Here is a 72,089-nt window from a genome sequence, read left to right as displayed (position 1 = left end):
TGCTAAACCTGCTTTTTTAAGGATGGCTACTATGTCCTATAAACAGTAGAAATAGTCACCTACCAAAGCAAGAAAGTCATACCAAACACAGCAGGGGGACATCTCAGAGAGAAGAAGACACTTTCTGTTCAAATTACATTGAACTATAGCCAACTTACCTTTCTCCTCAAGCTACCTGGTAAATGAAGCAGATAAGGAAACCACTGAAAATCTAGCATTTTCCCTCTTCCTTTGTCTAGATCTGAAAGATATAAAGAGAAGTTATTACAAATATGAATACCAGGAAATCAAAATAAAATAAGCATCTTGAAAAAAATCTCAAACTATATGCAAATACTGTACTGATATATTGAAAGAAGGAAATCACTGAAAGAAACTGTAAGGAGTGTCATATAAGAAACAACTTTTAGGAAATGTCTTATTCAAGTTCTCAATAATATTCAATGAAATTTATGCAAGATTAATGACGTTCTGATTAGGAAACTGAAAAGACAGTGTATGGCTATATAACTGCTTAAATAAAAACTACAAAGGACGTGATCAGATTGGTTGTTAATATGAAATTAATAAAATAAATAATGATCATAAAAAATTATCTCAGAAGTTGGGCAGGGGAAGGAACACTGATTAAGGTGACCCAACCCAAAAGGAGGGAACAAAGATGCCCAGTTATACAATAGTAGATTAAAAATAATTTTTTAAAATCTTTCTGTGCTAAAGACTTTAATTTTCATATAGGAAAAGTTCACAGAGGATCAGGCAACATTAATTAAACTATAGAATTTAGAAATAATGTTGTTTATATGTTGCACTTTTAAATGACTTAAAAATAATCTATAAATTGCTTTTAGTAAAAAAATAATTAGTATCTACAAAAGGCAAATTATCTGCCTACTTCAAACTCTGAAAACAAGAATGCCACAAGATAAGGAAGACTGTGAAACAAGGTTTCCAGATATAGCCAACATGATATTTATGTAGAGGAGGAAAAATTAAAAAAATAAGTTTAAAAAGTTTTTCTTAGATAATATCTTGTAAAATGTGCCACCTACATGTATTTTTTACAAAAAAAAAGTATTCAATGACATAGTCCAAATAACTGAGAGATTAATTAAATCCTAAAATTGCAGATTGGAACTTTGTATACTAAAAGAACCAGTACTGCTCAATGTAGCCAATAAAATATAATTACTTCCATGCAATAATAAAACTTCATCCAAATATCCAAACTCATTATTCTAGAACCTTCTTTTTTTAAAAATAAATCTTTATTGTTCAGATTATTACAATTGTTCCTCTTTTTTCCCCCCATAGCTCCCCTCCACCCGGTTCCCACCCCACCCTCCGCCCTTACCCCACCCCCACTGTCCTCATCCATAGGTGTACGATTTTTGTCCAGTCTCTTCCCGCACCCCCCACACCCCTTCTCCCCCAAGAATTGTCAGTCCACTCCCTTTCTATGCCCCTGATTCTATTATATTCACCAGTTTATTCTGTTCATCAAATTTTTTTATTCACTTGATTTTTAGATTCACTTGTTGATAGATATGTATTTATTGATAATTTTTATCTTTACCTTTTTCTTCTTATTCTTCTTCTTAAAGAATACCTTTCAGCATTTCATATAATACTGATTTGGCGGTGATGAACTCCTTTAGCTTTTTCTTATCTGTGAAGCTCTTTATCTGACCTTCCATTCTGAATGATAGCTTTGCTGGGTAAAGTAATCTTGGTTGTAGGTTCTTGCTATTCATCACTTTGAATATTTCTTGCCACTCCCATCTGGCCTGCATAGTTTCTGTTGAGAAATCAGCTGACAATCATATGGGTGCTCCCTTGTAGGTAACTGTTTTTCTCTTGCTGCTTTTAATATTCTCTCTTTGTCTTTTGCTCTTGGAATTTTAATTATGATGTGTCTTGGTATGGTACTCTTCGAATTCCTTTTGTTTGGTGTTCTGTGCGCTTCCTGGACCTGTAAGTCTATTTCTTTCACCAGGTGGGGGAAGTTTTCTGTCATTATTTCTTCAAATAGGTATTCAGTATCTTGCTCTCTCTCTTCTTCTGGCACCCCCATAATTCGGATGTTGGTATGCTTGAAGTTGTCCCAGAGGCTACTTACACTATCTTCATGTTTTTGGATTCTTTTTTCTTTTTGCTTTTCTGGTTGGGTGTCTTTTGCTTCTTTGTATTTCAAATCTTTGACTTGATTCTTGCGGTCCTCTAGTCTGCTGTTGGATCTCTGTATATTATTTTTTATTCCAGTCAGTGTATGCTTAATTTCTAGTTGGTCATTTTTCATATCCTCGAGGGTCTCGCTAAATTTATCGGCCTTTTCTAGAAAATTCTTGAAAAACCTTATAACCGTGGTTTTGAACTCTATAACCAGTCATTTGCTTTCCTCCATTTCTGTCATTTGTGACCTGTTTCTTTGTCTCCGCCTTTTGGCTGCTTCCCTGAGTTTATAGAGTGGCTTTGAGTGCTAGGTGTCCTATAGGGCCCAGTGGCTCAGCCTCCCCAGTTACCTGAGGTGGACACTCTTGGTGCACCCCTTTGTGGGCTGTGTGCACAGTCTTGTTGTAGTTTAGTCTTGATTGTTGTTGGTATCACTGGGAGGAATTGACTTCCAGGCCAACTGGCTGTGAGGATCAGCTGTGTCTACCCTGGGAGAACTTCTGTGCTGGAGACACCATTATGAGACAAGACTTGCAAAAGCCTCTGTGCTCAGCTTGGATGGTGCAGAGTCTCAGGACAAAGCAGACAGCAATGGCTTCCCATCATCCCTGCCTTAAGAGGCCCCTGGGTCTCAGTGTCCCTCGGTAATCGCTATAAGCACCTCTGAGAGAAAGCCGCCCTCGAGTTTGGCCCGCTGCCAGACAGTCCAGTTTCTCCCCAAATGAGTCTGGGTCCCCAGAGTCTCGCCCAGAACTGGAGTTCAGAGCCATCGGGAGCTTTTGTCTCCCTCCCGGTTGAGAAAGCCAGCCGCATACTCAGTTGCCAGCCCTCTCCATGCGTGCGCCTCAGTAACTCTGCCTTCTGCAGCTCTGCTGAGTCTCAGTGTGCTGAGTCTCAGTCTCTTTTCTTCTAGTTGTAGAATTTCTACTCAGCCAGCCTTCCTGTGGTTCTGGATGATTTCCATTTTGTCTTTTAGTTGTAGTTTTGAAATTGTTGTGTGAGGCAGCAGTTTAGGTGTTTACCTATGAGCCATCTTGGTTTCTCGAACCTTCGTTATTTGAAATAATGATATTAACATTGATGATATCAAGTTATATTTAGGTTTATATTAACAGAATGTCAGCAGAGAATAAAAAAGCACAAAACTGTTGTACCTGTACCTGTAGCAAGAAGAATATGAATAGGCCTAATATATAATACTAAACCATGTTACGAATTATAAAGTCAAATTGTTGAAAGATATTTATATTGTAAAAATGATCAAAATAAAATCAGGGAAAAATCAATTTCTAAAATGGTACAAATACTCAATAAACAAATACATTCACAGATGTACAAACACATATGAGTATTTCAAAATATTAACAGCCATTTACCTCGAATGGTAGGATTACTAGTGTTTAATTGTTTTATATTTTTGCATATTCAAATTTTCAAAATTTATACATATTCCTTTAACAATCACAAGAGTTTTAATAAGAAACACATTTTTACAGTAATACAGATGAAAAAACCACTTTAACACATATTTTTTCAGTGTCTTTAATGGATAGAAATTAGATTACTCTTAGCCTAATATACATATTTTCTATAAATGTCTCTGTAAGAGGTTTGTCTGAGCTGGGCCCAAGTGGTTATGGGCCTGGTGGAATCCAGTACCAAATATTGATGTGTATTTGATTTAGTGAATATGCTAGTATGCTTAGTGTTTGTTCATTTGTTTGCTTGGTTTAGCTAAAAAATCAGGAAATAAAGTAAAAGAGTCCAATAAAAATGTCCAAAGAAGTGGAGAATGGAAGATATATGCTAGCTCCTAAAAGAAAGGGGTGCACATGGGATACTACTATGCTACTTTAAGGCTTGTTGGAGTCACAACAACAATGATACCTGTAGAACCAAAGGACAAAATACACCATGGATCGAAGACAGATACTCCACCTTTGCTAATTCTTCCACTGCTATTAGGGTGGCTTTAGCACCCAAAGGCTTTGGGACATCAGGCAGAGAAAGTGGAAAACAGGAAAGGCAGAAGCAGTATGCAGAAGAACATTTCCATGAATGAGAACAACAATGTGGGATGTAGAAATAGCTTCAGGCAGCTTCTTGCAAAAAAATTAGAGTAGAAGAGGAAAACCACTAGAAAAACTTTTTGATAACTATCAGAAAGGTTCATGAAATATCTGCTGAGATTCTTAATGGTATTCCAGTATCTTCCCAATACACTTAGTATAACTGCCTAGCAATGGCTATGGTCAATACCTTTCTATCTAATATGGCATCTGCCTAGCACATCAGCCTCATCTGTTCTCTAGTCAACCTACACTTTCTCCAATAAAATTTTGCTTGATCATGGAAAATTGTCTATTCCTACTGTGCTCATGTCTTTGTTTATATCATTTACTTGTCATCCAGATCTAATGTTACCTCCTGAGGGAAAATTTCCCTAAAGATGTTCATAAAAATAACCACTTCTAGCCTGCACTGCTCACCAAAAGCACTCTTTATCAAAGTGTCCTACTTTAATTCACAGACTTTCTTGATATGTGCAAATTTATAATTTATGTATTTGTGTGCTTTTTAATGATCTAAATGTCCCACCATGATAAAGGCAGTGAATTAGTTGCATTCACTGATATGTAATAGCATCTTAAACAAGGGACTTACTGTATTTCAAAAAAATACAGATAGATAGATAGATAGATAGATAGATAGATAGATAGATAGATATAGAGATAGACACAGATTAAGAAATATCAAATAAGGTACAAGAAGGAGGGAGGGAGGGAGAAAAAGCAATATGTGTAGGGTGTTTACTGGGTATTACAAGAGAAGATAGTTGTCAAAGCTAGGGAAATTCATTGTTTATTGATAGCATTGCCTACTGACGAGACACAGATGAATATGTGTCAGAGATTCATGACTTAAAGGAGAATTAATAGTTATACAGGGATTATTTGAATAGATTTATGGCTAAAATATCTTTCAGAAGTCATAATGTTACTGTCCTCCCAAAATACAATATAGGAGTCTTTCCAGATTTGGATATGTTATATTAGGAAAAAATACAATAATTTATACAGTAGGAGAATGCTATACTTTTATTAGTAAACGTTCACAATAATGTAAGTTAGTTGGGTAACAAACACGATTATCATTTTTTAAGGTTTTTAAGTAACATACTCAGAGTTAATGAAATAAATCTTGCCCAAATGTAGTACTCCGGAGGTTGTTGGCCAGCACTGTTCTCAGTCAGAGGGATTAAAAAAAAAAAAAGCCACTGCATACCATTTTAAAAGTTTCTCTCAGTATCCCTTCAATTAAAGTCAAGCTTTTCCACTTTGTAATTATAATATCTACCAGTATATACAGTATATATATATATATATATATATATATATATATATATATACTGGCATATATATATATATATATACTGTATATACTATATATACTGTATATATATTATATATATACTGGCATATATATATATATATATATATATATATATATATATATATACTGGGCCACCACTTTTCCACTTTGTAATTATAATATCTACTAGTATATACAGTGTATATATATATATACTGGCATATATATATACTGAGCCACCGCTTTTCCACTTTGTAATTATAATATCTACTAGTATATACAGTGTATATATATACTGGCATATATATATATACTGGGCCACCGCTGTCAGCATGTGAGAGTGACGGCAGTGGGAGAGGGGCTGCCGGCAGACATGGGGCCAGGGGCTACCATGTTGGGAGGGACTGGGTGGGGGCGCTGAGGATGGGCCAAGACCCGCCCCTGCGCCTACAGCAGCCTTGCAGCCCACAAAGTGACTAAACGGTGAAACGACCAGTCGCTATGACATGCACTGACCACCAGGGGGCAGATGCTCAATGCAGGAGCTGCCCCCTGGTGGTCAGTGCGCTCCCATAGGGGGAGCACTGCTCAGCCAGAAGCTGGGCTCACAGGCTGGCAAGCGCAGAGGTGGTGGCAGGAGCCTCTCCCGCTGCCTCCGAGGCAGTGCTAAGGATGTCCGATTGTCAGCTTAGGCCTGCTCCTCGTCAGTCGGACATCCCCCGAGGGCTCCCAGACTGCCCGTGTAATGTCCATAAATAGCAAACTGCAGTTGCAGGGACATATAATATCTGTGCACAATAAATGTGCTAAATTCACTACCTATAAGTATAACTATACTAGAGGCTCACCACACGAAATCGTGAGACCCAGACCTGGAGCACCATGGGACCCAGCGTCAAGTCCCCGCCCACCTGTGCGCGCCTAGCTGCACACGCAGCCCCGTCTACCTTGAAGACAGTTGTAGATGGAGATAAGAATAGTTTCCTGCCCTAACCTTTCCTTCTCAGGAGCACTTAAATTGACCTTCATTGGAAGATGAGAATTGAACAGAGCAACACTTACTGTTCCCATGAAGAAATCATATGACTTTCAGCAGGTGCCTTTTGGTGTTTGGTTGTTACAGCGTGATAGCATCACAGCCACAGGGTTTTTATAATAGAGGTGTTCAAGTATTTTATACTAGAGGTCCGGGTGCATGGATTCATGTACCACTGGGGTCCCTCAGCCTGGCCTGCGCCCTTTCGCAATCCCGGACCCCTCAGGGGATGTCTGACTGCCGGTTTTGGCTCAATCCCCACAGGCCTGGCCTGCCGGGATTGGGCTGAAATCAGCAGTCCATCATCCCCCGAGGGATATAGTAATGCATGAAGCGGCAGGAGGCCAGGGAGGAGCCCGAGCCCGGGCCAGATGCTGCTCATCCCAACCCCTGCTGCAGATCGGTAGCGCTGCTGTGGAGGCAGGAGACGCTCATGCTGCCACAGCTGCACTCGCCAGCTGTGAGCCCGATGTCTGGTGCCATTGGTTAGCTGAGCAGTGCTCCCCCTGTGGGAGTGCACTGACCACCAGGGGCAGCTCCTGCATTGAGCATCTTCCCCCTGGTGGTCAGTGCACGTCATAGCGACTGGTCGACCAGTCGTTTTGTCGTTCGGTCACTTAACAGGCGTACCGGTTAATAATGCAGATTTTTTTCAATAGATGGAGTTATACATGTTGATATATGTGCGATTTGATATGTATGCTATTTTGTTTATTCACAACAAGCTTCAAAACTTCATATGTCAAATTTGTTGAAGGTGTTAACATCATAGATATTTTTATGCTTAAAATGTCAATTTTCATGCCCAAAAAAGAGCATTTGCGGAAAGTTATAATTCATTACTTGATTTTGAAGAAAAGTGCTACTGAATACTTTGGGAAGCTTATGGTGAACATGCTCCACCTCAAAATACTTGTGAATTGCTGGTTAAAATGCTTTAAAAGTGATGATTTTGATGTGAAAGACAAAGGACATCCAAGTCAACTGAAAAAGTTTGAAGACCAACAATTACAAGCATTATTGGATGAAGATGCATGTCAAACTCAAAAACAACTTGCAGAAAGATTAAAGTTTGTTCAGCAAACAATTTCGGATCAGTAACAAGCAATGGGAAAGATTTTAAAGGAAGGAAAATGGGTGTCACACCAACTGAACGAAAGACAAATGGAAAACCGAAAAGTCATCAGTAAAATGTTGCTTCAACAGCACGAAAGTCTTTTTTGCATTGAATTGTGACTGGCCATGAAAAGTGGATTTTGAGAATCCCAAATGCACAAAATCATGGTTTGATCCAGGTCAACCATCAACATCAACCACAAGGCCAAATCTCTTTGGAAACAAGACAATGCTCTGTGTTTGGTAGGATCAGGAAGGTGTGGTGTATTATGAGTTTCTAAAACCAGGAGAAACCATTAATACTGATCACTACCTACAACAAATAATCAATTTGAACCACACTTTGATCATGAAAGGACCAGAATGGACCAGAAGACACAGCAAAGTAAATTTGCTTCCTGATAATGCACCATCACACACTTCAAAACCAGTTAAAGACACGTTAAAAGATCTTGCCTGGGAAGTATTAACCCACCCGCTGCATTCACCAGACCTTGCTCCTTCAGATTACCACTTGCTCTGATCGATGGTACATGCACTTTCTGAGCAGCACTTCAAAACGTATGAAGAAGTGGAAAATTGGGTCTCTGAACGGTTTGCCTCAAAACAAGAAAAGTTCTATTGGGATGGTATCCACAAATTACCTGAAAGATAGGGGAAATGTGTAGCTAGCGATGGACATTACTTTGAATAAAGCACTTTTGATGTTTCTCTTGAAATTATTGTGTTTTCTTTGATTACAAAATCTGCCATTATTAACCAGTACACCTGGTAGGCTTTTATATATACAGATGTCATTTAGAATGTGTGATCCTTAGGCCAACTTTTATTTATTTTTTTCTTCTTCAAAAATAGTAAGTGCTTGATTTAAACTTGTCATCTTTTGGCCAATCAATGGATTGCAGTACTTTTTAATTGTTTTAAAGTTTATAAATAGGTGCTCTAGCCATGCGCCTAATATGCTGCCTACCTTATGTCTGCTACCCAGGCTAGCAGTTACCCTGGGAAAACTCAATCTGAGCATTCAGATGTCACTCCATCTGTAATTGTTGTAAGAATAACTAGGGAGAAATTGCCTGTGCATGCAACATATTTATGTAGGCCCATGTTAAAATTAAGTGAAATGTTTTCTAAGAAAAAAAAAATGTTCAGAAGATGATATCTGAGAAAAATCCATAGAAAATAAAGGAAATAGGAAATATCTTGAAGGATTTCACAAAAGAAAATACATTTTGGGCAAATAGCCAAATAGTCTAAGACTTCTTAGAAAAGTGAGTTCTTACTGAATATTGTAACTCTTTATATTCTATAGAAAAATGAATAAATAAAAATCACTAAGGAACACATGAAATGGTCACTTGATATCAAATGAGATTTCCATTCTTATAAATATGAAACTATAGAAATACAAAGAAATTCTGTGAGAGAAGATACTTAGTTTTGAGTAATTACACACATTAACTTCTGATACTTGGTTTGAAACCTTTGGTTACTTTTCCTTTTAGTAAGTAAATTCAGATACAATAATAAAATAAGAAAATTTTAGTCAACTTTTAATTTGATTGGTTCAAATTATACTTTTTCTCAAAAGCTATTAAAAAAACACATTTCAAACTATTTTGAAGTTTTTGTTTTTGTTTTTTTACTTGGAAAGAATATATGCATTGTAATTTATAAAAGGAAATTTTCTTTCTCTAAGAACAATCACATCCTATTGTTCGTAACATTTATAATCATGAGAGTATGTACAAAAATCTTGAAAAATACTGCTTTGATTGTGTTATTTAAAGCTGCCAATTTGCTGAGGCTTATTAAAATCAAGGCTAAATCATTCCAGTGAACAAAGTCTTAAGTTTTAGTTGTACTGTCACTGGCCTAAGAATAAATTAAAATGTAAAACTTGAACTTGGAAGATATTTAAATAATTAAACTAAAGTGTCAATACAAGATAAACCTAATCTTAGCAGTACAGGAATGAGCCTTTACTAGCAAGTCTCTTTCAAGAATCAACAAATGTTAGTGAATAATATTAAGTGATGTGCTAAACAGCCCAACCATTAGTATGCTTCACCTGGTTATCTTAAAAGAGAAGGTTTGGCCATTTTGGACAGAAACAGCCTAATCTATTAAAATGCAAACTGAATGTCTCTTTGTAAGATATTTTTCTTTAAAAAACTACATAATCCATTAGTATCAAAACTAATTTATTCTAAATTAGAACATATCATTTCTTTTGCATATGGTACAATTTCAATATAAAAGTATTAATACCATAAAGTCTGGATAAACCATCCAGGCTTAAGCACTCTCTGTGTAATAATATCCCTTGATAAAAAGAATCATTATTAATAATTAGTTATTTTCATACTTTTAACAGTTTTATAGTATAGAGAGAGAACTAAAGATAACTCTTATTTGTGACTTCTTTCATTTCATTTAAAAACAAACATAATATTGAACCAAGATGATCTCAATGACTCAAATGCACTGACTACTTAAAAATGTTTAAAAGATATCTGGTTGTTTCTTATATTTAGTTAGGTTTTGAAATTGTATTCTATATGTGCTTTCATATTTTCCCCCCTTAATTTATCTTTATTGTTGAAAGTATTAGATGCCCCCTTTGTTTCCCCTTCGGTTGACCCCTCCACTCTGCTCCAGACCCTCATCAGGCCTTCACCACAATATTGTCTGTGTCCATGGGCTATGCATATATGCATATAAGTTATTTGGTTAATCTCTTCCTGCCCCTTTCCCTCTGAGGTTCTTCAGTCTGTTGAATGCTTCAATGTCTTTGGATCTATTTTGTTTATCAGTTAATTTTGTTCATTAATTTCCACATATGATTAAGATCATGTGATACTTGTCTTTCTCTGACTGGCTTATTTTGCTAAGCATAGATAAGATTTTCATATATAAAGGGTGAACAATCAAGCTGAAAAAATGGAATTTACCTGAAAGTAAGCAAAACATTTACAATATTAATTATAATGAATATATCTAGAGTTATTCATAATGAAAAAGAATTAACAAGAAATTTTTCTAGAAAAATAAAAAATAAATATGATTCTCAAAAATGAATTAAAAGTGTAACAGATAAAGTTACACAGAAACATGGAAGAAAAATAAGAATATATACAATAGAAGATAAATATTATAAACTAAAGTTAATGTGTTTTCAAATCTAAGAGCTAAACAAGATAAATGAGAACATTTCCATTTTGACATGTGGCTTGTGAAATTTTACAATAGTAGAGAATATTAGTAGCTACAAAAAATTGAGAGTGATGAAAATCAGCTTATCTTATAAAAATATGAAAATCAGACTATCCTCAGAGTTTTTATCAGTCACATTAGATGTTAGAGAAATAGAGGAATAATTTCACTACTCATATGAATATAGATTCTACCTATATATGGAAACTAGAAAATTATGCAACAGAAAGCATTTTTAACCATTCAAAAATTCAGAAATGAATTTCCATTTATATTTCTATCCTATCTAATAACAGAGTAATATGCAAATTGACCGTACCTCCACTACACCCACAAGCCACGCCCACCAGACAATCAGGAGTGAGTATGCAAATTAATCCAACCAAGATGGCTGCAGCCACAGAGAGAGCAGGAGGCTTGGGTTTCCCGGGCAATGGAGGAAGCCAAGCTTTCTGCCTGCCCTGGCCTGCCTTGGCCTCCGCATAAGGATACAAAGTTTCAATTATAGAAGATAAATAAATCCCAACAAAAATGGCAGCAGTTACAGAGCTGGAGAGAGCAGGAGGCTTGAGTTGCCCCCGGCGATAGAGGAATCCAAGTTTCTGCAGACCTAGCCTGCCTTGGCCTCCACTTAAGGCTACAAAGTTTCAATTATAGAAGATAAATAAATCCCAGAAGCCAGGGCCTCTGCTTGGGTTGCCATGGGGCATGGCCAGCCTCCAAACCACCACAGGCCCCTCACCCAGGCCACCCCACACCCCAAGGGAACCCCCACCCTGATCTGGGACACCCTTCAGGGCAAACCAGCCAGCCACTATCTGTGCACCGGGCCTCTATCCTATCTAATCCTATCTAATCAAATAATAATATGCAAATCAACTGTCACTCCAACACACAAGATGGCTGCCCCCATGTGGTCAAAGATCCTGCCCCCATGTGGACTCAAGATGGCCACCACAAGATGGCCAGCAGGGGAGGGCAGTTGGGAGGGACCAGGCTGGCAGAGGAGGGAAGTTGGGGGCGACTGGGCCTGCAGGGAAGGGCAGTCGGGGGGGGACCCAGGCCTGCAGGGGAGAGCAGTTGGGGGGGACCTGGCCTGCAGGAGAGAGCAGTTAGGGGCAAACAGGCTGGCAGGGTAGCAGTTAGGCATCAATCAGGCTGGCAGGGGTGTGGTTAGGGGGTGATCAGGCTGGCAGACAGAAGTGGTTAGGGGCAATCAGGAAGGCAGGCAGGTGAGCAGTTGGGAGCCAGCAGTCCTGGATTGTGAGAGGGATGTCCAACTGCCCGTTTAGGCCCGATCCTACCGGGATTGGGCCTAAACGGGCAGTCGGACATCCCTTGAGGCGTCCCAGATTGGAGAGGGTGCAGGCTGGGCTGAGGGACACACCCCCCATGCACAAATTTTGTGCACAGGGCCTCTAGTGTTGTAATAAGAGAACAGAAAAAGAGAAGACTTCCTTAAACCATAAAGCCAAGTATCCTTAACAAACTTGATTATTATATGAATATGAGAGATGAACTACTGGAGTGACTGAGAGCCTCAACTCTAGTGCTCTAGAGCCTGCAGTACCACTTACTAGTTCTGTGATCTCTGTCAAGTAGGTTTACCTCTCTGTACCTCAGTTTCATCATTTTTAAAATGGGAAAGAACTACCCAGCTAGCATGGCTCAGTGGTTGAGCATCGACATATGAACCAGGAGGTCATGTTTTGATTCTTGGTCAGGGCACATGCCTGGGTTACGGGCACAATCCCCAGTGTGGGGCATGCAGGAGGCAGCTGATCAATGATTCTCTCTCATCATGGATGTTTCTAACTCTCACTCTCTCTCCCTTCCTATCTGAAATCAATAAAAATATGTTTTTTAAAAACTAATCCTATCTAATAATAGACAAATATGCAAATTGACCATACCTCTGACACACCCACAAGCCACGCCCACCATCCAATCAGAGCGAGTATGCAAATTAACCCAAACCAAGATGGCTACAGCCACAGAGGGCAAGGTTTCCTAGGTAAGAGAGGAAGCCAAGCTTTCCGCCTGCCTTTGCCAGGCCTAAGCCTCCAGTCAAGCTACAAAGTTTCAATTATAGAAGGTAAACAAATTCAAACAAATGGCGGCAGAATGGAGCTTGAGAGAGCAGGCCAGGGTTGCCCCCGGCAACAGGGGAAGCAAAGCTTTCTGCATACCCTGGCCGGGCCCACCCTCTTCAGGCAACAAAGTTTCAATTATAACCCCAACACAAATGGCTACCGGCCTCGGAGGGACCCCCAGGCTTGGCTCCGCTCCAGGCTACAAAGTTTCAATTGTAGAAGGAAAATAAATTCCAGATACCAGGGCCTCCACTTGGGTTGCCAGGGGGTGTGGCCGACCACAGGCCCCTCGCTCAGGCCGCCCCACACCCCAAGGGAACCCCCACCTGATCTGGGATGCCCTTCAGGGCAAACCAGCTGGCCCCCATCCATGCAACAGACCTCTATCCTATCTAATAAAAGAGTAATATGCAGATTGATCATCACTGCAACACACAATATAGCTGCCCCCATGTGGTCAAAGATCCTGCCCCCATGTGGACACAAGATGGCCACCACAAGATGGCCAGCAGGAGAGGGCAGTTGGGAGGCACCCGGCCTGCAAGGGAGGGCAGTTGAGAAGGACCAGGCCTGCAAGGAAGGGCAGTTGGAGGTGATCAACCCTGCAGGAGAGGGCAGTTAGGGGTAACCAAGCCGGCAGAGGAGGGAAGTTGGGGGCAAACAGGCTGGCAGCAGAGTGGTTAGGGGGTGATCAGGCTGGCAGGCAGAAGCAGTTAGGGGCAATCAGGAAGGCAGGCAGGCAAGCAGTTGGGAGCCAGCAGTCCTGGATTGTGAGAGGGATGTCCAACTGCCCGTTTGGGATCGGGCCTAAACGGGCAGTCGGACATCCCTCGAGGGGTCCCAGATTGGAGAGGGTACAGGCTGGGCTGAGGGACAACCCCCCTCCATGCACGAATTTCGTGCACAGGGCCTCTAGTAATAAATAAAATGAGTAATAATTAAACCAACCTCATAGGGTTGTTGTGATGATTAAATAAGTTAATATTTGTGAATTACCAACAACTGTGCTCTAGATGTAAGTATTATACTACCCATAACCATTATTTAATTGGTATTATCTCAGTAAGAAGCTGAACATATTATTTCAGGTTATACATTGATCATCAAAGGTTGAAGTAAGTGCAGTCAGAATGTTAATGTGTAAAGGAATATACAAGAATATGGATAAGAGGAGGAAGAAACTGGAAGATTGGAAAAAACTCATAAGATTTATTTACACAATGAAACAAAAAATTTTCATATATGCAATCTTCCTATGACATGCAGAATATGTGAATGGAAATATGGAGATTTGGCTAATGGTGTACTTGACTGATTACAAACTGTAGGTTTAGAAAAAGTTGTATCAAGTATGTACTATAACGGACAGGTCTAGGCAATTTCTCAGTTCCTCACTGATAAGATATGTCCAATGGACAGAGAAGGTGGATGAGCTTCTTTCCTAGTTACAGCAAGCTCTGGCTTCATCCTACTCTATCTGCTAACACAAGTGTCTAAGAGAAGAAAGCTGCTGCGTATAGTGGAATTCACTCGATGGTAAGAAATTGGAGTTGCCTCTGGCTTACACACTAGGCTGTAAGTTTTCTACTCTAGGAGCAGCTACAGAGTCAGTAAGCCCAAAGTTCATGGACCTAGCTCTCTTTAGGCTCCATAGAGATAACATGGCAAAGAATGAGAAGTTTCCCCACAGTTAGAAGTTTAAGCCAGACAATCAAAAATTGTTAATCATAACATAGTGAATGTTCTCTGTTAGTTTTTATTGCTTTGGCATTTCATAGAAAAGTGATATTTTCAGGAATAAATAAAAGTGTTCTTAGCATTGAAAATATAATAAAGACAAATTTTATTAGCATTGAAAATATATAAGTCATGATATAGAAGAAATAAAAATATTGAGCAGGTAAAAAGAAAAAAAATAGAAAAACAAGTAAGAATGGAATTTTCTTCTTACATAATGTGCTCATGACACATAATACTGAATTTTGCTATATCAGGAAATAGCAGGTTATATATATGTAATTTAATTTTTAAATTAACCAATGAAAAATTTAATAATGAAATGTAAGTTAAAAAAATTAAATGGAGGATAAAGAGAATTAGGGTGCATTAATCTCTTATTCTTCATAGAAAATAAGGAAGAAACTGTCTAAAGTTGATTAATCAAGCTTGGTCATATAAGCACATTATATGATAACAAATAGCAGAAACATTAAAAATAAAATGTAATCTGATTATTTTTGGAGAGAGGAAAAGGGAGTGGGGGCGGAGAGGGAGGGAAGGAAGGAGAGACAATGAGGCAGTCATTTCAACCAAGTGGAATGAACACTTCTGTAAGAATCTGCATTGTTTTGGTGTTTACTCAGGTACAGCAAGCTAACTATACAGCAGGGACTAGTGCCCAAAATTACTTGACCATCTTCACCTTATGAAAAGCCAGAGAAAGAGAAAAGGAATAAATAAGGAAGATAGAACATTAAGCACCTAAATTACTATTGTTTAGAGAATTTTAAAACTACCTTAGTAATCCATACACAGATATGCACAAAACAATCACTGTTAGCCAACACATTGAATTAATATTCAGTTGACTCATCAAGAAATCTCCCACATTCAATAAATATATTTTTAATTTGCACTATTTATACATTTTTTTTTTCTGTTCAAAAGAATAAACCATGAGGAATCAAATACTCAAGGTGGTCTTGAGATAAAATTGCTAGTTAATGAACTGTGTTGAATAGTTTCTTCAGCCACAAGTATAAAATGCTTCAGATATGCTAGCTGTTTCAAATGAAGCACACAATGGTGAAATGAATATAGAGAAAAGACACTTTTGAATGAGATTTGGGGGACTCTGTTAATGCACTAAATGACATTATGTAGTTTCTTGATGAGATCATTTCAACATTTCCTAATTTCGACCACAATTTAACAGTTACAGCAGACCTAGTTTCATTGAAATTTGTTGTGAGATTAGTAATGAGTTAATTCCACCTGCACTAGATAGAGGATTAAAGAACTAATTTTACCTAAAATAGCTGCAAATCTTATTAGGTTGACTATCAACATTTTAGCTGCCCAAGAAATCTTCTGAACTACTTTAACCTCCCCCCACCCAGGGAGGTGGGGAATTAAATTTAAAGTCAAAGAACAAAATGAACTCTCTCTCAACACACCAAGTATATATGTGTATATAGTAGTATATATTTTATATTTTATGTAACTCTCCTAATTGTAATATCTACAATTTTATTACTATTTTAATTTATTCCCACACCATTTGCACTAGTTGTTGTAATATTAATACTGCACTAAAAATTTGTCATAACTTAAATAATTCCAGATAAAACCAAATATTAGTATCTCAATATTATAGTATATTATTTAATATTTTGAAAAATGTATTTCTAATAGCAACTGCTGAAATTCATGCATGGGACCTTTAAATTCTCATTCTGATAAATTTTGAAATTCACAGAAATGGAACATGAAGTATATCTAGATGAAGTTGTCATTCGTTGCAAATTCACCATCCCATAAAGTTCTCTTATATATGTGTTTTAGTCTGCATATTCTACTTATCTATAATAATAAAAGTATAATATGCTAATTAGATTGGACGTCCTTCCAGATGACCTTCAGGATGAAGCTGGGCCTGCAAGGGAAGCCTGGGTACCGGGTGTCAGAGGAAAGCTGGTGCCAGCAGCCAGGGAAGGGAAGGCCTACTCTTGCATAATTTCATGCATTGAGCCTCCAGTTATTTTATAAAAGTAGATCATGGCATATATATATATATATATATATATATATATATATATATATATAATTCTGTTACTGTGAATTTAACAGTGACAAATCCCTAATCGTTTGAGATTAAACAGTTGCATTTGCAACTCCATGTTGATAAAACTCATTTTTAAGTATTTAAGGACATCCTGTAATATTAATGTAATGTTATTAATACCAATTAATTAGTTATATTTGGTATATATTTTATTACATATATGATCAATTTTATAATTAGAATCCTGGCATAAAACTCAATGAATAATAACCTACCCTTAGTATTTCATGTACTTTCATGGGATCTTATTGACAATTTAACAAGTGATCTATTTTTAAGTGATCCAATGGATTAATAGAGAAAAAATAATTTACTATTAGGCACATATATCCAATTATTTCTTTTTGCTTATTTTTCCTTTTAAAAAACATTTATAATATAAAATTTTAAGTTCCCTATATTTAATTTCAGTTATTAGGCATTTTATATTTTATGTTACCATGTGAAATTAATTCAATTTTATTTTAAACTAGAGGCCTGGTGTATGGGATTCATGCACTGGTGGGGAGCGTGGCCTGCAGGGATTGGCCCACTCATCCCAGTCAGATGAGAGGCTGTGGACCCGCCCTCTGAGCAGCTCCTTCCTGGTCCAGCATCTTCAGTGGAGCCAGAACACTCACCTCTCCAGGGAACCCAGTCGGGACCGGGCCTAGGGACAATAGCAATGAGAGGCGTCAGAGTAGGCCTCAGTCCCACAACGGCCATGAACCCGCCTCCCAACCTCCAGGGTCAGCTCTCTGGTGGCAGTGCTACACGGACTGCAGGTGTCTGAATGAAACGGTAGAGAGGGAGGAGGAGGAGCCTGGGGTGAGGAGGCCACAATCGCAGCCCGGGTTCTTGCCCATAAGCCTGGGGTTCGCAGCAGGAGCAGCCACTCATCCTGGTCAGCCAAGTGGTGCTCCCACTGTGGTAGCGCACTGACCACCAGGGGGCAGCTCCTGCATTGAGCGTCTGCCCCTTGGTGGTCAGTGCGCATCATAGCAACTGGTCGACCGGTTGTTCTGGTCATTCCACCATTCGGTCACTGGGCTTTTATTATATAGGATGAGATACTTAAAAAAAAAGATTCCTACAGTGTTTAACTGAATTTCTTGAGCTATATATTTTAATGTTTTAAATAATTAAAAGTTTTTTTTTCTATTATGGTTTATATTCAATATTGTTTTGTATTAGTTTCAGGTGTACAGCATAGTGGTTTGATTATCATATAGTTTACAAAGTGATTCGCCCTGATATTTCATGTACCCACCTGGCACTGTGCATAGTCATTAGAATATCATTGACTATCTGAGCTATGCTGTACTTTACATTCCTGTGATGATTTTGTGACTACCGATTTGTAATACTTAATCCCTTCACCCAACCACCCTCCCTTCTGGCAAACATCAGTCTGATCTCTCTGCCTCTGAGTCTTTTTCAATTTTTTGTTTATTTTGTTCTTTAGATTCCACATGTAAGTACAATCATATGGTATTTGTCTTTCTCTGACTTATTTTACTTCCCATTATATCTTGAAAGATATTTTTAAAGAATATTATCACTTCTTACAAACACTAATGATAATTTCCTCTTCCTTTCAAGTAATTATTTCTCCTGTTAGTTTTTCCTGGATTGTCTAGGTAATCCAGGAAAAAAATGTAATGGTAAGAGTGACTGTAACATTATTTGTTGTTGTTGTTGTTAATCCTCACTTGAGAATATTTTTCCATTGATTTTTAGAGAGAGTAGAAAGGAGGGTGAGAGACACAGAGAGAGAAACATCCATGTGAGATAGACATATAGATTGCTCGCCTTCCACATGAGCCCCAACCAGGGTCAGGGATCCAGCCTGCAACAGAGGTATCTGTTCTTCACCAGAATTGAACCTGGGATCCTTCAGTCTGTGGGCCAACACTCTATCCACTAATTCAACATTTTAAAAATATTTGGGTGTAAAAACAGAGAAAGAATATGTTACACTAATAAGTAGTAAAAATAAATGGAACTGTTACTTTTCTATTTTATACTTGTCAAAAATATTTCCCCTGCCTGGTATGATGCCATTCTGCTTCCAAGACAATGTTATATTTTCCCCTTTGGATTCTTATAAACATATGAGAAGTTTCCCATCTCTATTGTGGGTAATATACATGATTTAATTTATCATTCTTTACCACATGTTGCCAGAAGTTCTAATAAAGCCTAGAGCACGCTGTATAAGGCTGCTCAGATTTGAATTCTTCCTTCATTCCTTACTAGTTTTGTGACCTAGGAAAGTCATTAGATTTCCCTGTCACACATTTCCTCATCTGCAAAATAATCTATATAAATAAAAGGGTAAGCAACCATCACATCCAAAACAACTGAACGGACAACTGAACAGGCTGTGTGGGATGACCAGGCTGGCAGGGAGGTTAGTGGGGGGTGGCCAAACATCTGAGCAGCAGGCTGCATGGGGCTACCAGGCCCGCAGGGGGAGCAGTTGGGGGTGACCAGACTGGCAGGGGGGGGGCAGTGAGGGGCGACCAGGTTGGCGGGGGGTGGGCAGTTAGGGGTGACCAGGCCAGTGGGGGGGAAGTTGGGGGCCACTATGCCGGCAGGGGGGGAAGTTGGGGATGACCAGGACAGCAGGGGGTCAGTTAGGGGCGATCAGGCAGGCAAGCAGGTGAGCAGTTAGGAGCCAGTGGTCCGGGTTTGGGGAGGGTGCAGTCTGGGCTGAGGGGACCTCCCCCACGTGCACGAATTTCATGCACTGGGCCTCTAGTATGAGAATAAAATGAGTTAGTATATATAAAATATTAAAAGATCTTAAAGATTTACATGGCTATTATATATGATTCTATAATTATACAATCACAAACACAGAATAACAGAATGTTGTATATAAACTAATGTATAAGGAAATCATCATTTTTATCATATAAAACTGAAAATGCATCTATAAAATAAATTTTTACTCTTACTTAATCAGTAGGGTCTTAAAATACTATAAAAGATTATAAGCCAAAAATCCTATCAATAGCCTCTATTTTAGTGTGACTTCTGTTTATGTTATCAAAGGCCAGTTATAGGTCAAGAAATACTGCAAATGGTTCTGATTTACTTTTAGCATCTCTAGGATGGAAGAAAAAAATAAAAAAAATTTCAGCAAGTGAGGATTTTGAGAATACGTTTGAAATATGTGCCCTTTAGATTTCAATAAAACAGCCACTGCAGGGAAAAGATGGAAAAGTCATGAGGTAATATTTGAGAAGTACCATTCTAGAAGTATCTCATCCTAAGGGAAAAAATCTGTAAATATGTGGAATATCCCCCAAATACAATCAGGATGACTAGAGTATACTTACTGGGAAAAAGCAATTATTAAACTTAGAAAAAGTTATAACTTAATCACTGTTTGTTATCCCTCATGAAACCTTCTGATTAGAATTCCGTCCCATGTACATTTATACCAGGCTGGTATGCCAAGAATAATGAACATTAGTGTTCCAGTATCTCAAAAACCAATGGCATAGTAAAAGTAATAAATTGCCTGTTGGCTTAAGTCTAAATATCCCATGTGTTTGTCATTAAGAATATCATTCCATGAGTCTGCTTGATTAAAACAGATATATAATTGATTTGAATATCAGAGGAACCAAGTAAAATATCTTATTTTATAAAAGATATTTGGAGTAAACCAAATTATTAAACCAACATTCTGAGGACATGCTATTATAATTAGGTTTACATAAGCCATACACTATATTAAAATACATCTTGTTAGTCCTGATAACAATAAACAAAGTCTCACAATAAGGAAGATCTTTTTGTAAGAGTCTCAGAAGTCAGTTTCTGAGAATTGAGGACTTTAATATTGATGAGGATTTTGGTGAGTTATGGACAGCATGAAAGATGTTATCTAAGAGATATTATTATGTAAGCAGAATTTTGAAAGAGTAGGAATAGAACATTTAAAAAAATAGCATTCTGTCTTCCTCACTTTCCCATAAAAAGGCACTATGTACAAAGATAGTGCGATCCATGATTAAAAAGAAAAAAAAAGTCATTGGTCAAAAACAACTAAAGTCATAATGGACATTAAATCCCAGAAATTGTGGGTATAGTAGGTAGAACAATTGAAATTTTGTAAGGTTTGAACAACATAGTTTATGAACTGTTCTAGTAGAAATATTTATAACACTGCTCTGATCCCAAAAAGACACAGAATACACATCTTTTTTCATTATTTTTTAAAAAGAAGAGACATAAATATATATATGGCACACATCATGATGTCTTGAAATAGATACACAGAGCTAATGATTACTATAGCCAAGGTAATGAACACAACCATCTCCTTATGTAGTTCCCAGGTTTCCTCCATGAGACTAGGGTGTTAGAAACCTTATCCGATTCCTGAGACCAGCCAGCTGGAAAAGTTGGGGTGCCAGAGGTGTGATCCAGTTCCTTCGCTCCTAACAGAGAACCTGGGAGCTGGAGGTTCTTGCCCACAGGCTCTGCGCTAAGCTCTCTCCATCTCTGGAGTAAGGGAGGAGGAGGGGCGCTGCAGGACATACCCACCAGCTTTCTCAAAGGCCTAGGAGACTAAGGATTCCTGCTTCTCAGCTCCCAGCTTCCCAGACACAAGCTAGTTAGAAGAGGCCTACCCCGGGGAGCTTTTGCAAAAGTTGGGGCCTGCATGTATCATTGAACCCCTTCCCGGAGAAACTGGGAGCTGGGCTTTATTGCAAGAGCACACCCCGAAAAGTCGCAGAAGAGCCTCCTGGAATCACGAAAACTGCCTCTGTGTTTACTGTAAACCCTAGAAATGCCAGGCCCCACCCAGACACAGGAGAATCAGAAGCCAGACCTTCACGCAGCTGCAGGAAGTCAGGGCACGCTAAGGGCAGTCCAGCTCCTGGGGCAGACGCTCAACATGGGAGCTGCCGTGACGCACACAGAGAAACAGCACTGCAGACCTGGCACCCACAAAGCAAGGGGGCGGAGCAGAGGAGGCACCACCGGAAGTGTCCAGTCGCCCCTCCCCCTTCAGCGGCTCCCGCCATCTACCACGGAAAGGCCAAAGAATGGCTGTGGCTGGCGACGTCATCAACTTTCTCAAGTCTCACCTGAAAGGTGCGAAGCCCCCAGAGGACGCAGCCAAAGGTAGGCGAATAAAAGTGCAGTGTACCCCTTGGGGAGAAGCGTCTGGCTGGGCCTCATTGCATGGTGCCTTCACCCCGAGCTCAGCTGCAGGTCTAGCTGCTGCACCTGCTCTTCGGCGGATGTAAACAGGCCTCTTGTTCTCTGGGTCGCAGGGCCTGCTGAAAGCCAGGGCCTGGCAGCAACCAGAGACAGGAGAGGTAGGGGGTCAGTCCTTCAGGTAGCCACAGTAAAAGTGGGTGCATTAAATGTGCAGTCCGTTCTCTTCTCTCCTCAGGGAACAGCTGGGAATTGGGGGTTCCTTCTAGGTTATATGGCGCTGTGCCAAGGGTGGGGTTTTTAATGGAAGTGTATCTCAGCCTTTCCTACCCTCTGCAATGTGTTTTCTCAGTTGCTTGGTGCGAACCTCCTATTCTGTTGTTGCTCCCCACACCCTTTTCAAAGACGCATGCGGCATGTACAAAAAGGTATTGCTTTTAGGTTGCAAAGACAGTTTCATCAAATTATAAAATATTAACTCCACATAGAGAAACATTCCTTGACTGCAATATAACATTAATAATTCAATAATAAACATGTTACACCTGAAACCTATATAATTTTATTAACCAATGGCACCCCAATAAATTTAGTTAAAAATCAGAAAAAATCCATATGTTCTCAAACCTATAGATTTGGAACATAAAATGGATTTATGAATAGTAAAAAGTAAAATATTTTATAAACTTTTATAAATTAATTATGAGTGTCAGCACGATTGTGAAGTTTAATGAAGCTAAATATGAACTTGGAGGGAAATTAATATTCTTAAGTTTATTTTAGAAAATAGGAAATATTAAACATTAATGAGAATTTTGCTAAACGTGCTGGGAAAATGTCATCAACCAAAGAAATTGTAGAAAAGAAATTGATAAAAATAAAAAGAACAGAAATTAAAGATTAATCAACTCCCCATTGACATGATCAACAAAATAAGAAGTTATTTTTAAAAATGAATAAAAAGACCTTAGTGTAAGAAAATAAAAGAGTACTGAACTGATTTATAACTAAATATAAAAACAATGAAAGAAATTACAAAAGATACTTAACAAGCTTGGGCTATAGTAAAATTTGACATCTTGAGATTCAAAATATTAAAAAAGAAATTTTAAGTATAGTTAAGAAACTGGAAAAATATTTGGCACATATGGAAATGATAAGGAAAATACTTAGACAAAGATAATACAATCCTAAGAAAAATTAATAAGATTTTGTTTACAAAAAGGGAGTAGGGTTAAAATTTAAAAAAAAGTAACCATCATATGATCCACCAATCCCATTTCTGGGTATATATGTGAAGGAAATGAAATCTGTATCTCAAAACCATCTACAAACCCATATTTACTGCAGCATTTTTCAAGATAGCCAAGATATGAAAACAACTTAAGTATCCCTTGATGCATGAATGGATAAAGAAAATGTAGTGTGTACACATGCAGTGGAATATAATTCAGCAATAAAAAATGTTGGAAATCCTATCATTTGCAATATCATGGATGAACCTGGAGGGCATAATGCTAAGTGACATAGGAGAAGGACAGAGAAAGACAAATACTGTATGATCTAACATGTACAGTCTAAAAAAGTTGAACTTATAGAAATAACAGAGTAGAATGGTAGCTGTCAAGGAGTAGGAGGTGAGGGAAATGGGGAGATGTTGGTTATGGGGTATATATTTTCAGTTATAAGATCAATAACTTTTAGAGATCTAATATACAGTATGGTGACTATAGTTCATCTATCTTGTATACGTGAAATTTGCTGAGAGTAAATCTTAAGTGTTCTTGTCACACACACACAAATGGTAACTATGTGAGGTGATGATGTGTTAATTAACTTAATTGTGATAATCATCCTATATAATAAAAGGCTAATATGCAAATTGTCCCCTTGGGAGTTCAGGTGACTGAGAGTTTGACCATTTGGGAGTTGGACTGCTTGCTATGATGTGCAGTGACCAACGAGGAGTGGCCCAGAATGAAGGAAGGCCCCGATCAGCCCTGATCACCTTCCAGGCCTAGGGACCCTACCCACGTACGAATTTCATGCACCAGGCCTCTAATTTCATTATATATGTATATTTGTATGTTTGTATATTTATAAAATCATAATGTTGTATACCTTAAAATATATACAATTTTATTTATAAATTACTAGTGGCCTGGTGCACAGATTTGTGCACGTTGAAAGGAAATTAATTGGAAGAAATATTTTAATATCGCTATTCGCCCTTTCTCTATAATAGAAGTGTCAACCAAATTCACGATCAGATGGAAATACATGTGTGCGATTGGTGCCAGCGAGAGCTTTATATGTATCGCACATGCACAAGTCAACTTAGCCTTTTATATATATAGAAAAAACTTGCTTAATTAGACCTGCTTTCTGATGTAGATAAACTTTTTCAAGCCCAGTGAAGCACCCCAACTTCTCTTTCAGGTAATTGTCAGCAACACAGCAGTAAATACCAACATGAAGTGGATTATTATTGTAGATCACACAGGGAGAAAAAAGAGTAAAATATTTAACTGCAGCAGTGTTTGACTATATTCTGGGCAGTGAGAAAACCTGAAGTCATTTTCAAGGTTCACCATTACTTACTTCTTTTCAGTCGGGTCAAATTTCTAAACTTTCTAAATCTCCGTTTTCCGGCTAATGAAAAGTAAATAGGATTCCACTGAGTCTCCTATCTACCTTTTCCAGGACTTCAGTGAGGATCAAATGTGATGAGGCATGGGAAAACGCTTCATAGACATTTGGTTAAAGTGTGAAATGTTTCCACCCGGCTATAAAGCAAGTCATGTTCCTTGGCTGAAGAAACTGCAAGGAGGCTAGTTGCTAGGGAGAGGAAGCTGGGCATAGCTATGACGCCCACAGCGACTGTATCCAGGCTGGGCTGGGCTGTGGGACACATTTTGCGTTATGGCGTTTAGGCAGTGTCAGCTGCGATTTGATGGGATGTCACTCCAGGGTGGTGGCGGGGCCTGTGTCCCACTTTGGGGAAACCGAGTGTTGCTTTGTGGGTGCCAGGTCTGCAGTGCTGTTTCTCTGTGTGCGTCACGGCAGCTCCCATGTGGAGTGTCTGCCCCCTGGTGGTCAGTGCGCATCATAGCGACTGGTCGGACAGTCGGACACTTAGCGTATTAGCCTTTTATATATATAGATACCTCAATAAAGCTGGAGATAAAAAAGCCTTCTAGGTAATTCTGATGCATACACTCAGGTTTGAGTATTACTGCCATACGTTTTAATTAACATTTATTTAAGCCATACTTTTCACTTTTGAAATTTGTATAAACTACTTTGTGATTTACATGTAAAAATGTATACTATTTAAAAAAAACAACTATTTGCTTAAATAAGAAATTAAAATCATTATATAAGATAAATTTTACATATGCAGTTGAGCAAAATATATATGATGATGGAAATAAAAAATGATGGTAACTACACTTTCAATGATCATGCTTGTACACTTGGGACAGAATTTTAAATTGAAACAAACATTATAAAAATCAATTTAACAAATTGTATTAAGGTTATATGAACATTTAGTAGGATTTGTACCATTAATTCTCCCAGTAATCTATTGAAAAGAAAAAAATACTCTTACAATGATTTATCTACAAAGTAGTTCAAAAAGATATTGCTTATCTCTCTCTCTCTCTCTCTCTCTCTCTCTCTCTGTCTCTCTCTCTCTCTCTCTCTCTCTCTCTCTCTCTCTCTATATATATCTATATATATATATATATAAAATAGAGAAATATGCTAATTAACCAGGATGTCATAACGGGTCGACCGGACAGGAGGAGGTTGTGTGCGCAGCGTCGGGGGCAGGGATGCAGGGGCCTCTGTGTGCCTGTGCTGGGGGAGGGCCTGATCAGCAGCGGCCTTGGCTGCTTCAAGGGCTGGAGAGGGAGTCCGGGCCAGACCGGCAGTGGCTGCTGCAGGGCCTGGGGAGTGAGGCAGGGCCGGACTGGCGACTCGAGGGTGGGCAGCACCGCGCGATTTCGAATTGCATGCTGGGCTCCTAGTGATAATAATAAAATAGAAACAGTCTAGACATCCCCAAATGGAGAACTAGTTAAATAAATTACGGTATATGGATGTTATAGTGGACATTTGTGAGGGACTACCCAACATTCCCTATTTTTTCCTTTTTTAACAGGGGCTGGATTCTCTCCCATTTTATAGCATCTGTATAGTTTTTGGATATAGGCCCTGATTGCCCTGATTTAAAAAATATATATCTAAATGGACAGAAACCAGACATAAGCTAATCAGTCCACATCATTTTCCCTGAATATAGTAATTGGTTCAGGGTAAATGTGCCAGGTATTATGTTCAGCTACCTGTCACTGAGAAGCCCAAACACAGTGACATAGCTAGATACCAGTTTGTTTGTATCATGCAGCACCACCAGAGCCAGGCAGGCTGGGATTGTTTCAGTGGCTCCAGCATCCTCAACACAACAAGTTTCTTCTTTCTTTTCTCAGCCATCTTTAGTAGAATCTATGTTTCATACTTCACTTCATAATCCCACATTTGCAACACCACACCTAGCACCAGACCCATCTTCATTCAGGAAAAAGGTAAAGGGCAAAGGGCAAAATCTGCATTCCAGTGAATTTTTCACACTGAAGAATCTCCCTTTGAAACCACCTAACAACTGCTGTTTGTAGCTCACAGGAAGCTGGGAAATACTGTTTTTGATTATCCCAGGTACTGATAGTAAACAAAAGGAGGAGAGGAGGGAAGGTACTTGTTTCTGACAGAAGTAGGTATCAAAAATGAGTTAGTCCTGAGAGAGCGATGTACTTGGCTTTTTCCCATAGTTCAGGTGGAAAGGTTTGCTTGAAGTTTTTAAAAATACTTTAAATGTCATTTTTGTATAAATCAAATAATGCTTAATTAGTATGTACCATCAGCCCTCAATCATATTCTTAATTGTTTTCACTGATAGAGAATAAGATTATAAAATTTAATATTTATAAAAATAATTTGTGATCTTATACAAATAAGCCAGTCGCCGGCAAACCATGGCTCGCGAGCCACATGCGGCTCTTTGGCCCCTTGAGTGTTCTAACGCCACTTCTTCAAAATAGACTCACCCAGGCCGAAAACCTACTTCTGCGCATGGGCCACGAAGTTTCAATCGCACTGTACGTGCGCGCCCGCACGTGGTATTTTGTGGAAGAGCCACACTCAAGGGGCCAAAGAGCCGCATGTGGCTCATGAGCCGTGGTTTGCCGACCACTGAAATAAGCTATATAAAATTATCACTTAAATGATAATCCATGCAAATTATTTTTCATTCCATAAACTGTTTACTTTCAATATATGTGTATAATTTATTTTAGGAAGTTAAATATGCCTTAAGTATAACTAAGTTATCACCCGATCTCTTAGGATGATGTGCAGTGATGGAAAGGGTAAGGATTTGTAACAGGAGATTTGGTTTTGTGTCCAGGCCCCCTATATACTAATTCTGGGCTTCTATTAACTATCTAACAATCAGTTTCTTTATTTATAAAAGGGAAGTAATTATGAGTATACTCAGAGGACTCTTATTAAAGAGTTAAAGGAAAAAAAAAACACATTTAAAAAGCATTTTAAAAACCACCGAGTTCTGCCCTCATTTAAAAACATTACGTTTATTATATTTTAAAAATTTCCCCCTTTATTCACTTATAAAGCACAATGAGACTTACTTAACCTAATTAATGTAATATTATGTAACCTCACTTTCACCCAGTGCTCTACTGTAAGGAAATCTTATTTCACTTATGCTTTAGAAATACTCTGGTGCCATTTCCTAGGCAGAAACAAAGGGAAATACTAGCCCTGTGCATGGGTCTAACAGGCTGGGCTCTCACCAAGCATATGGGCAGGCAGTGCTTCAGTGGAGAGATCAAAGCACAGTGGATGGCCTTTCTATGGATGACTTCCCCAGATGCCTAAAGGTTCTTGAAACAGCTGTTTCAATCCAGGCACAGCAGGTTTCCCAAATTGTGGGTTCTTTAAATTGTAGATTCTTTGCAATGTCCCCCATGGATTTTTCCGCATGCAAACTGGTCTCTAGATTAGACATGACAATTAGGACTAGTCCATAGATTTAGAGAAATAAATTAATCTGGAACTAAAAGAAAACATGTTACAACATATGCTATAAATTAAGTCAGAAAATTCTAAATGATGGAGCTAAAAGGGACCTTTGAGACTGCATAACCCATTGTCCTCATTTTACAGATGAGGAATCTGATTTGTATTTTGTTAAGCTTCTCATAGTTACGGTTTCTAAAATTGCTAAAAAATGTGGTGGGTGAGAAGCAAAGAGAATTTTGCGGACTCATTTAGAGCATGGCTATATTTTGAATCTATAAGTATAAAGCAAATTATAATACCTTTATTCAAAACTCAGCCATCATTTAAATCTATAATACTCCAAAATTTAAAAATACTACATTTTTTTCCCTTTTACTAGTATGAGTAGTTTGACTCAAATATGTTTTTTTTTTATTAATATTTTAAGTGTAGACTCTCACTTGAGCTCTGGTCAAATTTTGTTTTCAGTGCAAGCCCACTATATTAAAGTGAAAAATACTCTATTAAAATGTTAATTTACTCATTATTTGTCATTCATTCGTTTATGTAGTTACCCAGTGTATCTTTACAGTATGTGTGTTACCGCTCTGGTATTGTACTAGAGAGTGAAGATATAAAAACTGAGAAATGGCTCTTGGGTGTCTTAGTTGTAAAGAAAAGTAGCTCTGGAACTCCCTTGTCTTAGTTTGAATTTTGTCTTCATTACTGTTTATTTAAGGGCTATTCAGCAAGTTACTTAACTTCTGTGACTCTTGGTTTCCTCATCTGTGAAATTCTCATAATAACATTATCTACTTCATGGGAGTTTATGAGGACTTAATGAGGTAATCCATGCATAGTTTTAGCTTACAACCTGGCAATTGCTAATCACTGAATAAATGGTCATTATATATGGCATTAGAAAACTCCTTATGTAGTGAGAGATACAGAAAATTACACCACTACTCATGAAATGACAAAATAAAATCTGTGAAGGGTATGTACTTTCATATGTCCCTGTAAATATACCTCTTCTTACAGGACTATAAAGATATGGCACCAATCCATGGTTGAAGGATAAGGCTTCTATTCCCTGAGAAGTTAATGTTTGAATTGCTTTTTTTTTTTTTTTTTTTTTTACTTGATGGTGATTTAGGAGAGTCATAATATATTGAGTAAATATTCCCAGTAGAAGTATATATATTTAGATTTGGAATGATTTCTTTAGCAATCAAGATAGCTTGGATTTATCCTGAAGGCAGTTAAAAAAGTAGACTATTGGTGTACTGAAGCTGAGAAATTATGTATAGAATAGTGTAAAAGAGAATTCTTGAGAAATATTTAGAAGGTGGAATTAGTTATACCGAATTGTTGATTGCATATGGAAAGGAAGGAATTAGGTAAAAATCTTCTAGTTCCTCACTTTAAAATAGGTGGCTTTGGAGTGATGGCGTTTACTGCAATAAGAAATCAGGAAAATTGTCCTGGCTGGGTTCTCAGTTGGTTGGAACATAGTCCTAATATACCAAGGTTTTGGGTTTGATCCCTGATTAGGACACATACATGTATCAACTAATGAATGCATAAATAAGTGGAACAACAAATTGCTGCTTCTCTCTCTTTGGCTCTCTAATCAATTAAATAGAGAGAGAGAGAAATCAGGAAGAAGACCAGGCTTGATGAAATGAGGAGGCCATGAATCTAATCTGCCTTTGTTTTACAGGAGACAAATTTTCCAAATGATCTGTAGTTCACAAGATAAAAAGATGCCAAAGCTGGACATGGATATAAAGATATATTCACTGTAAAGTGGCTAGTAGTTGTGTGTGGATGAAATTATTCAATGAGAAGACAAAAAAATGCTGTGATCAATTCCAAGATTAAGTTTTGGCCTGGGAGGTTTGAAGAGGTGAATCAGTTAGTGGAGCTGTGAGGTGCATTTGAGACAATGTAAATTAAAGGAAGGTACCTGAGATTATATAACTTTAATAAATAAATACCACAACCTCAACTGTTTATATGCTGAAGTATTTGGGTCTCAAAGAGCCTCTGAGACTGTTGTCACTATTTCAAAAATGAGAAGGCTTGGGCTCTACTTACATAATATTTTCAAAATCATCCAGCTCTTACATGGTGGTACTGAGGCAATGCCAACTTGACATCAAAGCCTTTATGTTTCATTATCTTATTTTATACCCAGAAAGGTAGCAGGAAAACAAAACAGTGATATCACATAAACAAAAACAAGACAAAACAAACAAAAAACAACCAAAAAAATAAAAAAGCAGAAAGAGAAAGTGCCTTTTCTTATTGCTTTATTCTGAATAGGTTCTTATATCTTCTCATTTAATACTTCTCTATTCAGCAATTCTGCTGTTTAGACATTGAATTCATCTTTATGGTCTTTTTCATTTCTATGAATTTTATTTGGTTTGTATGTAAGTCATTTTTAAAGTTTTATTGTTTCTTCTGCAAATTTCAGACATACATACTCTTTCTTAAACAGTCTGTTGGGATGGTGATCTACCATGGACCCTTAAAATTCTTGCTATGTATTCCAAAAACAGAAGTCTCTGAATGTTCTTCATTGAGCCATTTCTTAGGTTGTATTTGTAGTGAGCTATCATGAGGGATGAGGGAACAGCTCTCTCCAGACAGAAAACAGGATCCTTTTGTTCACTCTAAAAGTGGTGAATTTAGCAAGCTCTCCATTAATACAACTCATTGTCTATGCAGGCACCCACCACAAGCACTGTACCATCCTCTGGGAACTTGTGGGGCATGGGGAAGCGTAGTGAACATGACGCTGACAACATTTTTGCCACTCCTTTTGCCTGTGACCCAGAAGTTTACATGGTGTCTTCTTCCACTATCTAGAGTATGGTAATAACCTAGCTTTTTATTTTGTCTATGTAGGTCCGACATCTACTAAGGCAAATAGCATACATAATATGCCTCTGAATAATCTTGACACGAAGTGCATGCTAAATACATATTATATGCTCCTGTTAAAAAAAGAGTTTGATAGATACTGTCTTGAGGCAAATATATAACAAAGTCTTATAATTGAAAGTTATTAATTATTTTATTGTAAATAATTCTGTCTCAGTTTATGTCATTTATTTTCCCCAAACTCTGGAACTGCTTTGCAAAATTCACATCTTCTGCAGTGAATATTATTGGATTTTTTTAAACTACTTTTGTCTGAAAATTTAGTTTGTCTTAGAGCTGGTATAAGATAGGGTTAACTGAAATTAGAGTTAATGAAATTATTATGAATACTATACATAGAAAGATGACATTCAAATATTTTGCTATCTCATAGAAAAGTAAATGAAAGCTTGTATTTATATGTGCACTAGAGACCCAGTGTACGGATTTGTGCACCTTGAAAGGAAATTAATTAGAAGGTGGCCAGTAGCGCATGACTTGGTGAGACAGGCCGGACATGCCCCGGGGCCAACCTCCCGTGGTCCCTCCCAGGCCAGCAGCACCTGGGGCGGAGCCGGGGCTCGAAGGGCATCTGCAGAGTGAGCGGGGTCCCTCCGGCAGGTAGGGTCCCTTGGCCTGGCCTGTGAGGATCGGGCCGAAACCGGCAGTCTGAAATCCCTGGAGGTGTTCCAGAGTGCAAGTGGGCATTCTGCAAAGTAGCTGTTGCTCCGCTGCTCCTGCATTGAGCCTCTGCCTCCTGGTGGTCAGTGCGTGCCATACCTACCGGCCAGTCAGCTGATCCCTTAGCCTTTTATGTATATAGATCATTTCTAGAGAAGGTGGTTTATTTGGAAATAATATACATTGAATTTTTACCTGTTGAAACAATAAAATAACATAATGTCAAAGAGCCCCAGGTATAGTATTTTAACATAATTTTATTCAAAAATTTACATTTCTATAGTGCATGGACCATGATAATAAATAAAAATACATGAACAAATCTAAACAAAGCCTTAGTTGCAATGTATGCAATTTAAAATGTAATATTTACTATTAATTTTAAATTGTTTTAAATCTAAGAAAAATATTCATTAGATACATAAAATTTGGAAAAGAAAAAATTTCATCAGTTAGTCACTCCTTTTTTTATAGACACAGTCAACTTTATCTCATTATAAATTCCTTTGTACTAACCGTAGATCTCAGCAAGCACATATTAATGAAAATAATTCTGTTCTCATGAGTCAGCAACAAGCAGCTTCATATTATGCCCTGATGCTATGTAGGTGTACATGCCTTTAAGATAAAATAGCAATCTGATTTGCACTGATTTTTTTTTAATCATTTCATACTTTACCGAGCGCTCTTTAACGACTAAAAGCTTCAAAGCTTTGGTTGAATGGTGCCCAAAAATAAAGCAGAAAGCAGTGAGTTTGATCTGAAATCCACAAAATCAAAAGTTTCCCTGGACACAGATTCTTCATTTTACCATCTAACTATGGATTGCAATGGGAAGTTCCTGAAGTATTACTTTTATTCCTTTCATCTAACATATTGAAGGGCTTTTGAGGACTTGATTTATGACTGTGAGGAAGTGAGTCTGGATGTTAACAAGCAAAGAAGAATTTAAACATCTCATCGCATATGTTCCTTCAAAGACATATCCTTGGTACCTAATGTACTGGTTGAACTGTTTGATTAAGTGGTTATGCCTAGATTATATGAGAAATGGAGGAGAATTCTTCCCAGTCTAGGTTTTTCATTGATGTGGCTTTAGCAGAATTTTTCTATGATCTATCATTCATATAATGTATCACAAAAACATTTTATAATCTGTAGGATATATTGAAGTTATAATTCATATAATTCCAAAAATTGTGATTAGGTATCTAAAATGCCCATGCTTAGGGTGGAGATAACATACAAATGCCATGTCACTTTTATAAGAAGCAAAATTATTTTGGAAATATGGAATGGAAGTTAGGATTTCATTGAGTGAACCAGGTAGCTAGCTTAGAAATAAACTCAGAACTGAGATTGGAAGTGAGCCTATACTTTGACCTACTAAACTCATATAAAAACATATGTTCACTTTGAAAAACAGATTTGTAAATATCTTTTTAAATTATCTATATAAATATCTTGCCAGTCAGATCAAGACATTACAAACATGTTCTAATATCCATTGGCACTTCTTTCCTACTACTTCATCCATTTTTGTATCTTCAGTAAGTTAAATTGACTCCTTTTCTCTTGAAATTAAAAAAAAAAATGGTGGGAATGGAGCTGAAACAAACAAACAAACAAAAAAAGCAGACATTTTCCTGGTATGCAAGATAGAGGAAGAATTAAGGGGCCAAACTGTAGCCTTAGGAGATCCCATTAAAAATCAGCCTGATCGCATAGTTGCATCTAGGTGGTACCAGTTGTCTGTCAGTGACCTAGGTTGATAGAATGAGTATAACTGGGTGAGGGATATACTGTATATTCAAATGTCCAAAAGTTAAATCTCAGTACATAGCTGAGTGCTTGTGTCTGATTTTTTTGAATAGTAATTTTTTCAAACTTCCACAAAATTGCAGTGAATATAAGAAAGTCCCTTTCCTCTATTTTGCAACAAAATATTTGCATCAAGTTGCTTGCGATGTGAATTAATGTTATGTATTCAATATGAAAAGCAGTGTGACATTCATTTTTAAATTTCATGCTTCATGTCACTTCACCTCTCTCCTTACTGAATTACATTTGGTCACAGTTTAACCATGCAAGATAATGCAGCTGTGTTATATACGGAAGAGGGGCAAGTAGGTGGAAAGATACAGAGGGTAGTGCAAAAAGATTTAAGTTTTTAAAAAACTATCTAGTAAAAAAAATATAAAGTTTTGGTCCTCAGACCAAGGGTAGTGCAAAAAGATTTAAATTTTGTTTATACCTATCTAGTAAAACAATATAAAGTTGTGGTCCACAGACCAATATAATTTTAAGGATAATGAGACTGATTTTTGTAATCCTGTACATATTTATATTTACACTGAGGATGAAACATTTATGTTATTTAAACTATAAATATCGCGAAATAATGTTTTTTCTTCAAAGTGACACACTACCCAAGTTATGCTCAATTTTTTGGCGAAGTTTGAAACACCAAGCTCAAAAGTTTGCCCATCACTGCTCTAGGTCCATCCACGCTGTCACAAATCATAAGATTTCATTCTTTTTTATGACCAGGTAATATACTATTGTATATATGTACCGCCACTTTTTATCCACTCATCTGTTGATGGGCACTTGGGTCACTTCCATATCGTGGCTATTGTAAATAACACTACAATTATAATAGGTGTGCATATATTCTTTTGAATTAGTATTTTGGGATTATTTGATTATAAACCCAGAAGTGGAATCACTGGGTCATAAGGCAGTTTCACTTTTTTAAATGTTTAAGGAACCTCCATACTATTTTCCATTGTGGCTGCACCAATCTGCATTTTCACCAACAGTGCATGAGGGTTCCCTTTTCTCCACATCCACAACAACTCTTGTTGTTTGTTGATTTATTGATGGTAGCCATTCTGACAGCTGTAAAGTGATATCTCATTGTGGAATTGTCATTTCTCTAATAATCAGTGATGTTGAGAATTTTTTTCATATTTCTTTGGGCCATCTGTATGTTCTCTTTGGATAAATGTCTATTCAGGTCCTTTGCTCATTTTTAATGGGGTGTTTGTGTGTTTTTTTTTGTTGTTGTTGCTCAGTTGTATGAGTTCTTTATAACATTTGGACATTAAACCCTTATTGGATGCATCATTTATGAATACCTTTTTCCACTCAGTAAGTGTTCTTTTGTTTTGTTGATGGTTTTCTTTGCTGTGCAAATACTTTTTAGTTTGATGTGGTCTCATTTGTTTAGTTTTTCTTTTGTTTCCCTTACCTGAGGAGATATATCAGAAAAAAATATTGCTAGGAGAAATATCAGAGATTTTACAGCCTATGTTTTTTTCTATGAGTTTTATGGTTTTAAGTCTTACATTTAAATATTTAATTCATTTTTAGTATATTCTGTATATGATCTGAAAAGGTAGTGTAGCTTCATTTTTTACATGTATTTGCTCATTTTTTTCCAACACCATTTATTGAATAAAATGTCTTTACCACATTGTATGTTCTTGCCTTTTTGTCATATATTAATTGACCATATAGGTGCAAGACTTTGTTTTTTATCCGTTACTGTCTTTTAGTTTTGATTAAAGAGTTGCTCGGCTAGTTTTCTTCAAGGGACTGTTGCTTGAGGCTCAGAGGTAGAATCAATATTTCTGGAGAAAAAATAGCATGTTGCATTCACCTTAGAAGCCTAGAGTAGTGTTTTCTAAATATGTTTTTATTTATTTTAGAGAGAGTATGGGAGAAGATAGAGAGGTAGAAATATGGATGAGAGAGAAACATCAGTGATCTGCTGACTCCTCTGGCATGACCCTTACTGGGGATCGAGCCTGCAACCTGGGCATGTGCCCTGACCAGGAATGGAACCAGTGACCTCTTGGTTCATGGGTGGATTCTGAACCACTGAGCTACACCAGCTGGGCATGAATAGTGTTTTCTTATCCATCTGCCAACTACCTGCCTGCTGACCACAGACCCTTTGAATCAGTCTCTGGTTGGCAGGTTAGCCATTGCATTTAAAACTCTCCTAGCTTTTGTCCCCCTCTATTCAGCCTCGTCCCTTCCCCGGGCATTCACCATAATATTGCCTATGTCCATTGCCTATGCATATATATATATGTTCTTTGGTTCATCTGCCCCCCACCCCTATCCCCTCTGAGGTCTGTCAGTCTGTTCCATGCATCCATGCCTCTGGTCCATTTTGTTCGTCAGTTTATGATGTGCACTATTGCTTGAGAACACTGGCCAAGTGATGAAAAAATGAGAAACACATTTTATCCTTTTGCAAATAATTTCCATCGGGATTTTTTCAACAAAACTTTAGGGCTTCTTCTAATTTCCCCTGTCCATACTGGCAAATGGTTCTCAGCCTAAGATACTCTTTATATTTACCTCTAGAATCCATCTATGTTTTTATTGAGGTAAAAATTTCCTGGCAAATGTAAGCCATTCTCTCTATCATTACAACCTCACTTGACAACATGTCAAAAAATCTTTTCTTGAATGAATGTCATAACTTATACACAATCTAATATAGAACTATTTCTATAAAAATTGTTTTCTCCTTTTTCAATGACATATTTTGTCCTGAAAAATAAGATTACAACAGGAGAGATATATTCCCACCATAGTCAAGTGTGTCTGAAAAATGATGTATTCTTATTTAGATAATAGATTTATATAATTTATATAAATATATATATGCATATTTTAATTTATATTAGATATAATTTTTCATGTTATTATATATTGGAACAGTGGCTTTTATCTGAAATTAAAACTCATAAATATTGACCATGTTACATTATTATTTTTATCCTCATTGACATAAAAAATATTGAATTTCCATACAATACCGATCAAGAAAGGAAACCCTTTACATTCATTTGGAATTCCAAAGGCTTTGAACTATTTGCTCTCACCTGAATCATCCCGTTGATAAAAGAGAAAGGATCCATGAGAGTTATAAATTATAGCTTAGAGTGTTATCTATGAATATCCATCACTGTCTCCACTTTCAGAACCAAGTAGGTAAAAAGAATATGAAAAAATGCCTCCACTCCGTCATATCTTGTATCATTTTTGGATTTTTCCCAGATAAATCTTTTTACCTGCTTTTGCCAAACCAGAACATTTATATTAAAATATTTACTTACATATATTTATAGTAGAATTTTTTTCCTACTCAAGAAACCTACCAGTAATACACAGATTTGAAAAGGATATTGGTAGAGAATTTTTAAACTTATCTATAGTAGTTCAGCTCAAAATCTTGCCTTAGGCATTCCTTCTAACATTTTGCTTGTGTTCTTCAAATCCATAAGGTCTCCCAGCACCTACTCTGTAGTATTTAGCCTTTCCACATTTATGTTTCCACTTTCCAGTTATTCCCCAGGCTCTCACTCTTCCATGCATTCATGATGCAGACACCACAGCTCTCTCCAAACTCCTACCTCCTCAGTTGAATAATATCTCCCACTCATTATTTAATAAGGTCTTCTAATTTGATGATGATTTTTTGTGTGCATAATAATCACATTATTAAAGGCCCCTTTGGAGGACAATTTATGATGAATGGACAGGCTGAGGGGCCCTACCAGTGCACCAATCCATGCACCGGACCTCTAGTATATATTTATGTGTGTGTATGTGTGTGTGAGTGTTTGTGTGTGTGTGTTTACAGACCGTATAAAGCAGATCAAGACTGACTATTTTCATATTCTCTCTGTAGCTACAAAAGCCCACAGTTTTTTTGTTGTTATTGATTCCCACTTTGACTCAATCATAAAACTACTGAGGATTCAGAAAATGTATTCTATCCAAAGATCTCAATTATCACTGGGGTAATGGGTAAGATACCGTTTTCTTTTGTTTGTTCAGGCTCTTAAATATCGCAATTGTCACTGAAAACTGAGGATAACTGGTTTAGTAGTTTAAGTGAAAGATACTTAATAAGGTTTTTCCTCCCAAATCCTGCACTGTACAAAGGAATAGTTATGCTACCTTGTGACAAAAAGGGCTTCCAGTTTCCAGGCCTACTTAATCCTACTTTCTGATGATAAAATATCCTCCTTTGAGAACTGAAGAGGAAAGTATGAGCTGTTTGTAAAATGGCATCAGAGATATTCTTGACTTTCTTAGATATCACTGGAAAAATCGGGATCATGTGATGGGAATCATATCATAGATGGCTCTAGAAAATTTGCTACGATAGCTCTAGTTTCCAAATTTGCACATCAACATCCATCTAATTCTGATTAAATCAACACTATTTGAAAAGTCCCACCATCCTTAAAAAGTAAAATGTATATAGAGAAAGAAGATGACCATAGATATTTTCTGTTGTCTTGGTAACCTGTGTTTCTCTTACTGTATATTTTAATATTGAGAGTAAAAAAAAAATGATGTTACAGTTGTAGTAGGAGAACTTCTTCAATTAATGGCCTTGAATAAGATTTTTTTCTGGAAATATTCCTACTAATTCAATACAGACTTTTTAAAAATGGTAAAATGTATGGCACCAAAATAGGATAATTTCTCATGCTCAGATACCAATAACTGGATGATTTCTTACTAAACTATTATTTGCTATCATGAATAAAACTACATTACCATTGTAAATGGAATAGAGTCTCTTGTGTATCACACTATGTAGCAATTATAATACTTCTTGAGATGTAGTTACTCCTATCCCAGAAGTTGTGCTGCCTTTTTAGCCAAGTTTTTTCATAGCAACATTGTTAAGTGTTTGTAATTAATACTATTTCAATCCCTTACATCTCATGATCTAAATGCATGTATCAGCAAATATCAACTGAACTAAAGGCAACTTTTCTTTTTCTCATGTGATTTCTGTGGTTGAGATCCATTTTCCCACTTAGCAAAAACTAAGGAAGACTTTTAAGGTGATTAAGGCTATGTCAGCAAACAACTAAATGAATTTGGTTAATTTTTCTAATAATTGGCTCAGTAAAAACAATCATAGCTAACTGCATACCCAAATTAATAAGTCATTTAAAGCAATCAACCCTGTAGCCCTAAATCTAGCTTTAATCCCAGGAAGGAAGAGCAAGACCAGGAAACAGAGTCCATTAATTACTATTTTTTAGTTGATAATTCCAAAGTAGTGTTTAACAAATAGAGCTCATATCTCTGAAATATCATACACAGTTATACACAATTTATTGAATAATTCCAAAGCATTTAGCAGTTTTTACCACGTGTTTTAAATATTAAATGTGTAATAGCATAGATTTTATAGCTATAGATATAAAATAGTTGTTTTTTGGACATATTATATCAGTATATCAATTATAATTATACTTTATTGGGAATTTAAAAAATATATTTGACTTTTCTAATACTTATATTGCATTCCATCAATGTGATTCATTCATTTTAGTAAAATTTTCTTTAACTGCGATTTTCAAAATGTTACTAAGTAGGACCCTATAAGGATTTCTTTTCAATATTATGTACTTCTTTGACCAGCATTTTTATTTTAGGATGATTTTTTTCATTGGGATATATTTTCTTTCTTTCTTTTTATAAAATATATTTTATTGATTTTTTACAGAGAGGAAGGGAGAGGGATAGAGAGTTAGAAACATCAATGATAAGCTAGATTGGGTCATTCTCTCTACATTCTTCTTCGTTCATCATATGATACTTGTCTTTCTCTGGCTGGCTTATTTCATTTAGCATAACATTTTCCAGGTCTATTCATGCTGTCACAAAAGGTAAGATTTCCTTCTTTTGTATGACCAAGTTGTGTGCCATTGTGTAACTGTACCACAGCTTTTTGAATCCACTCATCTACTGATGGGCACTTGGGCTGTGTCCAGTTCCTAGCTATTGTAAATAGCACTGCTGATGAGCATAGGGATGCATTTATTCTTTTGAATTAGTGTCTCGAGATTCTTTGGACATATTTCCAGAAGTGGAATTGCTGGGTCATGAGGTAGTTCCATTTTTAATTTTTTGAGGAAACACTATACCGCTTTCCACTGCAACTGACCTAATCTGCATTTCCACCAACAGTGCATGAAGGTTCTCTTTTTCTCCACATCCTCACCAGCACTTGTTGGTTGGTGATTTATTTATGACAGCTATTCTGACAGGTGTAAGGTAATATCTCATTGTGGTTTTAATTTGCATCTCTCTGATGATTAATGACATTGAGCATCTTTTCATATGTCTATTGGCCATCTGTATGTCCTCTTTGGAGAAGTGTCTATTCAGATCCTTTGCCAGTTTTTCAATTAGATAGCTTATTGTTTTGGTGTTAACACTGCAAGTGATCAAAACCAACTTAAGCACTCACATTATACAAATCATTGAGAATTTATTTATTTATTTTTTGAATGTGTTTTTGTTGATTTCAGAGAGGAAGGAGGAGGGAGGGAGAGATGGAGGCATCCATGATGGGAGAGAGTCATGGATTGGCTGCCTCCTGCAGTTCCCCCACTGGGGATCGAGCCCACAACCCAGGCATGTGCCCTTGACCGGAATCAAATCTGGGACCTTTCAGTTCGCAGGCCAATGCTCTATCCACTGAGCCAAAGCGGCTAGGGCGAGAATTTATTTAGAGTAGAAATTATGTTTAACTATAAGCCCAACCCTAATCTGTTTTTATTTATCTGGAAGGTAGTATAACTGCATTTTTCTAAAGATTTTTTACAATTCTATAAATATCCAGAATAGTAATTTGAGTCTCTGTATTTGAAACAAACCAAATATAATTAGTTACTCCCAACATTATTTTTGTAAATTTCCCAAATAGTACCTTTAGGTATTGTATCAGTAGAAAATATAAAGTGCACATCTTACATTAAAGAAGGGTAATCTCTTTGTTAACAATACTAGCTAGGAATATAGATAGATATATAGATATTTAGAAATACTTGAATACTTAACCTGTTCATAATATTTTGTACATTTCTTTTATCATCTCATTTTCTGTGATATAAGCTAAAATCACAAATCAAAGGAAATGAGTAATGCAAATAATAGAAAGTAGATTTTTTTACTGCTGTCTCCTAATATTTTCTTTTCAAAAATGCCATAATGGTTTTAAGGAAAGTATATAATTATGGTTGTTTCTCCAATGATATAGTGTACAAATCTTGATCTTAAAATTATTCATAGAGTAAAAAATTAAAGTGACAAAAAAAAAAAAAAAAAAAAAAAAAACATCAATGAGAGAGAAACATTGATCATCTGCCTCCTGCACACCCCCTACTGGGGATGTGCCCACAACCAAGGTACATGACTTTGACCAGAATCGAACCTGGGACCCTTCATTCCGCAGGCCGACGCTCTAGCCACTGAGCCAAACTGGTTAGGGCTATTTTCAAAATATTGATCTAAAAGCATTTTATACTTTTTAAAAGTAAGTATTTCATAAATTTTGCTAGCTGTTGTCCGATTGGTCTCCCGAATAACTGAACAGATTTACAACCCACTAACATGTCTTAATATGTCTGCTTCCACATTGCCTGGAAATCTACATTGTCAGTCATTGAAGTTGTTTTATCTTTCATGAATATGCATGATTCTAATTATAAATAAAAGAGTTTATTTCTCTAGGTATCTCTATTTCTTTAAACTTTCTTTGTTCTTTGCAATAATTTTTCCATAATAATTTATCTTTACCAATATCTGTATTTACATCAACTATTACTAACTTGTGGCATATTTTCTAATTATTGTCATATTTAACTAAGCCAAAGGTTTAATAATTTATATTGTATATGATTCTATTAATAATGACTTAGTTGATTTTCTCTCTTTCTTTGATATTTCTAAATTAGTCCTGTCTTTGTTGTCATGTTGCTTCTGATTTGTCATTACCAGAATAGCATTGGTCTACATCAAATACTATAATATCTTTTAACCTTTTGCACTCGGATGTCGAGTGTGACTCGACATGGTTAGCATCGGTAGCAGCTTGTATGTCAAATTGTATTGAATGTATCAATGATTTGAAATATAAAAAAATCCAAATAAATAAGTTTGTATGAAAAGAAACTCCAGTTTTTTATTCTACTGCCACGCTTTGTAAAATCTGGGGTATTTAAAAAATTAAATCCCGTTTAGAATAAAGTAATCGAGAAAAAAGCAAGCGAGTGCAAAGGGTTAAAGTAAGATTTTAGAAGTTTTAATGCCTAATTTAGTACCTGTTCCATGTTACCCCATCTTTAAAATGATGAGATTACTTTTTCCCTTCTAATCTTCTATAATAAGTATTGTGGACCTTATCTTTAGGATTTTCTCTATTCATTATTTTAATTCCAAATTCTATCTCTGTCAGAGTTTCCTAAATTGTTTCAATAAGGATCATTGAGTCAAAATCTCTGCCTGGAAATGGATGAGTAGAGCTGTATGAATAATCAGTGCCTCATTTCTGACCCAGATAAGTAGAGACATAGAAAGAAAGAAAAAAAAATACACAGTGAGAGATTGGAACATGAAAGAGGGAAAAATAGAAAAAAAAAACGTAAGGATGGAATAATAAGTTGGAGAAAGCTGCCCTTGTCATTCAGAGGTAATGGGCCGCTTAGGGTTATTGCCTTAAAAATAGTAGCTGATGTTCACAGCTCTTTATTTTTTATACTCAAATTATAAAATTGTTCCTTAGTCATGGAACTGAGAAGGCAATGAACTAAGACAAATTACTATATAGGCTGTAGTGACCTTGACTAGAGCTTTATTATCTCCAAAATTATATGGACTTAATCAGATAGTATAAACCTATGAAATAACATCTTGCTTACAAAGTAGGTATACAGGGATACATAGTGATTGAATAAAATAAATCATGTGATTAGAGGATCATCACATTAAAATAATAATAAATTAAAATAATAACTTTAAAATAGTGATTTAATTTTTTCAAATCTGTCTTTAATGCATATTTTTCTGTGATTAAGGAGACACAAAGCACAGAAAGTCAGAGCTTAGTTCTGTGCTGAAACACATCTGAGTTGGGACTTTCACTTCTTATTTACTCCCTTAAGCATGCTCCTTAACCTTTTAAACATGTGTGTTCTCATTTTTAAAGTGAGGGTATTTATAGTACAGACCTCAGAGGTTGTAGGGGAGATTTAATAAGTTAATATATTGCACACATTAAGCTTTCACTAAATGTTAGCTATTAATATTAAGGTCAAAAGCTGACAAAACTTATGCTTGTGTTTTACCAGAATATTTCCCTGGAATGGAATCATTATCATACCATTTCTCTCTGAACATGAAGTCCTCTACATGTCATAAGCTCCACAGAAACCAGTTTATCTACAAAGAGTATGGAATATATTTATGGAATATAAAAGTACCCATTTTTTTAAAATTGAGGCCAAATTTGGGGGAATCCTATATAATAAAAGGCTAAATCCTATATAATAAAAGGCTAATATGCTAATGGACTGAGCAGCAGAACAACCGAACAACTGAACAACCGGTTGCTAAGATGTGCGCTGACCACAACGGGGTGCGCGGAACTTGACAGGTGTTGGCAGCAGGCGGCAGAGCACGGAACATGGCAGGCATCAGTTGAGGCAGGATCGTGGAGCAGGTGAGCAGGGGTGCCAGACCAAGGCAGGGTGCTGGTTGCTATCATCGGGGCAAGCCTCTGGTGGTTACTGAAAATTCTTTGCTCCTGTGTGCTGTGGTCCCACCCAGCGCTTGCACCTGCTGCTGGTGCCAGCCCCACTCACACCTGCTGCCAGCGCCAGAGCCACCGCTCTTGCCCGGCGCCGGTCCCAATCGCTCGGCACCATAAGCGGGTGCAGGTGTCCGCTACCTGTCCCGATCACCCCTGAGGGCTTCTCCACCTCCCCCTGCTCCTGAGGGGTGATTGGGGCTGATAGCCACTGCTCGCACCCGCTGACAGCACCTGCTGTCACTCCGTGCCGTCAACATGTATGAGCGGGGCCGGCACCGTCAGCGTGTGGGAGCGGCAGGGGTGGGAGTGGGGCTGCTGGCAGACAGGGGACTGGTAGCCATGGCCGGAGGGGCCAGGCAGGGGCATGGAGGATGGGCTGAGACCCACCCCTGTGCCCACCGCAGCCTCACAGCCCACAGTTCCTTTCAAGGTGCACGAATTCGTGTACTGGGCCCCTAGTATTGAATAAAATCCTGATTTCAGTATACATTTGAGAATAAAAGTTCCCAAAGCAGTCAACTCTACAATCAAGAGCTTGTGCATTTTTACTAGATAGCATTCCTGAAAATGTTTTGGACAGAAATTAAAGAGTCCATCACTCCCCCATCATACATTACTTTACCTGAAATTACATGATTATCTTCTCAAGTGTTTGACTTGCTGAACTGGAAGTCAGAAAATGTGTTCTAGACTTCATTAGTAGGTTAATTTTGCATAGCTGTTGACACTGAAGTCAATAAATGATTGAATTCTTAAATTAATTCAGTATCTTTTAAAGAGCTTTATTGAGGATGATTGATTCACAATAAACTTCTCTTATTATGTACAATTTCTTAAGTTTTTGTATACATACAAATCATAAAACCATTGCAATGATCAATATAACTAATATTCCAACACCCCCTAAAATAATATTTTTGTAAAACCTTTCTCCAACCCCTTTATGCCCATCTCTGCCCATTCGACTGCTGATTACTTTGTCACATTATGGCACTTTTTATGAAGCTTTCTGCGATAGTTTGCTTTTTCTAGAATTTTGTCTAAATGCAGTCATGCAGTGTGTACTTTATTTTCCTGTTTTGTTTAGTGTAATTCATGCTATTATGTGTATTAATATTTTGTTCTCTATTGCTGAATAATGCATTTTATTGTATGGATATAACAATTGTTTATCCATCGATCTGATGACGATGAACATTTGAGCTGTTTCCTAGTTTTGGCTGTGAAAATTAAGGCTGTTTTGACCACTTGTGGTCAAAATTAAGGCTGTTTTGAACAAGTGTTTAGATGGACATTTGTTTTCATTTCTCTTATGTGAATATCTAGGAATAGAATGTCTGGGTCAAGTGGTGTTTTTTGGTTTAAATTTTAAGAAATCGTCAAATTGTTTTTCAAAACATTTATCTTTTTGGTTTGTTGTTTTGTTAATCCTCACCCAAGGCTATTTTTCCATTGATTTTATTTATTTATTTAATCTTTATTGTTGAAAGTATTACATATATCCTTTCTCTTCCCCCATTGACCCTTTCTAGCCTGTCCCCACTCCTTGTCCCAGGCCTTCATCACCCTATTGTCTGTGTCCATGGGTTATGCATACAAGTTCTTTGTTTGATCTCTTCCCACACACTCACCCACAGCCATCTTCCCTCTGAGATTTGACCGTCTGTTCCATTTTTCTATCTCTGGATCTATTTTGTTTATCAGTTAATTTTGTTCATTAGATTCCACATATGAGTGAGGTCATGTGATACTTGTGTTTCTCTGACTGCCTTATTTTGCTTAGCATAATACTCCCCAGGTCCTTCCATGGTGTCTCAAAGGGTAAGAGAGCCATTGATTTTTAAAGTGGAAGGAAGAGGGAGAAACAGAGAGAGAGAAACATCGATGTGGAGAGACGCACATAGACTTTATCTTTGAGCAGTTTTAAGTTCACAGCAAAACTGAGCAGAAAGTATAGACAGTTCTCATATGTTCCCTCAACAATCATACATAGCCTTCCTCACTAAGAACATCCCCCCTCCCCGCCCCAACAAAGTGTACATTTGTGCCTGGCTATTGTGGCTCAGTGGTTGAGTGTTGACCTATGAACCAGGAGGTCATAGTTCAATTCCTGGTTTGGGCATATACCTAGGTTGTGGACTTGATCCCCAGTGTGGGGTATTCCCCAGTGTGGGGTGTGCAGGAGGCAGCCTATGAATGATTCTCTCTCATCATTGATGTTTCTATCTCTATCTCCCTCTCCCTTCCTTTCTGAATCAATAAAAATATTTTTTTAAAAAGTAGTACATTTATAACAATTGATACATTGACACATCATTATCACCCAAAATCCATAATTTACATTACAATTCAGCCTTGTATGGTACATTCTATGGGTGTGGATAAATGTTTAATGACATGTAGTCATCATTATGGTATCTCAAGAATCTTTCCACTGTCCTAAAATTTATCTGTGTTCCATCCATTCATCCTTAATTCTTAGCCATCACTGGTCTTTTTATTGTCTCCATAGATTTGGAGATACATATACATATATTTTACCAGAATGTCATATTGTGGGAGTCATACAATATGTAGTGTCTAAGATTGGCTTCTTTCACTTAGTATTATGTATTTAAGGTAACCCTGTGTCTTTTCATGAGTTGATAGTTCATTTCTTTTTAGCACTGAATAGTATTTCAATATCTAGATGTACCACAGTTTGTTTATTCATTCACTTACTGAAGGACAGCTGGGTTGCTTTCAAGTTTTGGCAATTAAAGTAAAGCTGCTCATTGTGGTTTTAATTTGCTTTACTCAAATGGTTATGCTAAATACTAATTATGCATTTGCCATATGTACATTTTTATTGAAGTGTTTGTTTAAATTTCGTCCTTTGTTAACAGATTTATTGAAGCATGATGTACTAACATAAAATTCACTTATTTTAACCATAGTGTTCAATAAAAAATTGTGCAATGATTATCAGGAAAGAGAACCAGTACATGTTTATTACTCCCAAAAGTTCCCTCATATCCCATGGCAGTCAACTGCTGCTCACACCCCAGTGCCAGGATCTGTTCCCATCCCCAGTCCCACTGGTTTCTTAATGCTTGTATGATTGTGCTTTGTATAGAAATTATATATAAATTGACTCACATGTATACATTCCTCTGCTTCTTTCACTTAGCATACAATTTTTGAGGCTTATGAATATTTTAGGTATTTTAGGTATTATTTCTAAAAAGTATTCCATTATGTACTACTAGTAGCCCTGCACACGGATCCGTGTGCCAGTAGCTCGCCAGTAGCTCTCTGCCACACGCTTGTAGCCAGTAGCTCGCTGCTGCCCTCCTGTAGCTCTCTGCCCGCTGCCCCGCCCTTCTGTAGCTCCCTCCACCCCCACCCCCCATCATAGCTTGCTGCCCTGCCCCCTCCTGTAGCTCTCCACCGCCTGCTTGTAGCTCACTGCCCCACCCTCCTGCTGATCAGTGATCCGGTCATTACGTGGCCTGTCATTACACTTCACAGCGTAACGACCGTTTGCATATTACATCTTTATTATATAGGATACTTGTTCATCTATATTGTCCTTTGAATAGGTTATCTATATATATAAAACCCTAATATGCAAATAGACTGAACGGTGGAACAACCGAACACCTGGTCGCTATGATGTGCACTGACCACCAGGGGGTGTGCGCGGAACATGGCAGGCGTTGGCTGCGGAGGGATGGTGGAGCAGGTGAGCGGGGGTGCCAGCAAAACGAGGCGCCAGTCGCTGTCATCAGGGTGAGCCTCTGGTGATTACTGAAAATTCTTTGCTCCTGCGCGCTGTGGTCCCACCCGGCACTTGCACCTGCTGCCAGCGCCATCCCCACTCACACCCGCTGCTGGTACTGGAGCTGCTGCTCACACCCGCTGCCAGCACCCGGCACCGGTCCTGATCACTCAGCGTCATCAGCAGGTGCAAATGGCGGCTGCCAGCCCTGATCGCCCCTGAGGGCTTCTCCACCTACCTTGCTCCTGTGGGGCGATCGGGGCAGCAGCCACTGCTCACACCTGCTGCTGGTGCTGGCCCCAATCACTCCGTGCCATCAGTGGGTGCAAGTGGGGCCAGTGCTGTCAGCGCATGGGAGCGGTGGTGGCAGGAGGGGGGCTCCTGGACCAGGGCCATGGTGGGAGGGATCGGGTTGGGCGTGGAGGATGAGCTCACCAAAGCCTCGCAGCCCACAGTTCCTTTCAATGTGCACGAATTCGTGCACTGGGCCTCTAGTAATTTCATCTTTTTGAATAAACAGACTAGTCTTTGTATATATATAATTTCAGGTTATCTTAGGTAAATAAATAGGTACGAATTGACATCTGCTTTGAATAATTATTATATAGTTATCCTTAAAATATGTCAAAATATTCCAAAATGGCTGTCCCACTTTACAAACCCACAAGCAATGTATGAAAACACTTCTTTCTCTAGTTCGTTGACTGTGCGACTATGAACATTCTAAAGGGATGTGTAGTAGTAGTGTACTGTCATTTTAATTTGCATTTCCCTAATGATTTTGATCACCCTTTCGTGTTCTTTTTAGCCATCCATATATCTTACTTTGTAAAGTGTCTATTAAAATTGTTTACTTATTTTATAAACTGAATTGTGATGATGTATAATAGATTTTCTGTTCTTGATTTATTTTGCTAAATTTCATTAAGGATTTTGATGTATTTGTTCATTAAGGATATCATTATCTAGGTTTGTTTATGTGGCTGTGCTGTCAGCATAATACTGACTTTGTAAAATGATTTTGGAAGTGTTTTTCCCTATATTTTGCTAAATGAGTTTATGTAGAATTGCTATTTTATTTTATTTTATTTTATTTTATTTTATTTTATTTTATCCTCACCTGAAGATATTTTCCCATTGATTTTAGAGAGAGTGGAAGAGAGAGGGAAAAACGAAAGACAGGGAGAAACATCAATGTGAGAGAAATATCCATTGGTTGCCCCTTGCACGTGCTCTGACCAGGGCCCAGGCCAGGGAAGAGCCTGCCGCTGAGGTCCTTGACCATAATTGAACCCTGGATCCTTTTTTCCACAGGCTGGCGCTCTATCCACTGAGACAAAATGACTAGGGTGAATTGCTATTATTTTTTTTTTAATATTTGATAAAATAATTAGTGAAATATCACAGCCTGGGATTTTGTGTGTGTGTGTGTAAGAATCTTAATTACTAATCCATTGTTTTTTACTTGTTTTAAGTCTATTCAAATTATTTTACTTCTTCTTGAGTCAATTATAATGATTTTAGTACTATAGATATTTGTCCATTTCATTTAAGTTTTCTATTTTATGTCATAAAGTTGTTTGTAATTGTCCCTCCATACCAGATTTGATTTCTATCTGTCTGCAATGATGTCCTGTACATTTCCCTTCTGTGCTAATTGGTATATTCACTTTTTTCTTATATAGTTTAGATAAATGTTTATGAATTTTGTTCATAATTTAAAATAATCAAAATTTAATTTTATTGATATTCTTTTGATTTTTTCAGTCACTTAAAATGCATTTAGACTAATTTTGTATCATGGCATATGGGCTATCCTAGAGAATAGTCTGTATGCTTTATAAAAGAATGTATATCCTGCTGTTGTTGGGTGAAGTATTCTAAAAAAATTTTTAAGACAAGCTGACTGATAGCATTGTTCAAGACTTCTATATCCTTACTGATTTTCTTTCTAGTTGTTCTCTAAATCATTGAAGTGAAAAATGAAATCAACAATTGTTGAGTTATGTATTTCCCTTTATGTAGTTTTTGGCCTGTTTACTGGTGAATATTTTTATGCTTCTTACATATACCTGATGCATAGACCTTTTAGTCATTTTGACATTTTCTTGTTTTCCTGTTAATATGTCTTGTATAAAACCTATATTTTCTGATATTAATATAGAAACTTCAACTCTCTTAAGCTTATTTTTTGTGTGGTATGTCATTTAGCACCCTTTTACTTTCCATTTTGGGTCTCCTGTTGATAGCATATACCCATGACTTTCTTCTTTATCTATATTTATTTAAATACTAGAGGCTCGAGCACGGGGAGCGGGGTGTGTCCCTCAGCCCAGCCTGCACCCTCTCCAATCTGGGACCCCTCAAGGGATGTCTGACTGCCCATTTAGGCCTGATCCTACCGGAATCGGGCCTAAACAGGCAGTCGGACATCCCTCTCACAATCCAGGACAGCTGGCTCCCAATTGCTCGGATGCCTGCCTTCTTGATTGCCCCTAATCACCTGCCTGCCAGCCTGATCACCCCCTAACTGCTCCCCTGCCATCCTGTTTGCCCCTAACTGCCCTTCCCTGAAGGCCTGGTCACCCCCAACTTCCCTCTTCTGCCAGCCTGGGCACCCCTAACTGCCCTCCCCTGCAGGCTTGATCACCCCCAACTGCCCTCCGTTGCAGTCCTGATCCCTCCCAACTGCCTTCCCCTGCTGGCCATCATGTGTTGGCCATCTTGTGTCCACATGGGGGCAGTCATCTTTAACCACATGGGGGCAGCCATCTTGTGTGTTGGAGTGATGGTGAATTTGCATATTATTCTTTTATTTGATAGGATTAGATAGGATAGAGGCCTGGTGCATGGGTGGGGGCTGGCTGGTTTGCCCTGAAGAGTGTCCTGCATCATGGTGGGGGTTCCCTTGAGGCATGGGACAGCCTGGGTGAGGAGCCTGTGGTGGTTTGCAGGCTGGCCACGCCCTGCGGCAACCTAAGCGGAGGCCCTGGTATCTGGGATTTATTTATCTTCTATAATTGAAACTTTGTAGGCTTGAGCGGAGGCCTGGGCCTGTCAGGGCAGGTGGAAAGCTTGGCTTCCTCCATCTCTGGGGGCAACTCAAGCCTACTGCTTTCTCCAGCTCTGTGGCTACCATCATTTTTGTTGGGATTTATTTATCTTCTATCATTGAAACTTTGTAGCATTGAGTGGAGGCCTGGGCCGGCAAGGGCAGGCGGAAAGCTTGGCTTCCTCCATTACCAGGAAAACCCAAGCCTCCCTCCTGTTCTCTCTGTGGCTGCAGCCATCTGGTTGGGTTTATTTGCATATTTGCTCCTGATTGCCTGGTGGGCATGGCTGGTGGGCATGGCTTGTGGGTGTAGTGGAGGTATGGTCAATTTGCATATTACCCTTTTATTAGATAGGATCATTTATATCAGTGTGGAATCATGGGTATTTTCTTGACTTTTTTGGGTTATAATCTAATACTTTTATTTATTTTGTTTTCTATATTATTCCATTTTTGACCATTGAGAGGTCTCCAGGATAATTCTTTGGTTTCTTTTGGTTCCTTTGCACATGCCCCTATACTTTTTTTTTTTATTGGTGTATGTGTGTGCATTTGTATATGTTTCATAACTTCCTTATTTTATGGAACTATAAGCATTTGGCCTGTTTTTGACTTGTCATGAACAATTATCCAATGTTAGCTACCAAGTAAATGCCACATTGTTATGCCATTAAATAAACTAAAGCAGTTTTATTGCATAGCAAACATTGCAGCCAGCATGTTAAGGTTCTTTTCCTGAGCAATATTTTCATTTGCAATGATTGTTACAGTAATAAAAATATTTTGTATGTCACAGTACAGTTGGAAGAATTATATTTTATTTTTGTGTGATATCTTCACTTTGATAGGCACATCCATATTAAATGATTATACATCTATTTTAGATATTACTAGGGAATATAGAGTTTTAAATATTCAAAAGAGGGTGCAGAACAATTTCTCAATGGCAAAATCCCTCCTTTTTCTAATGTGTACATTGTATGGTAACAGTACCTTTAGGTAAATACAAAAAAATCAGGAAAACCTTAACAAGAACATTTTTGGTATATAATGATATTTCTTAGTTATATGGGAGCCATTTAACATAAAATGTATTTGAGTTATAAGAGGGAAAAATATAGTTAGTCTATATAGTTAGTCTATGCAGTGCAATAATATGTTTCTTAATAAATTACTTTAGGTTAAACACTATTATCAGTTACTTCCTGGGATGTGATACCATCAGCAAGATTATACAACAGAGGTAGTTATATCATATATATACATATAAAAGGATAATTGTAATGGCATATACCTTGAAAAAATATTAACCATGATAGTTTTGTTTTTTTTCTAAACACCTATTCCTCAATAATATCACAATCAAAGCTATATTTTTAGAGGTAATATTATCAACTGTGGTTCAATCAGAAACAGGAATTAATCTTTATAGATAAAACTTACTGTAAATGCTGCTGCCATCATTTTAATAGAATACCCTGGGACTTCCCCAGATTTCTCTGGGAAAAGGGATACTTCTAACAATTAATTAAATATTCTCTTCAGTTATAACATTATTGATTAAAAACATTGTGCCGTCTCAATATAGACATTACGCTAGAATTATCATGATTAGAAAACTAATAATGTAAATTAACAAATGAATTAAAATATATGTAAGTAGCCTTGTTTATAAGTGTTCATCTTGACCTGTTGTTCCCAAGCAAAGCTACTTTATATTGTTTAATGGTACTGAAAATGTTGTTAAAATTTTTTTCTGCTAGTCTCTATTAATACTTTCCTGCCCACACACATGCACACACACACATGCACATACAAAAAGAAGTATTTATTATTAAGACTTATTGATTTATTATGTATATTAAGGTTTACATTCTGAGGGGTTTTTTTTTAAATAAAGTCTATTTTTTAAATGTATTTTTATTGATTTCAGAGATGAAGGGAGAAAGAGCGAGAGATAGAAACATCAATGATGAAAGAGAATCATTGATCAGCTGCCTCCTGCTCGCCCCACACTGCAGATCCAGACTGCAACAGGGTATAGGCCCTGACCTCATGGTTCTTAGGTCAATGCTCAACCACTGAGTCATGCCAGCGGGGCACATTCTGAGATTTATTACAAAGTACTGCCTTATGTGATTGTGGGGACTGGCTAAGGAAATCCAAAATCAATAGAGCAGGTAATCAGGAAGGAATAGCATGAACTGTACAGCATTCAACCAGCAGAGATCATAGATATCATCCACATGGAATGTATTCTTTTTCTTAGAAAGCCACAGTCATGCTTTTTAAGGACTACCAAATGATTAAGGCAGGCCCAAAAAGAATATCTAAAATAATGTTCTTTTTAAAAAATATATTTTTATTGATTTCAGAGAGGAAGAGACAGGGAGAGAGAGATAGAAACACCTATGATGAGAGAAAATCATTGACCGGCTGCCACCTGCACTGCCCCTACTGGGGATTTGAGCCCGCAACCCGGGAATGTGCCCTTGATGGGAATCAAACCTGGGGCCCTTCAGTCCACAGGCAGAGGCTCTATCCACTGAGCAAAACTGGCTAGGGCTAAAATAATTTTCTTCATGAAAAGTAAACTGATTAGAGACGTTAATTGAATCTGAAAAATATGTTTTCAGTAAGACCAAATAATGTGTGATTAAATAAAAAGACACTATTGCCTAAGCCAAATTGACACATCTGAAAAGCCATCATGACCATTAACTTAATTGATTGTTCAACCTCCCCATATGTTACATTTTTCAAACTTTAATTATAGAATTGACCAAAAAGGAAAAAATAAAGTCAACATAAATATTTAAAACATTTTGAGTTTTTCCAAAACTGTCATTGGCTTTTTCTTATTTTAAAATTGTTTGAGTATATCTTTATTCCCTTCATATCATTCAGCAATTAACTTAGAGTTATAATGAATGGATACATGGAAAGGTGGGATTTTCTCAAAGGGATGTTGTTAGTTTTGATAATAAAGACCCCGTGTTTAATACAGGGTAAACAGATAAAATGTTCATGTATGACAAAGGGGAACTAAATAAGGAATGACACAGAGACATTATCAACGGTGTTCTCAGTAGACAAATATTAGTCATTGAAGTCCAAAATTTTAAATAATATAAAAAACATGTAAGTCTGTAGGATATATACAGCAAGATTTGAAAGCCATTTCCTTATTAAAGTAAACTTCAGTGTACTACACATTATTCATAATTGATTTTCTGTGAGAACACTATGAATGTCTAAGAATCTTAGGTCGGATCAGAAAGGTAAAACTTATGAAGCTTAAGTTAAATATATATCTATGATTTTTCACTACATCTAATTCTAAACACGATTTAGACTTTTTAAATCAGTATTTTCGCTTAAAATACATTTACATGACTCCTTAATTATGATTGATAAATTACTTTCACAGATCACTTCTTAAAGGGAATAGGAAAAATGTTATACTTGATTGTCTGGAACAAATCATGGACAGAGACAGAGGCAAATACTTTAGTAATTTTCCCCTTAGTGCTTGGAAGGCTATTTTCTAGGGAAACTTCCAACCAGGGAGCTGTAGTTCTTTCATCTTCTACTAAGAACCTTATCTGACATCCTTCTGGTTCTCTAGTTAAAAGTAATATTTGCTCTGACTTCCTAACTGGAGGTTAAGCGATATAGGTAAGTAGGGGAAAGGCTCAATTAGAGACCATATTTCCATCATTTCTTGAAGTTTCCTTTTATTACCACCAACCTTGAATTACCTGCATCATGAATACCCGAAGTGCATGTTAAAATTTTAATTTTCAAGGCTGTAGCCCAGAAAAGACAGAATCAGAATTTCCGTGGTGGGACCCAGGAAATTGGCATGATAGAACAATAAGCACTGCTGGATATTCTCCTGTACACTCAATTCTGAGAACTGCCTGTAGGTAAATTATTCCATAACATAGGACTTCAAATGTTTAAACTTTTGCAAAATACTTGTTTCTTTAGAATGCGTTTTTGAGTATGCTTCAGGAAAGTAATAAGAGACAAGAATCACTTAAAAGTACACATCAAGTAGCTTAGCTCATTCGAATTTATCACCCTGGGAAGGCTTCCTACCTCTCCCATCAATTGAACAACTTATTTAAGGAGCTCTGTCAGATACAATCCGCTTTACTTCACTTTGTCCCCCGCTGATACCCTCTTACAGGGGATTGCCAACACGCTGAGTGCCTGAGGGATCTAAACTCAGAATACAAAAGCAAAACCTGAAAGCCTGCTCTCTGGAAGGTAGACTGCTATGGGCTACAATACCAACTGTTTAGGAGTGAGTCACATAAGAGTGACACCACCTTGCAACTATTTCCCTTTATGATATGTTCTTAATACTGAGCCTCAGGAGAAGATTCCCATGGACAGATTACAAGTGTTCAAAAACTCACTAGAGATCAGAGCAAAAAACCATGCTGTGCACGCATTCTGCAGCCAAAATGACAACTCTGGTCATGACCGAGAGATGAGAGGCTAATTCAAATAGTGTTTTCTCCCACTCCAACCCCACTGAATAATTGTTTCACTTGACTTTCGCTGAAGATCTTTTGAGCAGCATTTAGATATGGTTTCTGTACCCTCAGGGCAAGGTAAACGTTTCACATGGAGATAAATGTCGCAGGTCTTTTGCTATTATTTCTGGAGTTTAAGACTTGAACTAGAAACTTTCATTTTTATCTTGCTGTTTGAAGACTGAAGCCAACTAATATTCTGATAAAACACTTTATAATACAGCAGGCTGAGGAGTATATTCTCACACTTATCAAAGAATGATATGTAACTGAATTTTAAAATTCACAGTTGCTCACTGCCTGCTTGTAAAGCAAACAGGAGTGAGCTCCATTGGAAACTATGTGAATAACCAGACATTCCTTCTCATTCCACTACGGAGCTCAAGTCTTAGTTAGAATCTTATCCCTAGAAGATTATAGAGTCCTATCAATAGGACTATAGTACATAAAGTAGTTTGGGCAATTTTATTTCTCATTAGGAAAGATGTGTAGCAAACAAAGAAAAACCAACAAGGAGGCTTCAATTCCTGCCAACTTTCAAATGAGAGTCCTCTCATCAGTTTCTATGTAGGGCTTTCAGTTTTTTACTCTACTGGAGTAGCCTTCAGAGAGTTCACATATCTCCTCAACATCAACCACTGCTGTTCAAGAGATGCAACATTCTGTGAAATTCAGTCCTCTTAAAGACACCGTGAAAGGCACAGCAGGCATAAAAACAAGTTCTCAAGGAACTTACTCTTAAAAGTTTGTGAAGAAAGGCAAAGTGATTATGGATATAGTGTAATGCCGTCAATTAAGTATCTTGAAAGCAGCGGGAAAAGTACCACTGAGGTTCAAAGGCAGACTCCCAGTTTCAAGTCTTCGGGAGTGATCATGGCCTCCTCTAGACAACAAGGACACAACTGATTTGGAAAATAGTAAATACATATGGGTGCTTAAATGTAAAGGGAAGGATTTTAACATATTTTAGCGTGTTGATATCAAGCCATAGTGCATCCGTTTTGAGAACATATTCCATCTGTTTGAACTTGATGAAACAACTTAATCTCGTAAATTTTGGAGGCAGCAGGGTCCAGAGTTCAAGAGGATGTAAAGTGGCATCAACCACAATGCGACTACTTAGTAACTGTATGGCCTTGTGCTAATTACCTGTTTTGGACCCTATGTTTCCACATCATTAAAAGGGTGACACAATAGTAGCTAATTCGTTATCATTGAATGGTCTGACTCAGTAAAGACACAGTATTTTCTAAGGGTGGTTTTAGATGTTTAATATATAAGTAAATGTGTATTCATATATTGTCTTTAGAAAGCTTGGAGTTTGCCTTCCTAAATATTTAGCTAGCATAGCCACTATGAATCATCATCAGGGAAAACCCTTAATCTCAGATCAAATAAATATTGGGAAATGTTTCAAAAGGCATAAAGGTCAAAAATATATTTTTTTGTCCTAGGTCACTAATTAAAATGTCTATCCTACACTTGCAATTATTGTAAAGGAATATGGTGAACCACAGCTAAACGTTTATTCCCATTTTTTTGTAATCTGCATTCTTTAGTTTGTCTTTTGTCTTTCCTTTTTTTTAGACAGAGACATATTTACAGATAATATTTCAATACTATAAGAAGAGCAGCAGAATGAGGAAAGCAGACACTACAATGTGATGTTAGGAGGATGAAAAACAATGGTGGAAACTATTTATTTGGACACTTTATGTCCTTTTGAAAAAGAGTTGTTACTCAGATCTTGACAGTTCTTGTCATGTGGATATTAAGCTCTGGTGTTAATAGATTTTTCAAGAGAAATTTGAAATCTGGACTTTTTTTAAATAAAATCTACTGGTTTAAATGTTGACAAAAAACAAAAAACAAATCCATTCACACTGATTCTGCTGAACAAACATGTCTGTGGAATTGCCCATATAACCTCTTTCTTAATGTTCTATTTGCTGTAACCATAAATGTGTGTTTCTCTCTTGTCTGTTTATGTTACCAGCAAAGGCAAATGGCAGTAGACAACCCCCGAGACTTCTTTTACTGCCTCACTCCTGCCATTGTCTGCCCTCAGCATCTCAGAAAGAAACTGGAGGACAAGCGCTATTACATGTTTGACATGACCAGTGAGAAATTGAACACTCTAATTTAGCTTAAATATTTAAAATCCTATCTCATATTAAAACTTACCTTTTCTGATTTAATTTGTTGCCAGTGGGTCCAAGGCATCAATGTTATTTTAACGCTTTCCAGAAATTTTTGATACACAGAGTTACCAATAGCTGCTCTGGTTATAATTATTTCAGAACCAAGGTTTCAGCCCATAAATTCCATTTGAGTCTATAATAAATGGGCTTATTTTGTCAGGTGACACACTAACATGCTGCTGAAATCACCACAAAATATATTTCCTCTTGGATGACCACCTATAGTGGTTACATTGAATCAAGTTGTTTTGTATTTTAAGTGCTTAACCTCTTGTTTAATGTGACAGGTGATTGAGGCTGTTAGTTTTCAACGAACTCATAACAAGAAAAGAAAAAAGAAACACATGGTTTGATCAGAAGAAAATACACAGCAAGGACTATAAATTTGCATAGGCACTTACAATAATACCTTGCATATGAAATGTTGTAATTTCAGTTATATTATTATCTTTAGAATTGTGTTTTCATACGTGGAGAGTCTCTCAATATATAGAGAGAATAGTTCACAGACAGAGTGTATTTTATTATTCACAAATGTTTTATATGAGTTTGGAGCAGAGAAGCAGAGATTAGCAAACCTTTGTTGTAATGGGTCAGAGAGTACTAATAAATCTTTCAGGCTTGCAAGCCAGATGGTCTCGGTTGCAACTATTCAACTCTGCCATTTTACTAGTAATTGGAAAGCAACCATAGACAAAATGTAAACAAGTGGACTGGCTGTGTCCCAATAAAACTTTATTTATAAAAGCAGGCTTCAGGCTACAGTCTGAATTGAACAAATGGACAGTAATTGCCAACTCCTGCTATGGAATATAGTTAATCAGTGATTCCTAATTTATGATCATTGCTATAATGATGAATAGGTATACTAGTATACCCCTAACAGCTGCAGGGATCCTCATATAATTGAAAATAATAATAATAATAATAATGATAATAATAATAATAATAATAATAATAATGCAATATATACAAATAGTGAAGTAAAATGATTAAATTCTGCTTAAAGTGTTTTGATGAGTTGCTAGGCAAGAATAGAGAAGCTAGAATTACATAAAATGTTGCTGAAATTTATTTTCTTTGGTAACTTAATTACTCATTGTTTTGAAAAAGAATTTTTCACCTTTTTTATTCTGATGATTCAAATTAGCAAAAAATAAATAAGCAAATAAAAGTCACAGGTATATTATATTATATACAATGGGTGTTCATTAAAATCATCTTATTCCTCTTGATCCCTGCCTTAGTTATTAATTTGATCAATTTCTAATAAGATTTCACTGAGACTTGTATTCAAATTTCATCATTTTTTTCAATTTTATGATGAAACATTAATCCTTTGTGAATTTTACTATTTTTTAAAATATATTTTTATTGATTTCAGAGAGGAAGGATGAGGGAGAGAGAGATAGAAACATCAATGATGAGAGAGAATCATTGACCAGCTGCCTCCTGCACGCTCCACACTGGGGATCGAGCCCACAACCCGGGCCTGTGTCATTGACCGGAATCAAACCCAGGACCTTTTAGTCCATAGGCTGACGCTCTATTCACTGAGCCAAACCAGGTAGGGCCAAATTTTACTATTTTTTTTTTCATTTTTACTAGATAATAGATGCCACCACAGCTTGTTACCTGTCTATATAATACTCCACTGAACAGATGCAACATATGCTGGCAAACACTGATTAGGACCTTGCTACTCAAACTGTAATTCATGGACAAACCATATTTATGTCATCTGGGATCTTATTAGAAAAACAGAATACTGAATCAGAATATAGTAACGTACAAAAACCACTGCCTAGGACACACACATAAAATATGGTCTGAGCTACTCAATGGAAATCAGAAATGACTTTATAATCTTGTTTATTTTAATTAGGAATTTATCCCAAGGGTGCCCTAAAAAGTAGGACTTAAAGCTTGTCTAAAACTGCAAAATGAATCCAACCAAATGGGGGAAATGTTTTTTAGCCAAGGAAATCAAAGTATACAATAGAAAATTTTTACTTTACAACTGACATCTCTTATACATATTGAAGGAATCATATGTTCATGTAGTTATTTTTGTTACATAGTATGTTGGCCCAAGTGGAATTTTTATTACTTTTTTATGCTAACAACTAAAATGTGACTGTTCCACAAGTATACACTGCCCAATGAGAGGAATGTTTACCATAGAATAAGAGGACTGAAATGGAGGATGCAGGCTACATTTACAGAACACTAAAATAGTCACTGTATTCACCCCAAGAGTCTGTTTAACAACACTTCCTTTTCAGAATCTTGATATACTTTAGGACATCGTTCCCCAGAGAGGGCTGCATTGGTCCTAACCCAGATTCGCATTGAGTTATACTTTAACATTAGGAAATTCACATGCTTTTACTGTAAACCGGAGGTCCCCAGAGTATGTGGTTGTGCACTTCACAATAGATGTGCAGGGTATCTGTAGGGAGGAGATGACAATACTAAAATTTTATTTATCACTAGAGGCCCAGTGCATGAAATTTGTATACTCGAGGTGGGGGGAGTTCTTCAGCCCGGCTGTACCCTCTCGCAGTCCGGGAGCCCTCGGGGATGTCCATCTAATGGTTTAGGGCCGCTCCCCGCTGACAGACATTCTTAGCGCTGCTGTGGAGGCGGGAGAGACTCCTGCCACTGCAGCTGTGCTTGCCAGCCATGAGCCCAGCTTCTGGGACAGCCCCTGGTGGTCAGTGCACGTCATAGCAACAGGTCATTCTGCCATTCAGTTGATTTGCCTATTAGCCTTTTATTATATAGGATTATTATATTTCCTCATACTTAACTTCTCATCTTGTACCAATTAATACTCTAGTGTGCATTGATAACTAAATTATTATTAAGGAAATACTAATGTCTTAGAGAAGCAGATCTTTTTGTGTGTGTGTTTTTACTTAAGGCAGTATATGTTTAAAATAAAGAAACCTTTAGAGTAAAAAACCAAGCTCCAATATCCGTATAGAATCTGTGTATATAATATGTATGTGAGAATAAATTTAAAAATAATTTCTTAACAAAATTGATCAATATTTTGTATTTTATTGTTTCATTTAGAAATTTGTATTTCAGGAAAGCATTAATTTTTATAATATATAACATATAGAGAGCCATAGACATTATATGGTACAGGAAACTGGATTCATAATTTTTATCATAAAATGTGAAAAGGCTATTATTTCTATAAGCAAGTGATATTGGTTGCAACCAAGACAACATATAGATCTTAAGTGTGTAAATTATAGATATTTTAGCACACATAGAAGGCATATTTCATCTCACTTTGGCTTCTATTATCCTCACTAGGTACTTATATTTTTTTATTATAGAATAACTCACCATAGTAGTGTTCAATTTATTTTTCTTATGATTCAATTCTAGCTGTCAGTTTTAGGTGTAAATTGGGTAGCTTAAAAAAAAACTACTTTTATTCTCAACCCTCCTAACTGCTTTGAATGTTAAGCCTTCTGAATATTTAGCAGGATTTTATATCTTTAATGTTTGAATTTAATGGAAATAAACACAGATGTTTTTAAGTGAAACAAAAAAAAATATTTGTGCTTTGAAGAATCTGACAGTCATAAAACATGACTCTCATCCATTTCAGCTGACTTTATCATTGTTGGGCTGTGTTTATAAGCATTAAAGGTAACTCTTTCACACTTACAATATTGAGATAGCCATAAAAGAATGAGGTTTATCAACATTCCTATTTGATGCTTCTACATCATTCCCAGAGACGCATTCCTACACGTAATTCTACTTTTAAAACAGTGGGGTATATATCCCATAATCTTATTTTGTAAAGACATCTGTAGTTTCAAAGTACATGAATACATTTTCAGAAATTAAAAATATTTTTGCCATAGTATGAATAGAATTAAAACATATGAATGACCTTTGACTAATTAATGACACTTAAAGTTTAGTCAAAGACCAGGATCATACTGTTTGTTGGCATAATTTTGAAACTTTTTATTATACTACTAGAGGCCTGGTGCATGGATTCGTGCACCGGTGGGGTCCCTCTGCCTGGCCTACAGATATTGGGCTGAAATTGGCTCTCTGACATCCCCTGAGGGGTCCGGATTGCGAGAGGGTGCAGGCCAGGCCGAGGGATCCCACCAGTGCATGATCAGGGCCTGAGTCAGACTGTGGGAGTTCTATATAAGTTTAGGTACCTATATAGCGTATGTTCCTAAAATATAGTGTTATAGAAATAAAACACTGCAGAATGCAGATTGGTGCAGCCTCTATGGAAAACAGTATGGAGTTTCCTCAACAAATTAAATATTGACCCAGTGATCCCACTTCTATGAATATATCCCAAGAAACCTGAAACACTAATCAGAAAGAATATATGCACCCCTGTGTTCATAGCAGCACAATTTACAATAGCCAAGATCTGGAAACAGCCCAAGTGCCCATCAGTAGATGAGTGGGTAAAAAAGCTGTGGTACATTAACACCATGGATTACTATCCTACCTAATAATAGACAAATATGCAAATTGACCATGCCTCCCACACACCCACAAGCCACACTCACAAGCCATGCCCACCATCCAATCAGAGCGAGTATGCAAATTAACCCAACCAAGATGGCTACAGCCACAGAGAGCAAGGTTTCCTAGGTAACAGAGGAAGTCAAGCTTTCCGCCTGCCCTTGCCAGGCCTAAGCCTCCACTCAAGCTACAAAGTTTTAATTATAGAAGGTAAACAAATTCAAACAGAAATGGCGGCAGAATGGAGATTGAGAGAGCAGGCCAGGGTTGCCGCCGGCAACAGGGGAAGCAAAGCTTTCCGCACACCCTGGCCGGGCCCAGGCCTCTGCTTAAGGCTACAAAGTTTCAATTATAACCCCAACAGAAATGGCTGCTGGCCACAGAGGGAGCCCCAGGCTTGGCTCCGCTCAAGGCTACAAAGTTTCAATTGTAGAAGGAAAATAAATTCCGGATACCAGGGCCTCTACTTGCGTTGCCAGGGGGCGTGGCCGGCCTGCAAACCACCACAGGCCCCTCCCTCAGGCCGCCCCATGCCCCAAGGGAACCCCACCCTGATCAGGGACACCCTTCAGGGCAAACCAGCTGGCCCCCACCCCTGTACCAGGCTTCTATCCTATCTAATAAAAGAGTAATATGCAGATTGATCATCACTGCAACACACAATATAGCTGCCCCCATGTGGTCAAAGATCCTGCCCCCATGTGGACACAAGATGGCCACCACAAGATGGCCAGCAGGAGAGGGCAGTTGGGAGGCACCCTGCCTGCAAGGGAAGGCAGTTGAGAGGGACCAGGCCTGCAAGAAAGGGCAGTTGGAGGTGATCAACCCTGCAGGAGAGAACAGTTAGGGGTGACCAGGCCGGCAGAGGAGGGAAGTTGGGGGCAAACAGGCGGGCAGCAGAGTCGTTAGAGGCTGGCAGGCAGAAGTGGTTAGGGCAATCAGGAAGGCAGGCGGGCAAGCAGTTGGGAGCCAGCAGTCCTGGATTGTGAGAGGGATGTCCGACTGCCCAGGCAGTTGGACATGCCTCCAGGGGTCCCAGATTGGATAGGGTACAGGCTGGGCTGAGGGACAACCCCCCTCCGTGCACGAATTTCATGCACCGGGCCTCTAGTACAGCAATAAAAAAGAAGGATCTTTTACACTTTGAGACAGCATGGAGGGATCTGGAGAGTATTATGCTAAGCAAAATAAGCCAGTCAGAGAAAGACAAGTATCACATGATCTCACTCATATATGGAATCTAGTGAAAAAAATAAACTGACTAACAAAATAGATCCAGAGATATGGAAGCATGGAACAGACTGATGAATCTCAGAAGGAAGACAGCAGTGGGTGGGTAGAGAGTAACCAAAGAACTTACATGTATAGTTGCATAACACATGAACAAAGAAAATAGTGTGGTGAAGGCCTGGTAGAGAAGGAATAGATGCTTATTGGAGGGGCTTAATAGGAGAGAAAAAAAGGGGACATCTGTAATACTTTCAACAATAAAAATAAATAAGTAAATAAATAAATCACTGTAAATTTAATGGATTTTATAAAATAATCCTTAATTATTTATGGATAAAGTAACAACTTGGAAGTGGGAAAACCTGTGTTTGCATTCAACACTAATTAGTGGCATAACTCTGGATATGTATGCCAATTAACTTTATGGACTTAATTTTCATCACGTATAAAAAGAGACAAAACCAACTTTATGGAATAATAGTAATTTCTGAATTATAAAATAGATGACTTGAAATCCAGAAAACTCTAAAAAATGTGATTTTTACTAAGAATTTTACAAAACAGAGGAGTGTTTAAGAATTAAGTCAATAAGTCTTCCCACTGGGCTCAGTGCCAAATTAAATTTAGTATGTATGTATATGTGTGTATATATGTGTTTCTACATCATTAGCGTTTCTATTTTTAAATCTTGAGTAAGATTTTATCAGTATTTTCTTTTTTATCTCTATGCCACAAATTCTAATAAGGTTTAACAGTGTCTCAAACTACCAAGGTGACAGTTATTTCATTACTAGAGGCCCAGTGCATGAAAATTCATGCACTGAAGATGGGGGTCCCTCAGCCTGCCTGCCCCCTCTCACAGTCCAGGAGCCCTCAGGGGCGGGAGGTGACCTGAAGATCAGGGGAAAGCTACACCCCCATCACACCTCTGCTGCTGCCGCTGCTGACAGCACAAGCCTCGGCCGACCTTGGTTACCTGAGACTTGGGTGGCCCTGGAAGGCTGGGCAGCCGCCACCCGAGGCTTGCCTGCGCCTTGGGCAGGCCCTGGGCGTCTGGGGGGCTGAGGGCGGGTCCGACCGCACCATGCGCCTGCTGCCCCCCCTGCTGGGCTGAAAGGACTGTGGGACTCCAGCAGCAGGTGCAAGGAGAGGCCGGACCCGCCTGAGGGCAGATCCAGCCAGACTGCATGCCTGCCACCCACCTGGCGGGGCTGAAAGGACTGGGGGACTCCTGCAGGGCTGAGGGGACTGGGTGCCGCCATCTTGTACCTAGGGGCACCGCCATCTTTGTGATGGCATGGCGGTCAATTTGCATATTCCCTCCTTATTAGATAGGTTGTCTTCTATGAGGTAACAAAAGTATTGTTCAATATCTAAGCATTCAGATACTTTTTAAAAAAATCTAAAGCAATAGTTTTCTTTCATTCTTTTTACTTTCCGTTAATTAATACTTAACATGAACTATGCTTACCTGAAAAATTACTAGCAAGTAAAAATTCAGAAAAACATAGAAACAACATTTGTAAGCTGTAATGAAATATCTGCTTCCAAAAAAAAGTAGTCATTTCAAATGTATATTCTTACAGTAATGTAAACAAAACCTATGCTCTCTATTGAAGATATAAAGAGGAAATAATTTTTAATAAAGAGAAACACGATTTCCAAAAGAAAGTATCTCTTAAAATACTGTTCCTAAAGATGTTTCAAATTTGCCTCAGAACTATTTACTCTCTTCATAGAACACTTTAATTTTTGTATAAGCAGAGAATAAAGATAGGTAAATAAAAAGTAATATGATTTAGATTGAATATTTATATGCTTAATAATGTAAAAAATGAACATGGAATTTTTAAATTAAACTTGAAGAGGCCTGTAAGTCATTTATCATTGAGCCTTATAACAGCAGTAGTTCTTTTTCAAAAAATTTTGTGATATATATGATACTTCAGTAAATGCTAATTTTGTGTGTGTGTGTGTGTGTGCGGGGAGCTATATTCGTGATTAACACAACAGAATCCCCAAATAGTAGATTTACTTCTTCAGTTGCAAGTTTAAACATTAGGCAAGAGGAATAAAATTGTCATTTTGTTTTATTTTATAATAGTAGCCCTGTGCATGAATCTGTGTGCCAGTAGCTCACCAATAGCTCGCTGCCACCCTCCAGTAGCTCTCCTCCCACTGCCCTGCTCTTCTGTAGCTCCCTCCACCCCCTTGTAGCCAGTAGCTCTCTGCCCACTGCCCTGCCCTCCTGTAGCTCCCTCCCCCCCCCTTCCCCCGCACACCCCTCATAGCTTGCTGCCCTTTCCCCTCCTGTAGTTCTCTTCTGTCTGCTAGTAGCTCGCTGCCCCATCCTCCTGCTGATCCGTGATCTGGTCGTTACACAGTCGGTTATTATGCTTCACTGCATAATGACCATTTGCATATTACGTCTTTATTATATAGGATGGATTAAAAATGGCCCAACCATACTCAATAGCCAATGATTTCTAGAAAATAACCAGGTAAGTTTATTACAATTTGAAAAGTTATGACTTTTTTTGGGGGAAAATGGGTAATATTTAAATAATTAAAATTATAAGGTTGCCCTAGCCAGTTTGCCTCAGTGGATAGAGCATTGGCCTTTGCACTGAAGTGTTCTGTGTTTGATTCCAGTCAAGAGTACCTGCAGGGGTTGAGGGCTAGGACCTTGGCAGGGGGCGTGCAGGAGGCAGCCAATCAATGATTTTCATCATTGATGTTTCTACCTCTTTCTCCCTCTCTCTTCCTCTCTGAACTCAATTAAAATATTATAAGGTCAAATAATGTAAGCAGAAAGTGTTCCAGTTAACTATAAGCCTAAATTAATAATTTCTCATTTTATACTATTATCAAAATAATCATTTCAATACATATATTCAAATAACTTGCTGTTTTTTTTTTTACCAAAACAGAGTATTGCTTGTTGGTTTATTGACTATTTATCTGAAGTATCTAGAAACATCCATTAAAAATGGTTGATGCTAAACATGTTGTTACAGACCTTCCACACATTCAGAGATAGAAAATGCATTAAATCCAATAAAGCAGCACTCTGTATGAAGTCTATGATAAAATGTGAAGATAGATTTATTTGTGATATGGATTATTTGTAATACATTTTAAATACTATTAGTGAATACTTTAAACAGTATAATTATTAGCTCTTAGATTTTGTGTTCCCAACAGGTCTCACTTAACTGCAGTGAATTAGATTGTAGTTATATGAACACAATTACTGGACCATGGCATGGTTTGTTTGGTAAGCTCAGCCATCTTATCTGATTTGAATTACTCCACAGTCACTCTAATCAATTCAGCTGCGATCAGTGGTTAAATATAGCTGGGAAAAAAATCAACCATGAAACAGTCAATTTAGAGACTATCTAAAAATACAGACATACTGTGAGGAAAATAGATTCTAATGATAACAAAAAATGAATAAAACAGCTGAAAATAAGTTGGGGTGATATATACATTAGTTTAACACTAGAAATCCTCTAAATATTTTAGGGATGTAAGAAGCAATTTCTCAACATAATGTGCATCTTTCTCTAATTCCCTAATTCTCTTCTTTCTTTATATATTTTTTGTAGAAACAAGAGAAATAAATTTATACAGAAAATTTCTCTAAAAAAATCCTCTATTTACACCATCTATTCACTCTATTCTTCATTCAAAGAGTAATGAAAAGCATAATCCTCTGCTAAATTTGCTGTGGAAAATCCCATTGCATCTCAAAGCAGTAATCTTTCTAGTCAAAAGATAACATTTTTAAAGGTTGAATTGGACCCCTGTGTTTTCCTTAACTAGACACCTGAGAATGAAAGACACAACTGTCAAGATGTCTCCTGACTGGCACTATGGGAAACTTAATCCATTTATACACTAGTGTGATGTTCTACTGGCAGGAAGTCAGAATATACTAATAAAATCCTTCGATTCTTTATTAAAATTTCTATGTTTCTTCCCTCCAAAAAAATAAAAAAAGGATGTTTAGTGCAGATTTACGTTTTGAAGAATGAGAAAGTGAGCTATTTTCTTAGAAACTAGGTAAGTGAAGAAGCATAGAACAAGTTAGATAATTCTAACTATATTCAAATAAAATAAAAAGCATACATCTTGAAATAAGGTAAACATGCATACATTTTTTTTTAAGATAAATTATTTTAAGTAGGTTCCATGTAATGAAATGAATTTGTTTAGAATCTAAGGACACACATAAAACCAAAGAACAGTTAAGTGACAGAATATCAAATAACTAGCTTCAGAATAAAAAGGTGTAAGGGACATCAAACTAAGTTTGGTATTGTTATTACAGCAATTCCCTCCACTTTAAAAGCGTATAATACATTTGAAGACTAATTAAAGGATGATTATTCTTTTTGTAGAGAACATAACCTATTCCTATAAAAGAGATGAGACACTGAAGACTAAGTGTCTTAGTCTTTCAAGATCAAATCTAGCATCAATGACTTTAGGATGAAAATCTATTCTAGCCCTGACCGGTTTGGCTCAGTGGATAGAGCGTCGGCCTGTGGACTCAGGGGTCCCAGGTTCGATTCCGGTCAGGGGCATGTACCTTGGTTGCGGGCACATCCCCAGTAGGAGGTGTGCAGGAGGCAGCTGATCGATGTTTCTCTCTCATCGATGTTTCTAACTCTCTATCCCTCTCCCTTCCTCTCTGTAAAAAAATCAATAAAATATATTTTAAAAATCTATTCTAGATGTATGTAGGTCTATGTATACACTTATTTGAACACACATATATTAATATACATATTAGTACTCATATTTTAGACACACACACACACACATATATGTTAAGATTTTTTGTACTAATGCAGTGAACTGCTGTCATCAATTTTTTCAAGTACTATTCAGAAATTTGCTTTGGTTTCTCAAAAATCAATAAAGAAATGAGAAATGTTTCTTAAATAGCAGGGACTGACATTATAGGGTTTTTTTTATTGAGTACCACCTGACAACTAGATAAAAAGCAACAATGAACTGCTCCTGTGGTAAGTGCTATATCAACTGAAAAATATTTACTGTTCCTATTAAAAATGAATTAACCCAGGCAGCCTTTTAATTGAAATCTTTATCACATTTCCTTCCTATTTAAATGCAAATGTAAAATCCTTTTACAAACTAATAAAAATCAGAAACTAAAAAGTGAACTGAAACTTGTAGTTGGACCTAAAATAAATTCAGGTCCAACATACAAATGAAATAGTAAAAGTTTTAAAGTGGCTTTTATAGAATTCAATATAACTTGGCTATTATTTTAAAAATTTTCTAAAATAATTGCTCATTTCAAGTGTTGAATTTTATTTCTATGTCAACTGGTATTTCAAATACATTTTCTACTACTTTCTTGGGTGTAAGTAATGATTTAGGTCTAGAATAGTAGAAAATTATATTTTGTCTTTGATAAATTACTGTTTATATCACTCTAATTCATTACGTGATAAAACTTTTTTTTCTACATGGAATATTAATAAATTCTTACACTGTGAATACCACATTGCATATTTAGGCATAAGCAGAACAATGAATACATTAGGTACTGGGATCACTGGATATGACATAAGCCAAGGTGTGAAAGAGAAAGAAAATTTGAGAATTGTTTTATGACTCCTGTTGCAAGGAAAGAACCAGGGTGCAGTGGCGTGGAATTGATAAATCGGGGGTTATATCCAGCAATGCAAAATCTTCATCTGATTTTTTAACCTTTATGGACTTGTTACTGCTTTTTAAAAATGTCTAATATATAGGACCTTTGAGAGCTGCAACTCTTATAAGTATATGTTTCTTATGAAGTTTTATGAAAGTGTATGTTTGTTACCTAAGTAACCAGGTTCTGTAGGGGACAATCTGGAACCAGATGTCAGCCCTCTTAACTTCAGGTCATGTCCTGTGGAATCGGATGCAGTATATACTTTTAAGGTACTTAGTTGATTTAGTGTTTAATTGTATACACTGTATTATAAATCTCTTTTGAACTTTTGTCTTCGTCTTAACCTCCAAAGATCTGAATTAAATGCCCTTACCAATGAGGGAGAGAATGTTCATGGTGCTTGGTATGCAAGTATATGTTACTTACTAGAAAAGTATCTCTTAATTACTCTACTTTTTCTACTTCTGATATACACTTCACAATAGTCAATGTAAAATCTGCATAGAGCCCTTAGAATATACTAAATTATCCTCCTGTTATTGAGAAATTGGCACTAATAGACCTAAATCATTACTTATACCCAAGGTATTGAATTTAAAAATTAGATATGTGTGGCTGCTGCCCTTCCTTCCCACTCCCCCCAGGCATGGTTTCCTTGCCTCTCTCTTTCTCATGAGTCCCAAAGGCCCTTCCTTTGCCTCTGCAGCTTGTTTCCTGAGTTCATTTCTGCTGTGGCTCACTTTTTCGACCTCTGTGACTTTCTAAGTAAACTTTCTCTTACAGGAAGAAATAGATACGTGCTTAATATACATTAATTGCAAAATGCTTATAGGACACATTTGTATACATCAGGTTGCCCAGTATTGGAAACCTTACCCTGAATTTGTGGCATTTCTTTTTTATCAGCCTTGATGAACAGCCTCATCAAACCCCTTTGCAGCCAGGGTATAGGTATATAACCAATGCTTGGCTTACCTGCCACTCTAATTTTGAATTAGAACACAAGAAGCAGGGCCTGCATTTGGGCTACAGGGGCTGCATTGTGATACCCAGGATTTTAAGACAGAAGAGTTTGCAGGGACACCTAGGATCAGAGCCAGCCATGCTAGGGAAGACCTGGAGATGCTACTGTCCAATGGACTGAGCAGCGTCCTCTCTGGGAAAGACTTAGGGTGTGATTTGGACAGCAGTTCCAGATGCATAGCCTTCTTATGTGCCTGCCCATTTTCCTGAGTTCCGTACTCTGGATTTGTAGCAATTCAATGACATCCCCACGATTCCTTTCAATAAATTTACTTTCTGAATAAATCACCGAGGTGATATCCATTTCTTGCAAATTAGAAATTTGACAAACGTAGTGCATGATAAATAATTTAAAGTATTGTTAAAAGTTCTCAAGTAAAAACTGCTTTAAAATGCAGAGAGGAAGAACGCGGTTTTAAATTTAGCACAACACAACTTAGTTGGAAATTAGAAAAATAATTATTTGATGGAAATCACTATAAGTCCTGGAAGACTTTGCCATCCATGTACTAACATGGCTTAATTTAACACTGATCGTTTGCTCCTTAATAATGCAAGAGGGTTGGCAAGACACAGCTAACAATACTAATTCCTATATTCATGAGTCGCATCATGGGGTAGTACAGAGACTCTTTTTCTCAACATTTTAAAGGATTCCATAACCCTGCTGCTTGTGTATAGGAAACATTGTGGTCTGTGTCTGGAAGAACATTCCTGGACCCCGTTGAGCTTTGTGATTCTCTAAGAATCTGCTTTCCAGAGACCACTGAATAGTGTTGCTGAGTCCATTCCAAAATTCTGCAATTAGCAAGGGCCAAAGAGTTAAGTAAAAGTTGAGCTCTCATGATTGTGAAGTCAATGGAAAAATAGATATGTGTGTTTTTCTGTTGGTATGAAGAGTTACAGGAAGCACAAAGTGATATAATCATCCTAAGAGATTCTCTTTATGTCCCCTCTGTGTTGTTTTTCTATAATCTCTATCTCATGTATTCTATTTTTTCTTTTGCTTTATTTTCTCATCTTGAATTGCCAGCTTCTCCAATAACTTTCAGGAAAACTATATATGTGAAGTAAAGTGCTTAGGATCTTGTATTTCTAAAAATGCTTGTATTTTATCTTTTCTCACTTAATTATTTAGCTGGGTATCTCCTGAGATTAAAAGAAAACTGTTTGTTATAGACATTTCCAGGACATGCAAGAGAAAAATAATACCCTGATCTCCCTGTGCCCATCACCCAGCTTAGAAGCTTTAGAACTCATCAACTTTCAGATATACTTGTTTCATCTATTCATACGTGTGTGTGTGTGTGTGTGTGTGTGTGTGTGTGTGTGTGTGTGTGTGTGTGTTTGCAGGAGAGGGGGAAATAACAAAGATTTACATTTATTTATTTATTGATTTTTAGAGAGAGAAAGGAAGGGAGAGAGAGAAGAATCATTGATTTATTGTTACACTCATTCATTGGTTAATTCTTACATATGTTCTGACCAGAGATTGAAGCTGCAAACTTGGCATTTTGAGTGGACACTCTAACCGAGATACTTGGCTAGAGCAATACAGGAAGATTTTAAAGCAAATTCCCAAAATTATGATGGCTATTATAAGTATGTCACTATGTATCTATACTAGATAAGAGCTATTTTTAAAAATGTATTTTTATTGACTTCAGAGAGGAAGGGAGAGGGAGAGAGAGCTGGAAACATAAGTGAAGAGAGAGAATCATTGATCAGCTACCTCCTGTATGCCCCTATAAGGGACTGAGCCCACAACCTGGGTATGTGCCATGACTGGAATCAAACCATGACCTCTTGGTTCCTAGGTAGATGCTCAACCACTGAGCCACACTGGCTGGACAAGAGATATATATTTTTTTAAAACCAAAACCACAATAACAGTGATACAATCAATAAGTCAAATATTTTTAAATATATTTAATAACTAGGTCATGTTTAGTCTTCCTCAACTACCTCTATTTTTTTTTTTTTAAGTTGGCTGGTGAGAATAAAGATCCAAGCAAAGAAGACGACATGATTCACATTTCAGTATTTAACAATTCGCTTGTTATCCCCATCGTCCTAGCATTGATTTTTTGAAGAAATTGATCTTTGTTGAGCTGAATTTTGCCAATTGTGTTTGACCGACATTAACATTTCTATCGCTCCACTATCTCATAGTTTCCAAGGTTGCTCTGAGAAATTCAAAGAACTCTTTATACACTCTATTCCAGCCCATTCCAGGGACATTGTAGAATTGTTTTTTTGTTCCTTTATAATAATACTAGAGGCCTGAAGCATGAAATTCGGGCAGGGGGCTCAGCCCTCGCAGCCGCAGCGGCTGCCTTGGCCCTCACAGTCCTGGCTTTGTCTGGAAGGTCATCTGGAAGGATGTCTGGAAGGTGGTTTGCTGTCCAGTATTATTAGCATATTATACTTTTATTATTATAGATTATTATAGACTAGAGGCCTGGTGCATGGGTTCATGCATGGTGGGGTCCCTCAGCTTGGCCTGCGCCTCTCACAATCCAAGAACCCTCGGGATGTTAGACTGCAGGGTTTCAGCCCAATCCCCACAGGCCCAGCCTGTAGGGATCAGGTTGAAACCCGGCAGTCCGAAATCCCCCCAAGGAATGTAGCAGTGCCAAACTGTCAGGGGCCAGGCACAGCTCTGCTGTCACTCATCCCAGCCCCACTGCGCTTGCTGC

The sequence above is a fragment of the Eptesicus fuscus genome, chromosome 10 (genome assembly GCF_027574615.1).
Source record: "Eptesicus fuscus isolate TK198812 chromosome 10, DD_ASM_mEF_20220401, whole genome shotgun sequence".
Taxonomy (NCBI): domain Eukaryota; kingdom Metazoa; phylum Chordata; class Mammalia; order Chiroptera; family Vespertilionidae; genus Eptesicus; species Eptesicus fuscus.
Note: the sequence above shows the minus strand (reverse complement) of the source record.